Source organism: Ostrea edulis, chromosome 1, assembly GCF_947568905.1.
Source record: "Ostrea edulis chromosome 1, xbOstEdul1.1, whole genome shotgun sequence".
Classification (NCBI taxonomy): Eukaryota; Metazoa; Mollusca; class Bivalvia; order Ostreida; family Ostreidae; genus Ostrea; species Ostrea edulis.
In genome coordinates this window covers 60,581,757-60,653,845 of record NC_079164.1, presented here as the reverse complement: position 1 = coordinate 60,653,845, position 72,089 = coordinate 60,581,757, and the positions used below count along the sequence as shown (strand labels likewise).

The window sequence follows — 72,089 nt, the reverse complement described above, 5'->3', positions numbered from 1 at the left end:
TGTGTTGTTGTCTAGTGATAGTTAGTTTAACTTCCCTATTACATGTATTGTTGTCTAGTGATAGTTTAACTTCCCTATTACATGTGTTGTTGTCTAGTGATAGTTAGTTTAATTTCTCTATTACATGTATTGTTGTCTAGTGATAGTTTAACTTCTCTATTACATGTGTTGTTGTCTAGTGATAGTTTAACTTCTCTATTACATGTGTTGTTGTCTAGTGATAGTTTAACTTCCCTATTACATGTATTGTTGTCTAGTGATAGTTTAATTTCCCTATTACATGTGTTGTTGTCTACTGATAGTTTAATTTCTCTATTACATGTGTTGTTTTCTAGTGTTAGTTTAACTTCCCTATTACATGTATTGTTGTCTAGTGATGGTTTAACTTCTCTATTACATGTATTGTTGTCTAGTGATAGTTTAACTTCCCTATTACATGTGTTGTTGTCTAGTGATAGTTTAACTTCCCTATTACATGTGTTGTTGTCTAGTGATAGTTTAACTTCCCTATTACATGTGTTGTTGTCTAGTGATAGTTTAACTTCCCTATTACATGTATTGTTGTCTAGTGATAGTTTAACTTCCCTATTACATGTATTGTTGTCTAGTGATAGTTTAACTTCCCTATTACATGTATTGTTGTCTAGTGATAGTTTAACTTCCCTATTACATATATTGTTGTCTAGTGATAGTTTAACTTCCCTATTACATGTGTTGTTGTCTAGTGATAGTTTAATTTCTCTATTACATATATTGTTGTCTAGTGATAGTGGTAGTTTAATTTCTCTATTACATGTATTGTTGTTTAGTGATAGTTTAACTTTACTGTTACATGTGTTGTTGTCTAGTGATAGTTTAATTTCTCTATTACATGTGTTGTTGTCTAGTGATAGTTTAATTTCCCTATTACATGTTTTGTTGTCTAGTGATATTTTAACTTTCCTGTTACATGTATTGTTGTCTAGTGATAGTGGTAGTTTAATTTCCCTATTACATGTATTGTTGTCTAGTGATAGTTTAACTTCCCTATTACATGTTTTGTTGTCTAGTGATAGTTTAACTTCCCTATTACATGTATTGTTGTCTAGTGATAGTTTAATTTCCCTATTACATGTGTTGTTGTCTACTGATAGTTTAATTTCTCTATTACATGTGTTGTTTTCTAGTGTTAGTTTAACTTCCCTATTACATGTATTGTTGTCTAGTGATAGTTTAACTTCCCTATTACATATATTGTTGTCTAGTGATAGTTTAACTTCCCTATTACATGTGTTGTTGTCTAGTGATAGTTTAACTTCTCTATTACATGTGTTGTTGTCTAGTGATAGTTTAACTTCTCTATTACATGTGTTGTTGTCTAGTGATAGTTTAACTTTCCTGTTACATGTATTGTTGTCTAGTGATAGTTTAACTTCCCTATTACATGTATTGTTGTTTAGTGATAGTTTAACTTCCCTATTACATGTATTGTTGTCTAGTGATAGTTTAACTTCCCTATTACATGTATTGTTGTCTAGTGGTAGTTTAATTTCCCTATTACATGTATTGTTGTCTAGTGATAGTTTAACTTCCCTATTACATGTATTGTTGTCTAGTGATAGTTTAACTTCTCTATTACATGTATTGTTGTCTAGTGATAGTTTAACTTCCCTATTACATGTGTTGTTGTCTAGTGATAGTTTAACTTCCCTATTACATGTGTTGTTGTCTAGTGATAGTTTAACTTCCCTATTACATGTATTGTTGTCTAGTGATAGTTTAACTTCCCTATTACATGTATTGTTGTCTAGTGATAGTTTAACTTCCCTATTACATGTATTGTTGTCTACTGATAGTTTAATTTCTCTATTACATGTATTGTTGTCTAGTGATAGTTTAACTTCCCTATTACATGTATTGTTGTCTAGTGATAGTTTAACTTCCCTATTACATGTGTTGTTGTCTAGTGATAGTTTAATTTCTCTATTACATGTATTGTTGTCTAGTGATAGTTTAATTTCTCTATTACATGTATTGTTGTCTAGTGATAGTTTAACTTCCCTATTACATGTGTTGTTGTCTAGTGATAGTGGTAGTTTAATTTATAACCAATATAGATGTTTATGTCCTCACAAAATAGAGATAAATCTGTCACCCACGAAAATTGCCCCATACGGAAATAAACAATTTCCTATTGCGGTACATGCATGTGTTGGGGGTATTTGTAGGGAATATATCTACAAGGGGTCTGCCCTTGACTCCTAAACACAAACTTTTAAACGAATAACTATAAAAGGTATGCGTTAAACTTAATGTTAAGAATATGACTTACATACAGTTCCTGACTTTGAGATCACACTCGTTACTGTAGGTGTGTCCGTCTGACCCACAAAGAGGCATCCAGATCAATGGGCACGCCATTGGGCAGTTGGTGGAGGTCGGATCCAAACTGTCTGAAATTCCGTAAAATCATGAATTTGTTCATTTTATTAAACAAGATCAACTGTGTCAATTCTTCACCTCTGTAGTCTGACACAGGTATATCCCGCATCCAGATATAAGAAAGTATCACTAGAGAGTTTTTCTCCAGAAGAGTAATTGTTATTCCATATATTCTTTGTTTAGATATAATGTGCATTGCAAACATGGATGGCTCCAGGAGTATTTGCCGGGATGGAGTTTCCAACCAACCTTTTTACCGGGCACGCAGAACAAAATCTGCATGCAATCCCTTACAAGGAAATCCCGCCGCCATACACTCAAGTCCCTATAGACAACTTCCACGGTCATACACTAAAGTCCCTATAGTCAACTTCCACAGTCATACACTCAAGTCCCTATAGACAACTTCCACGGTCATACACTAAAGTCCCTATAGTCAACTTCCACAGTAATACACTCAAGTCCCTATAGACAACTTCCACAGTCATACACTCAAGTTTTTATAGGCAACTTCCACAGTCATACACTCAAGTTTTTATAGGCAACTTCCACAGTCATACACTCAAGTCCCTATAGACAACTTCCACGGTCATACACTCAAGTCTCTATAGGCAACTTCCACATTCATACATTCAAGGTTTTATAGGCAACTTCCACAGTCATACACTCAAATCACTATAGACAACTTCCACAGTCATACACTTAAATCCCTATAGACAACTTCCACAGTCATACACTCAAGTCCCTATAGACAACTTCCACAGTCATACACTTAAGTCCCTATAGACAACTTCCACAGTCATACACTCAAATCCCTATAGACAACTTCCACAGTCATACACTTAAATCCCTATAGACAACTTCCACAGTCATACACTCAAGTCCCTATAGGCAACTTCCACGGTCATACACTCACGTCCCTATAGACAACTTCCACAGTCATACACTCAAGTCCCTATAGGCAACTTCCACATTCATACATTCAAGTTTTTATAGGCAACTTCCACATTCATATATTCAAGGTTTTATAGGCAACTTCCACGGTCATACACTCAAGTCCCTATAGACAACTTCCACAGTCATACACTCAAATCCCTATAGACAACTTCCACAGTCATACACTTAAATCCCTATAGACAACTTCCACAGTCATACACTCAAGTCCCTATAGACAACTTCCACAGTCATACACTTAAGTCCCTATAGACAACTTCCACAGTCATACACTCAAATCCCTATAGACAACTTCCACAGTCATACACTTAAATCCCTATAGACAACTTCCACAGTCATACACTCAAGTCCCTATAGGCAACTTCCACGGTCATACACTCACGTCCCTATAGACAACTTCCACAGTCATACACTCAAGTCCCTATAGGCAACTTCCACATTCATACATTCAAGTTTTTATAGGCAACTTCCACATTCATATATTCAAGGTTTTATAGGCAACTTCCACGGTCATACACTCAAGTCCCTATAGACAACTTCCACAGTCATACACTCAACTTTTTATAGGCAACTTCCACGGTCATACACTCAAGTCCCTATAGGCAACTTCCACATTCATACATTCAAGGTTTTATAGGCAACTTCCACAGTCATACACTCAAATCCCTATAGACAACTTCCACAGTCATACACTTAAATCCCTATAGACAACTTCCACAGTCATACACTCAAGTCCCTATAGACAACTTCCACAGTCATACACTTAAGTCCCTATAGACAACTTCCACAGTCATACACTCAAATCCCTATAGACAACTTCCACAGTCATACACTTAAATCCCTATAGACAACTTCCACAGTCATACACTCAAGTCCCTATAGGCAACTTCCACGGTCATACACTCACGTCCCTATAGACAACTTCCACAGTCATACACTCAAGTCCCTATAGGCAACTTCCACGGTCATACACTCACGTCCCTATAGACAACTTCCACAGTCATACACTCAAGTCCCTATAGGCAACTTCCACATTCATACATTCAAGTTTTTATAGGCAACTTCCACATTCATATATTCAAGGTTTTATAGGCAACTTCCACGGTCATACACTCAAGTCTCTATAGACAACTTCCACAATCATACACTCAAGTCCCTATAGACAACTTCCACAGTCATACACTCAACTTTTTATAGGCAACTTCCACGGTCATACACTTAAGTCCATATAGACAACTTTCACAGTCATACACTTAAGTCCCTATAGGTAACTTCCACGGTCATACACTCACGTCCCTATAGACAACTTTCACAGTCATACACTTAAGTCCCTATAGGTAACTTCCACGGTCATACACTCACGTCCCTATAGACAACTTCCACAGTCATACACTCAAGTCCCTATAGGCAACTTCCACATTCATACATTCAAGGTTTTATAGGCAACTTCCACAGTCATACATTCAAGGTTTTATAGGCAACTTCCACGGTCATACACTCAAGTCCCTATAGACAACTTCCACAGTCATACACTTAAATCCCTATAGACAACTTCCACAGTCATACACTCAAGTCCCTATAGACAAGTTCCACAGTCATACACTCACGTCCCTATAGACAACTTCCACAGTCATACACTTAAATCCCTATAGACAACTTCCACAGTCATACACTCAAGTCCCTATAGACAACTTCCACAGTCATACACTCAAGTCCCTATAGACAACTTCCACAGTCATACATTCAAGGTTTTATAGGCAACTTCCACATTCATACATTCAAGGTTTTATAGGCAACTTCCACGGTCATACACTCAAGTCCCTATAGACAACTTCCACAGTCATACACTTAAGTCCCTATAGACAACTTCCACAGTCATACACCTAAGTCCCTATAGACAACTTTCACAGTCATACACTCAAGTCCCTATAGGCAACTTCCACGGTCATACACTCACGTCCCTATAGACAACTTCCACAGTCATACACTCAAGTCCCTATAGGCAACTTCCACATTCATACATTCAAGGTTTTATAGGCAACTTCCACGGTCATACAATCAAGTCCTTATAGACAACTTCCACAGTCATACACTCAAGTCCCTATAGACAACTTCCACAGTCATACACTTAAATCCCTATAGATAACTTACACAGTCATACACTCAAGTCTCTATAGACAACTTCCACAGTCATACACTTAAATCCCTATAGACAACTTACACAGTCATACACTCAAGTCTCTATAGTCAACTTCCACATTCATACACTCAAGTTTTTATAGGCAACTTCCACAGTCATACACTCAAGTCCCTATGGACAACTTCCACAGTCATATACTCAAGTTTTTATAGGCAACTTCCACAGTCATACACTCAAGTCCCTATAGGCAACTTCCACAGTCATACACTCAAGTCCCTATAGACAACTTCCACAGTCATACACTTAAGTCCCTACAGGCAAACCCCACATTCATACCGCCGTGCAATATGGGTGTTATATTAGTCTGTTGAGGTTTTATTCTTCTATCAATAAACCGACAGCTATGGTCAGCAAACTTCTGGGATGTTTTGTTGTTTGTTACATCGTGTAGTGTATGCTGTAGTTTACTTCTCGTAGTTAGTGTTTACGTTATTTTATTGCACTTCATCATAACGGTAAACAATTGGTTCGAATGCATATATCTAATTTCAAAAGGATTTGGAAACACGTTTCAAAACCATGTTAATCCGATTTTTAATTGTTATTATAGCAGCCTACTCAAATTAATAAAATCTAACATTGCTCTATGAAAAAGGGTTATCCTAAAATACCGCAGACAACGGCCTTCTTCAGTAAACCGACATTAAAGAAGAATGATGAAACTTGTAAAACTAAAAGAAGAAATAATTTGTAAACAAGAAATAACTTATAAAAATTCAATATTGTACGTGATTAACTAGACGAGGTACATGTATCGTATGACATAAAACCGTGAGCCAATGATAGTCATCCTATAATGTAACTAGTCGCTAGAAAAGCAAAAGCATTATATATCAGATTACCGGTACTTGCGTGCATGTGTGTGTGTGTGTGAAGGAAGAATGTGCGAACTTGGTTAGATATTGAATATTTGGATGCATTATTATATTTGTAAATATAGCTTTAAAATGGTTTTAGTGATCAAGACTAGATAAGTTTTTGTCAAAATAAAATAAACTCTCAGCGTTTATATTGTAACATATTAATACAATCGACGAGGGTTGGTTTGGTTGGAACACGCTGTTTCGGGACTACCAGTAATAGCGCTGTAACTGCGGAAGTGTAGCTCGGGGTGTGTAAATATTCTACCATTGCTTTAGTTATGTAGCTAATGACGCCCTGAAATGGTTAAGGGTTAACGGAAAAGGCGTTGTACATTCATTGTTATTTCCCTAACAAGTCTTACACTTAACTAATCGAAAATTGGGTCTAGTAGAAGGGCATTAGTTTAGTATTCAGGAAAAAAATGTCGTGTATGATCAACTCAGTGTGAAATCGTATTAAACGAATCTATTGTGATTGGTGCAATCAAGATAATTTATGTTAAAACGACCACAAAGCGAGGTCCTGTGTGGCGTTGGCATGATAAATATGAGTGAAAAATTCTCGAAAGGACCTAAAACATCGCGTACTTTGTAGATATTGACTATTGAACCGAAGGATTTCTCAAAGATTGTGGAAAAACTGCATTCTTATATCAAAATAAAACTCCTTGTTTACGTGGAATTTGCTTCATTTTTATAAAACTGTTGCTTTCAAATTTTTTTCAGATATGCATATTTCTGAAATTTACAGCAATCGATAACTTTTAAACATAGAATTTTAGGTTTATATCCCACATCTTCAAATTATAGAGCCCATTGGTCATGCCGTACTACGGGTCTGGCTCATTATAATTCCGAACTCCTGATTTTGGAGTAGATGCAGTTTTGTTTTCTCTAAAAATGACCATTTTTAGAAATGATTATTAAGTCTGTAACAGTATTTGAAAAATTAAGAAACAAATCTAGTAAATCTGCAAACTTAGCAAGGCTTTTAGGGAGCAAACTCTAAGTGAAAACACATATGTGATATGGAACGAGATTTTTATCTAGATTACAAAAGTGAATAATTGATAAAATAAAAATCAAACGCATAACCAGGATACAGATTGTAGAGTACGATGAAATTATGATATATATTACACATATGTACCAGTTCTGTTATGCGAGGCAATTATATACTTACAAGCATGGGCGACAAGAACGACTATAAGGATGGCTATTTTCATGACTGTTCGAGCTGATTTGTTGACTGAGCGCATTTACTACTATCGGTATACTTTTATTGTTAACAGTCGGGAATATTCGCACGCTTATCAGTTTAATGTGCATGATTATGGCATTCCTTTTCAAACGTTGCAATATTTATGGCATGCTGAACGTTCATATATATCTAAAGAATTTTTTGGAATATTGGTTTAAGATAAGAGAGAAAGACTGCATCACCGGCCATTTGACCACATATTTCGATCTCTAACAAAATTTCAATATTGAAAAGTATTTATTTTTGAAAAATTATGAACAAAGAAAGATAATATACAAATTTAGAATAAGTGCTCTCAATCTCCGAAATGAGAGTGGATAACTAACACTGAAGGTAAAAAAGTTATACTTGAGAGAAACAAGAGAATTTGCAATATGTGTGACACGAATTGTTACACCCTTGTTTCACTCCTGACTTTACTTGAAACCACTCTGTCCATTCTCGGTTCGCACAGCACATTCAGTCTGACTATACATGGCTTTGATAATTCTTATGAGTTTTGATGGGATTCCGTAACTTGTCATGATCTTCCATAGCATATCCCTATGCACACGTCGAAGGTTTTTCAAAGTCTACAAAGCAAAGGTAGAGGTTGCTGTTCCACTCTATTGCTTGTTCGACAATGTTACGGAGAATAAAAATCTGTTCCGTTGTACTCCTTCTAGCCCTGCATCCAGCCTCTTCTTCATGCAGCATGCTGTCTACTTCCTGTGTTATCCTCTTGATGATGATTCTCCCCAACACTTTGGATGCTGTTGTTAAAAGTGTGATTCCTCTCCAGTTTCCACACGATGTTAGATCTCCTGTCTTAGGCAGCTTTATAATGATTTCCTTCTTCCAGTCTTTGGCGATTTCCTCTGCATCCCATATTGATATGAATATATCATACAGCATGTTTGCGATCATGTTGGTGTCAGCTTTAAGTAGTTCTGCTGGAATGTTGTCAATTCCCGGTGCCTTTCCGTTCTTCATTTTTTTTCAATACGTTTTTTATCTCTTCCCTGCTGGTGGTGTCTTTGTTGATGTCAAGCTCCTCATGCATCTCGTTCACATTTGCTATAATTGGAGGGTCATCTCAGTTTAATATCTCTGCAAAATGTTCTTTCCATCGTCTGTTGATGTCATGTTCATTGCTGAGTAACTCTCCATTTTTACTTTTCACAATATCAATGTTGCGAGAGGGTTCGTTGCACATCTGCTTAGTGATGTTATACACCTGCTTCATCTGTCCGCTGTTGGCAGCTCGTCTGCTTCTTCCGCTAATTCATTGATGAACTGACCTTTTCACCTCTTTGTCTTTCTGTCGGTATTCCTCTCTAACTCTTGCCTTAACTCTCTCTGACCTGGAGCCTTCTACTTTGCACTTTAACTTCCTTCTTTCCTTCACTTTTGTCCAACTCTCACCACTTATCCAGCTCTTACTTTTCCCTGTTCTGTACCCCAGAACTTTACTAGCTGATTCGGTATACGCTTTCTTAATCTTGTCTCACTTTTTATCTAGATCTTGTAGTGCACTGAATTTGTTTTTCAACTCGATGGTAAATCTGCGTCTAATGTCTGGTATTTTAAGTTTGCATGTTTCGAATCTTCTTGTCTTTGTTTCCTGCTTTCCTGTTTTGTGAAGTTTTAACTTCATTTTGCAATGAGAAGTTGGTGGTCACTTCCAACATCTGCCCCTCGATATACTCTAACGTCTTGCAATGATCTTTTAAACTTGAGTTGATTGCTACGTGATCTATCTGGTTTTGATAATTTTCATCTGAAAATATCCAAGACAGCTTGTGTATCTCCTTTAAAAGTGGGAACATTGTGGTGGTGATGGTCATGTTGTTGAGGTCGCAGATGTCTACAAATCTATCACCACTGTCCTTTCTCTCACATGTTGCCCCATGTCTTCGTACTGTCCCTTCCTCACCATCCTGCATGGTTCCTATCTTGGCGTTCCATTCTCCAAGTAAGACTAGTAGGTCATGTTTTGGTGTACTCTGCATAACCGCTTGGAGTTGTTCAAAGAAAATGTCCTCGTCTTCTGCGTCTGCCTTGTTTGTTGGCGAGTACACTTGTACGAGGGTTGTTCGATATGTAATGTGTATTGTATCACAGCACAATAACGCTTTGCACGATTTCGTGGATGATGATATTTTTGAACAGCTCTATTCAATACCTTACCAACGGTATAAACACGAGCCTTCAGCTCCGCATAGTTTTAAACTTATAGTAATTTCAATAGAGCCAGTCGTTGACCACTGTTGTAAAAATGGTTGGGAAACGGGTTGAGGATATTGAAGAAATTAGAGTTTATATAAAAGTTCGCACAAAACTCGGTCATTCGGCAATGCAGATTTTTACTGAATTGGGGGAAGTTTATGGGTCTGATAAGGTATCTTATGAGACAGTTCGTAGGTGGAGAAAGAAGTTTCTGACTGGCACAGAGTCCGTCAAAGATGCAGCAAAATCTGGCCGACCTGTGACTGTAACAGGCAAGGCAAATGTCTCCAAAGTCAGGGAAATAATTGAAAGTGATGGCAGATACACAATTCGTGATATTGCCAAAGCTATTGACATATCGCTATTGCGGGTGCATTTCATTTGAAGCGTATTTTGAAAGTACGAAATATTTCTGCCAGATGGATACCGCATACATTGACAGATGACCAAAAACAAGAACGAGTACAAACCGCTAAGCAATTGCTCAAAATGTTTCCTAAATTCAATCAAAGACAATTTGCAAACATTGTTACTGGTGACGAAACATGGGTTCACTATTTCGAACCAGTAAGAAATATTGGAAACAAAATATGGCTAACTAAACACGGTAGATGACCTGTAGCTGCCAAAAAACCATAAGCACAAAGAAGGTTCTTTATTGCATGTTCTTCTCATGTGATGATATAACCGTACAAATTCCGGTGCCGAAGGGCAAAAATGTTACAGGTCGGTATCACTGAGATGTTATACTAAAAAAGCTCAACAAATATTATCATAAACGACGCCCTGTGTCAGGATTTAGGCATGTTCGTCAACTTCACGATAATGCTCCATCATAAACATCTAAGCTTGTGAAGCAATTTTTTTTTAAGTCGGAGAAGGTTACCGTCTTGCCACACCCACCAGATCTAGCCCCATGCGACTTTTTCCTTTTCCAAAACTTAAAAAGTTCTTATCTGGTCGTCGTTACAAGTCCCGACAAGCCCTTGGCTCAGCCATCAGTCAGTACATCAGAGGTCTACCTAAATCTGAGTACCGTGACGCATTTCAGAAATGGATTCAGAGATTGAAATTATGTATTTCAAACCGCGGAGAATACTTTGAAGGGATGTAATGTTCATTTCACTATTTGAGTCGAATGCTTTTGAGATATCGTACAATACACATTACATATCGAACAGCCCTCGTACATGTTTAACTGTTGTTTTGATTTACTTTGACCAGAATCGTGCATTTATTATACGGTCATTTACTGGGGTCCATTCATCCAGGCATTTTGTTGCATCTTTGGATAGTATTATTGCTACACCATTGCTATGATTTTCATCGTTCCTTCCAGAGTACAATATTGTCTCTCCTGATGTTAACTTCATCTTCCCTGTCTCCGTCCATTTACACTCGCTTGTTCCCAGTATGTCGATATTATGCCTCTTCATTTCATTAACCTCCTGGGCGGTTCGTCCCGTCTGATACATCGTGCGGACGTTCCAGCACCCTACCTTCAATGTATTTTTCGGGGTAGATAATGAACTTGTCGGTCTGTTGGTTTCCTCTCGGCTTTGGCCTGCAGACGTCATGTATAACGCAAGATCCTGCACTACGTCACATGGGTGTCGCCTTAGAGTTCGATCTTCCCGTGATTGAATATTTCTTTTAGTGTTTTCGGTTTCCGTAATCGTGTCTTTTTTTTACAGTGTAGGTTGATTGGACCTGCGACCAACCTGCTACCTGCAAGAATCCGGTTTTTCTGTCGGGGGGGGGGGGGGGGGGGGGGGGGGGGGGACTCCTTCTCTTAGACAACTGCATTTGCTGTGCTGACGAACTCCATCTGTCCGGATTTCCTGTCTGGGTTTACTCCCGTAGTCTTTTCTTTCCCAAAGGTACCCACAAGACAATGGAGCTATTTGACCCATAGCTGGGAGCTTGGTTTGCAGATGTCAGGGCACATCCACACCCCGGTGGGCCCTGCACGTCGTTCATCTAGGAGCCAAGTCTCCTCCGAGTCCTTGCAGTTTAGCCTGGGTCCTTACGGTGCCCAGTTTCCATCTGTCACCACGGGGAGGAAAACTGCATAGGGCTTGTTGTGGAGAGACTATGTATTGGCAGGAGAGGCTTGTTGTGGAGAGACTATGTATTGGCAGGAGAGGCTTACACACTCAGCTCTCTTTTCCCATTTCTGTTAACCAGCGGTGGAACTGTAAGCGAGAGGTAATAAGCAAGATATATACTAAGTATCACACTAGTCGCTTCTTGTTAACAATGTAGATTATGTTATGAGATTGATCACTGTTCGTTATCTTCACCTTTCATTGATACTTGTCGTTTTTTCGTGGTGTGTGATATTTGTTTATGTAATAATTATGTCTCTTGATAAAGACGCGGGTTGCGTCGGAAATTTGAGTTTTAAATAACCAACAGTATCGTGGCCTTTTCAGTGCTTTTATAAATTTCTTCACTGGCCTTGTATCTTCTTATAATTAGATCCGACACCATTGGGTTTTCGTGCTTATATATATATATTAAATGTATCACTTGAAACACAAATGTCCCCGAAAGTGCCCATACTGACAAAAGACTTTGCATAATAAGATATATGTTATATTAACAGCATTTGAATATTTAGACCTGCCCTAGAGTCAGTTGCGAAATTCACAGTTTTGGTACATCCCTATCCGCTTCTTCTACTAGTATATAAATTATATGCTCTTAGTTTTCATACCGTATCAGTAAACTTAAATAAGTCTTTTAAACGAAGAAAGACATAATTTTGATTTCACCTTGGTAGCATATCTCTTGAAATCGCCTGGAATCATGAAATTTACAATGTTAGTATAGAGCCACCTGATCATTTTAACTTTTATATCTATTTAGTTTCAATTTAGTATCAGAAAATATTATTTAAATGTTTTACACATAAAGAGTATATGCAAGTTTGACCCCCACCCTGGAGTCAGAAAATCTACCCCGAGTATCATGAAATTTACAATTTCAGTAGATGCCTACCTGTTCTAGGTGACAATGCTGCTATCCATGTTTTTTTGTTGTTTTTTTTATACAGATGCACGTTTGTAGAGAAGAATTTTTTGAAACTGTCAGTTACGGGCAGTTTTTTCCCCATGCATCTAAGGCCCCGGGGTGCAGGAGTTCTGAAATTTGCAATTTATGCCCCCTCCCCCTTGTCCCAAATTTGAAAAGAATAGGAAAAGAGTTATCAAACAGAAGTTTGAAACGTTCAATATTGTTAACACCGGACGCAGTCCAATACCAATAGGTTACCTAAGCGACTCAGGTGACCTAAATAGTCTTAATGATACATTTAATCACGATGACCGTTTTAACCCCACCCTGGTACTAAAACCCCCATCTTCGCTAGCCAAGGGTTTACGATCCGCTCCGCTTCTCTACAAACGTTTGTAGAGAAGCGGATCGGATCGTAAACCATTGGCTAGCGAAGATTCAAAACCCCTACCTTTGGGATAATGAAATTTACAATTTAGGTAAAGGGCTATCCGCTCCTTCTAAATATCCTTTTAGTTTCAATTTGGTATCTGTAACATTAAAGATGTTATTTCAATGTTTTAGCCATAACCACTACATTGTATATGCTTAGTTTGGCTCCGCCCTGTAGTCAGAACCTCTACCATGAAAAATAACAATTTTGGTAGAGGCCTATACCCGCTCTACATGGTCATGCATTTAGTTTTTGTTGCAGATGTGCCTTGTAGAGAAGATTTTATTTAACTTGTCAATTTTTGACAGTTTTGTCCCGCCCCTAAGGCCCAGGGGCGTAGGAGTCCTTATATTTACAAATTATAGCTTCTTTGTCCTAGAGATTCTTCATACCAAATTTGAAAAGAATTGGAGGGGTACATGTAGTTATCAAGAAGAAGTTAAGATTTTTTTAATTGTTACATGTAACATACATTTAATCACTATAACCATTTTGGCCCCACCTTGGTTACCAAAGTCCCTACCCCTGGGTGGTGAATTTTACAATTTTGTTAAAGGGCTACCTGGTCCATTTAGATATTCATTCAGTTCCAATTTACTATCAATAGCATATTAAAGAAGATGGTTTTACAATGTACTATTTGCCAAATTTGGTCCCGCCCTAGAGTCAGGACCTCTACCCCTGGAATCATAAATTTACAATTTTGATAGAGACCTTTCTGCTCTACACGACTATACATTTAGTTTTTCTTACAGATATGCGCTTGTATAGAAGACGAGTTTTGAAAATTGGTCCATTTTTGGCATTGTTATGTGTCAAAATAAACCCTTAAACCATAGACGCTGTTTTCATGAATTCTGGTTAGATTTTCATTGATATATTTTTTTTTCTTTCAATACCTGTATAGATTAATTGTTAAGTCTTTGAATTCTTTGTGGGTTTTAAAGAGTCTCGATCAGTAAAATCAAATTAATAAGGAATTAAAGATACATGTCCATATACAGTTTTTATTTGAGTAAATTCAATTATTTTTCATATATAGTTCCAATTTATCGTTTTCTTTCAGTAATTTGTTATCCCCCCCCCATCCCTTTCCTCTGCCCATACACACGAGATGGAATCGTAGTATGTTATGATTAATGTCGTACATGGGAGCATCATTTATTGTATTTATAACCACCTCCTAGGAGAGGATGGTGAGTTGTGAAAAACGGTCAGAATGCGGCCCAAATGAAATTGGTTTCGACTTCATATATACGCAAGTAAATCAAATATCAACCAAATGTCAAGTCTTTCTGTTACACAAGGAGCACTGACACGTGGATAGTGTTCGACAACACTCTATACATAGGACGATTTGCGTTGCAAAAATAAAAACTACGATTTGTTGCTTGTCTTACATTTTCCTTATATTTAATGAACTAGACCTAGTTCCATGTTAGATTTATTTTATTATTATGAAAAAATGGATTTACACATGAAATACACTGCTTTTGGGGACGTTGACAGAAGTATTATATATATGGGAGTTTTAGGATCGAACGATTTTAATAGCATACATAATATGTAGATTTTTTATGTGGGAAAAGGCCGGGATTAATTATTCGAAAATATTTGTCTTTGAATGCAAATACTGAATTAAAAACCATGTTGTATACTTTGAAACATAAAATTGTTTTGGTAAATCAAAGGTTGTGAGTTCATGGGGGGAAATCACAGGTAACTGTATCGTTTGGGTTCGAATAATTACTATGAAACTAATAGAGTAACCTTAAACATAATATTCACGTGAATATCATGTTTACAGGAAGACAATTTTTTTGTATTATAGATATTTAAAACGTCGAGTGCTTGTGGTGGGAAAAATATAGCTATATTTAGCAATCCGGAAATATTACGCGACCGTTCAAATTTTCATTTCCATCCAGTTTCATTTCATTACATTTAAGTTCGTATCTTCTAATTCATTTTTCGAATCTACTCTCTGTATTACATATCTTTTGAATTTAAAATCCTTCCAATAAAGGTTGTTACCGATTGTTTATTTTAAATTAGGTCTATCATTTTATTTGTTTGGAGATTTTCTACACAATCTCTGACGTCATCAGAAGTGGCCTACGCAAGGTTTTGATAACCAACAAAATAAACTTCAATGAGGTGATCAGCCCCCGATCAGGGCCGATTCCATGATGTCGAGGGGATCCAAGTCTTCGCTTCGTGGAGAATGTGGATTGGTGGAAGTGAAAAGCAAAGTAAGTAACCATAATTTTAAAAATCGACATGGCGAAGGTGTAAGTATTGGTAGCAGAGGGCACCTGCCATTACTATTATTGCCCGTGTATCTATTTTTAGGGCCCCTCCCAAAACCTAATGGGACAGAAATGGCTTCGATTTCCAACATAATGAGAATAGGTTTGCTTTTTTTTTGTCATTTGAAGATTCTTTTATGCATCAACACCACAATCGACTGAATGACGCATTGTTCGAATATTTTCGTGTGTCCAAATGGAGATCAAGATACCTGGCTGTGCACACCTGTCAAATTCTGTGTCAGTCTGACCTATTTACTGGATACGCTATGTTAGGAGACTGTAATGAAAACCAAATATCATTTTGCAGCATATTTTTTTTACATACTATATGACTTGGGTCAATTTTATATTGAGAGCTGTTGAGTAAATAATGTCAATATTGTAGCGTCCCATGTGCTAGAATGAGTCATAGGATTGCAGTTGTTTTGATAAGGGACACCTTGTATTGTTGTTATTATGTAATCACATAGTTGTAACTTTACCAAGCATTTAGTATGCATGTGATTAAGGATGTCACCCTTTACAGAAAATTTTGAAAAGATTTATTCATCATATCAGTCACTCTACTTTTCAGAAGTGCTCTGAATTTGAAAGAGATACATGTTTACTTGAAAATCATTGGGATAAAATGGATACTGAAATCTAAAGTTTTTGAAATACTGCATGACAAAATGTTTATGTGGATATATTATCCATCATGAATTCTATAAATAATTTAGTGTCCTTGTACATGATGTTTAAAAGTGTTTACATATGTGCATGTATACATTACATGTATATATATATATATATATATATATATATATATATATATATATCATATCTGTGGGTATATGTAGCACTGTTTGTATGACATGTCAATGATGTATTGTGCAAATACTTCACATACTTACAGGTCATTGTTTCCATCTTTAAGTTACTTCCCTGTGCCATAGATATATTTTGAAGCATAAAGCAGTGCTGTACTAAGTAACCAGAATCATGATTTTTGTTATCTTACAGTATGACGCAGAATTCAGAAGGTTTTCCGTTGACAAAAATAGAATGAAGGAATATGAGGGTTTTGAAACACTTCTGGCATCATTACACAACATTGATCAGCAGAGCTTTGTAATAACATATACGGACATCCATGGAGACCTGCTGCCCATCAACAATAATGAGAACTTCCAGAAAGCTCTTAGCACAGCTAAACCACTGTTACGGGTCATGGTACAAATGAAAGGTGATTATTTCTTTACTTTAACAATTGATGGACTACTTACAGAATACCACACAGGGCTTGAAGCTAACTTTTTATGTCACCAGTCCAGCTGGATTGATGGGGTATAATTTCAACCAGTCCGCGGAAAAATTTGCCAGTCCAACCGAGTTTTCCAGAAATAATTATAAACATTTTTCATTAATGTAATTAAAATGAAATTTAACTCATATGCCTGACAATATTGTAACACTTATGTGGGATTTATATTTACGAATTAGATTTGTCTGGATATCTTTAGATCGAAGCTTGCCAAATGTGTGTATAAGATTTCATAAGTATATTTTCCAAAATGATGCTTTACAAAAATAACCAGTCCCATCGGACTGACTAAAACAAATGTCTGTCAGTCCGCTAGACTTTTAACCAGTCACAGACTGACGGACATATGTTAATTTTGAGCCCTGCCACACCAAAGTTGCTAAATTCTTATTTAAAAATAAGATATTTTAAGATTGTGAGTAAATTCTATGGGTGTATATTATATTGTATTTTTATGAGAAAAAGGTGGTTCATGTATATTTTTGAAAAATTCTTCCTTCTTACTCATTACACAATATGCATAACATATGCACAACTCATTACACAATATTACATGTATATGAACTGATAGCTTACTTGAATTTTCCTCTTGAAGTTTGTCTGTCATGTGTTCATGCCTTCCTGTTAACTCTTCTCATTATTGCTGAACTGTTTTGATTTAAATTTGTCTGTTGTCAGCATTATTGGCATCTACTTTTCACATAATCATATTCTTCTCTGAAACTGCTTGGTCAATTTCAACCAAACTTATTCAATATTCTTTTCGGTATCAATAAATGACATGTTTCTAGTTTAGTTAAGGTAAGTATTTCTTGTTCTACTTGCACATTTGCATTCTTTTAAGACTCTGAAACTGGTTGAGTGTAGGTGAGGGGGGATTACATCCATTTTCTCTGAGCAGCTAATTTATTCATTTTGGTTATAATATTTTTTAAACTAAACTTGTCAGAAATGTAAAGGCCCATGGGTTATAATAATTGTCCCTAGGCTTGGAGAAAATACTGAATAATGGACCATTTCTCTTATAGGAAGCTGTTTCTTGGAACATTCACTATTTGGTTCCAGTTTATTTAGTTTGTTTCGGTAAAGCGTTTGTTAGGTCAATTTCAACCAAACTTGGCATAAAGCTCAATAAATAAAGTCTCTTCAATGATGAGATAATACGGAACTTTCGGAATATGCCGGAACGACCGATTATATTTGACGTTTATACACCACGGTCACGTGATAATAACCAATTGTAGGGCAAAGTTGACATCGATACATATGGTGTTTTGCTAACAGACGGTCCGTAAAGAGTTATACGCAGTCCCACGATGACGATCCAAGTCATTATTGGTGCTTAGTACCTGCTTGTAAATTAGATGGAAGGGAAAGGGCGCATTTAGACGCGTACCATTGGATGCAAGGCGTGAAGTTTTACCGATATCCTCAAGATATTCGCTAGATTTATTTCCCGCGCCGACTCGCATAATTTAATCAATTGTATTTTCCTATAAAATGGTTGTAGTGATTCCTTTCTTTCAAAAATAACATTTAAATACAGTAACTTGATAGCAATTGAAGTATTCCATGTTTGTTTACTTAGTTGTTATTGTAATCCGGAAGTGACATGCCCTACAATTACGTTCAAAGCGCGATAAAAGTCAGAGTGGATCCGTATCTCGAAAGTCCTGTATTGAAAATGGTGAAAGAATTTGTCTCAAAAGCCAAATTCCACCAACCTTTGTACAAAGAGGAGAGAATGAGGAAATAGTGACAATAAGGTGGGCATAGGATTACAAAACAAAACCGGAAGCTTCATCATATAGTCAGGGTGAAAAAACAAATTCACAACCACTCGTCCTATGAGATGAGTAAAATACAATGACCATTGACCACTCATCCCTATAATAGTTTTACTTGTCCTGTAATATTTTCATACTTTACTCAAATAAAGACTATACATGGACATGTATTTTTAATTCCTTATTGATTTAAACAGTATATATGTAGTATGTAAAACATGATTAGTATTGGGCAGCAGGCTGAGCCGTTATAAGCCGTCTCCTTTAAGGTACAAGGTAATGTCCATATAATGATATAAGTAAGAAATTACTATGGTTGGTTGGTTGTATGATGTTTAACGTCCCTCTGGATATGTCATCACTGGTGAGGAGCGGCAAAATTTAGGTCTATGCTCAACGCATACGGTCTTTGTGCAAGGAGGAATCTTTATCGTGCCACACATGCTGTGACACGGGGCCTTGGCTTTTGTAGTCTCATCTGAAGGACCACCCAATTTAGTCTCTTTTTATGACATGCAAGGAGTTCTGAGGACCTATTCTAACCTGGATCCCCACGGGAGAAATTTCTATGCATATGAAAATTGATAATAGTATCTCAATATATATGAAGTAATTAGATTATAACACAAAAGTACTATAATGAAACAGGGAGTTGAATTCAGAACAAAATACTTTATAATGCATTCTTTATTTTTAATTCTCAAAGACATTCATGTACTCTGTCATAAATAAATTACCGGGTAACAGAGTCAATAATCAATGTCTAAATCACGTAAAGGCCAGTCTGCGCATTACAGTCTCATTTAATTAAAAAAAACCAATACATTGTTCGCTGCTTTAACTTCTCTCTAAGTCGCAAATGAATGGTTTGAGATAGGCATCAATAGCGAAACTAGTTAGGTTGCATTTCAGATGTGCTCTGAATTGTTATTCATCATATGAGTAAATGACTTCTGTTTACATGATTAAAAGTACCAACAAATATATATATATATACAGTGTGTAAACATTGACAAAGTACAGCACAATAAAAATGTTAAAAGAGTTATCCAATATGGGGTTTGTCTATTACATCTGTAAACCTCCAGGATGTTGATATATGCCTGAGGTAGGTACTTTACTGGTAACAGGGAAAGTAGTTTTCAGTCAAAACATTTAAAAGAAAAAAAGAATTTTCAAAGAGTAAATTCTTCAGTTAGAAAAAAAAAATTACTTGTCGCTGGGAACAAATGCATTAGGGCCTTCACTGGTCCTGAGCCAGTTCAACAAACTTAAGTTTTTTGCACCCTGATAGTATAGATTTAGGTTTGTTCAAATATATGATTATTGGTGGTTTTTATATTGTTTAACACCCTGCCCGAGAATTTTTCACTTATATGGAGACGTCGTCTTTGCCGGTGAAGGGCTGCAAAATTTAGGATGCTCTGTGCTTACAGTCTTTGAGCAGGGAAGGATTTTTACAGTGTCACACTTGCTGTGATGCGGGGCCCTTGGTTTTTCTGGACTGACATCCCATTTAGTTGCCTCTTATGACAAGCAAGGGGTACTGAGGATCTATTCTAACCCAGATCCTCAAATGTAATAGCCCACAGATTTAGAATGGGCCGTAAAGGGTCTGAAACTTTCAAAGGAATATTTAGGGAAACCCTTATAAAATCTTATGTGGAACAGCAAGACAGTATATGTTAAATGAAAGCACACTCTTGTAGATTTAGTTTAATTCAGATTGTTTCACCAGGGGACATAATTAAAATAAGAAAGTTTTCTGAGCATGGTAATGTATGCTTATGGAAATATTTTTTTTATAAAATTAAAAAAAAAAAAATGTCAATAAACAATCTTTATAAAATCTGTGAAATCAAAGTAAATTCTGATTTATTTACCAATCTAAAGGAATCGGGACCTTGTACCAAAATTTAGTTATATCCCTGGTAATCAAGGGGAAGATCAGGAAATACATGTAGTTAAAATTGGATGTGGTTATCACATGTATAAAAAGAGGTAATTTCTTTTATTGTGTTATGACACCTCCCCCTTCCTCCCTCCCGTCCAGGAGAGTCCATGATAGGTGTGACTGTCTAAACTTTTATATGAAAATTTTCAAAATGTCTTGTCTACAACTAAAAGGTTACATTTTGTCAAAACAATATGCAAGCATCATAATGTTGTGTAGGTTCGTGTTAGTTAAAATCGAGACACACCCTCCCAGGATTGGGAACGTTATAGGTGATCACAGTTTTACACATACCATTTTACGTTTTAGTCTGCTCATCCTTATTTAATACATTAGTTTCCTTTGTTTATGAGGTAATAAATGTGGGTATAGTGCATTATTTAGTAGTGTTCTTGTATCTAAATTGAATTGATTTGAAGCTATGTCACTCAGTTATCCCAGCTGAGCTTTAGTACGGTTTGAATATATATGTGCTATTAAGGGACATGTTCTTTTTACTTACATTATCAATGATGGAAAATAAATTCTCTGTCAATTGAAAAAAATAATCCACTGTAGTGTAGTGCATTTCTCTATACCCCAGTATTAGGCCAAAAATAATAATTGTTGTGTTTCAGTGATTATGTAAAAGAAAATAAAGCTTGGTAGGTTGGGAATATTTTTTTTCAAACTGTATTTTCTGAGAACACAAAGAAACAAGCTGATCACCGTCTCCTTACAGATATATTATCATACTGAACGTAAGGCAGCACATTTTTCACAATTAATACTAAATTCTGTATGCTGAATTCTTTTACCACCCGGAATTCAATTTTGGATTATAATTTTTTTTAGCTCACCTGAGCTGAAAGCTCAAGTGAGCTTTTCTGATCGCCTGTTGTCCGTTGTCTGTCTGTCTGTAAACATTTTACATTTTCTACTTCTTCTCCAGAACCACTGGGCCAATTTGAACCAAACTTGGCTAAAAGCATCCTTGGGTGAAGGGTTTTCAAGTTTGTTCAAATGAAGGGCCATGTCCCTTTCAAAGGGGAGATAATCACAAAAATGCAAAAATACGGTAGGGTCATTTAAAAATTTTCTTCTCAAGAACCACTGGGCCAGAAAAGCTGAAATTTACGTGATAGCTTCCTCACATAGTGCAGATTCAAGTTTGTCCAAATCATAAAAAATAAATGTTGTCAAATTTGGTTGAGGGTATATTAATGAGATGATGGGGTTATTAACTTGAGCATATTACTGAATAATGCATTGTCTGTCTGCATATGAAATTGAGTAACTACATATATATATATAATTTAATCTGATTTTGTTTTGCAGGAGAAAGTTATGAACAAATGAATGGGTATGGAACAATAACAAAGAAGAAGAATAAAATTTCTAAGTTGATGGGAAGCGGTGCAAATGAACCTATAGCAGGTGCCAAACCAAAGCTTACGATCGGACTTCCAGAGGATTTCCGACGTGTCTCAGCAATTATTGATGTTGACATTGTTCCTGAACATCATCGTCGTGTAAAATTAATGAAAAATGGTTCAGACAAACCTCTCGGATTTTATATCAGAGATGGCACAAGTGTTAGGGTGACTCCTCATGGGTTAGAGAAAGTCCCAGGGATTTTTATTTCTAGACTTGTACCAGGTGGTTTGGCAGAAAGCACGGGACTTCTAGCTGTGAATGATGAAGTCTTGGAAGTGAATGGTATAGAAGTGGCTGGTAAAACGTTAGATCAGGTGACAGACATGATGGTGGCGAACAGTTCAAATCTGATTATTACTGTGAAACCAGTGAATCAGCGATTGACTTTAGCTCCTCAGAGAGGGGGCCCAGGGAGACACTCCCAAATGTCCCAGGCCTCTCAAGCCTCCTCCCAGCTGTCCTTCAACTCCCAGAGGTCATCCAAGTCCTTTGACAGTGATCATGTTCAAGAACAAGATGACGAGGATGATGAAGTTCATGATCATTTGTTACCTGCCAAGAAGAACACCAGTAACACACAAGTTGTTACTTTATAGAGAGATCCAATTTTATTTTATCCACTGTTTGTCATTTTTAATGTTCATATATGGTCAATGAGAAATTGTCATACATTTTAAATATGAAATAAGACAATGAATGCATGCATGTTATTATGGAACTATTTGTATTTTAAATGAATTTCAAATTATTTTATTCTTGTACCTCTATATTTTTAAATTTGACATCTTGCACTTTTTAAATGAGTCATGCGTTTATGGTTTTTAGTTATTCCATATTTTTGCAAATCCCTAAGTTCAGCAGCAATGTCTTTGCCACTATGCAAATTTGTATGATATGTACATGTACACATGTATGTTTTTTATTCTGACTTGAACACTATAAGTCACTGTGTGCACAATCTCTGTTTTCTACTACTTTTATTTAATCCATTGATATACAGCTTTTAGTGATAAAAATAACTTTTATATTGCTATTTATACTTGTTCACAAGGACCAAGGTTACTTTTAAAGTGAAAATTTATTTTTGAAATGTTGTTTTTAAAGCCTGTTTGTTGAACTCTGTTAAACAGAGGGGAGTTGTGAATTGAACAATTTTTGAGACATATCTTGCCTTGAATGCCTTCTTCATTTGCTTGTTTTCTAGTCCTGTAGTGGATATTATTACAAGGTCATTGTTGTATTTTAGCACATGAGTACTGAAATTCATCCATACATGTTTTTGTAGTATGTTTCATTTTTCAAAGATTATTGGTCTTTGTGCGATGTCATCGTCCCAGTGAAACGACTATAAAGTGATTTGGTTTAGAAATAGAAATGTAGATACGGGGTACGTGTAGAGTGTTACGGAGTTTTAAGTTTGGACAATTAGTATATGCTGATATACGCTATAGAACAGCAGTTGTGTATATCCTTGTGCAGGTAGGCAGAATATTTATATATATCTATATAATGAGAGGGAACAGAAACTTGCTTTTGCCATAGTTATGAAATGGTACTGTCTGATGAACAACTATCGATACATTCACTTATGCATACTAATTTGGACCAAGATGAATATATGTGGTTTACCGGGACCTGATATTTAGATGTACATGTATGTAGTGAGGTACAATTAACAAATATGTCTTTCATATCCTTCTGTAATCATTGATGTATGTGAAATGATTTAGCTAATTTACTCTATCAATGTGACATAATTTACAAGGCATGAATACTACAATGTTTGAACATGTTACATGTATTCAATTCAAAGTCTTGAATTTTTATTTAAACTGCACCAATGTGTTGAATCTGTGGAAACTTTATCTCATAGACCATAGGTATAAAAGGGGGTCTCTGTTGCATATAATGTATTTTCTGGTTCTGTTACATGTTGAAAGGATTGTACACTGAAATACTGTGTAAACTAGTGGAATTCATAGCATAGAAATTGGATGTAAATTTTTTCTGATCGTTATATATAGAGCAGTTATTTTCCTTTATTATCGCGCAAAGTGTTTATATTGTCATGAAAAATCAGTTTAAATTGATGTTTAAATTTATATTACAAGTCTTCCATGGCAAGAAACGCTATCAAATACTTTTTCCAGTCAAACATTCCTTGAATATTTATTTGGTCTGTGGAACTACTTGTTGACTATATGAGATGGAAACTAATAGGGGTGTGTAATATGTATGAAATATCTTATACTCTCTATTATTGAGATGAATATTTTGCAATCTTTTTTGGATACAGAAAATATTCTTCCTCTGGTGTTTCGGAATACTGCTAAAACTTCTAGTTCCCAGACCCAACAGGGCGTCATATGTCCATGTCTACTAGTTTATCGTAAAAATATTCACAATTTTGTTACAAAGTTGAATTTGCAATATCTGTTGTCTTGTATAACCAAACGTTATTAACATAACTATTAATTTTGATTTTAATTAAATATATGATACTACAATGTTTTCTTGTCAAGGGTGATTTTTCCTCTGCATGTAGTCTGTAAGAGAACATTCTTGCTAACATCAGTATCTCAGTTTATGTAAATTTATAAAAAACGTAGAACCAATCTAATTTTAATTAGATTGACGTAGAACGAGACTCAGGTGTGCAAGAATGATAAGAGTCATCCCGCTTTGACTTTAAGACGTGGGAGGGCTCACTTTTGGAATGCATCGGTGTTTTGTGTGCTTATCAATTACATTCACCTTTTGTTGTCAGTTGCTAAGTGTGACGTCCAAAGGTACCCGGCGTTCTCGGGTATTGCCATACCACGGTATAGCCTATACGATACCTGGATTAAAAACCCAGACGTACACAAGAGCCACTTTACACAGGTGTCAAACAATAAAAAGACACACGACTTTTAAAACGATCGGAAATATTTATTGAAGTCTTGAAAAATGACAACTGTTTCTGTTGATCCGGTCCAACAAGGGGCATATCCAATGAAGATCCCCAGCTATTCCTACCAGTACCCCTCTCACCGCAGGGTCCAGCTCGCGGCGGTGAAGGAGGGGCTCTTCCACCCCCGGCTGCCGAGCTTCAGGAGGATGGACATGGATACGGCTGGGCATAAGCTCCCTGACGAACATTGCCGTACTACCACATCCTGTGGACCAGGTCTGTAATCGAATTTTATCCGCAGGATAAAGGAAAGGGTGTGTGAAAGTATTGATTATCTTTATGTGGTATTTTGTTTTATCACTTTGTAAATAATGGAGAAAAAAAGTTCCCTGTGGATTAGATAATTAGTAATGTCTAGTACGGACACATCCTAATTATGAATAAACGTGTGTATCAATGTGCGAGGACCGTTAATCCATAAGTAGACTTAATATGTTTAGATATTTTGCCAACTTCAAAACTAAAGAAATGTCATTCTTGAATATACATGTACTACTCGTGTTTGATAGCACGGTTTACTGGACCGTCAATGTATTGACTGTATTTCCGCTGTTACCTATGAAGAATTACGTATTAAATAAAAAATCTTTACAGCGGGATATGTTGAATGACACGTCATTATATTTTATGTGAGTGTATGTTTAATAGATCTCAATTGTTCACCATACGGAATTCTGACCACAATCCAGAGCCTATCACTTTAATACAAAGTTTATCGAAGGACAATAAATATCAGTATTTAAATTTATTACAGAATATCGAAGACAGTAGCACTGTTTAATCGTTAATCATAAGCTGCTCTAAAAACGATTGATATCTTTACATGCCCTATGAAAATCTTCAATGTAACCTGATCAAATCAATAGCCGTCGGATTATTGAATATAATGTACACAGGAAATCCCAGCAGTATCTACACGTTGATTTTTTTCTATTTTGCTCGAGAATTTTATCGATTTCTCTTCGATTTTATAAACGAAAATGTGAAAATCAAACTTTCTGACTTACATCAAACATTGAATATAGGGTGGAAAAGCTGTAAAATGTATGGGTAAATGAGTTATTGAAATTGTTAAGTAGAAAATGGCATGCGAAAAAATTTAAATCCTTTTGCAATACAAGAAGAACAATGGTCCGTTTGCATTGCCATGAACATACTGACAAAAGACACGGTTTACTTGCGATTTAAATGCATGAAAGTTATAAATAGCATGGCAAACTGTACAGAATGAAAATTCTAGTATCTGCATTACACAATTCTCTTGAAAATATTGGGCAAACTAACCTTCAAAGAGAATAGTCATGCGCTTAACCTTTAAGTTTTGTTGACTGATGAGTACGAAAATCTGAAAATTAGAGAGAAAAAAAATCTGAAATCACAAAGACACTGCAGAAAGACTGAACTGTCAATGCCAGTGTCAGTAATAAATGAAGCTGATCTAATGTCAAAGGATGTGCAGACAAGTTTCCATCCAGTTTGTTTGCATACTACAGTTATTTCAGCATAGAATGTATGTAAATATCCGCGTACAGACTCTCTTATAAAGTTGTTACAATGTATTTGATAAATCGTCTAAATGTAATTTGCACTTGGGGATTATTTCTTATTTTTGTTTACCTCTCACAAAGAAGGTGAAGTCAATATTTTGTAAATATCATTTTTCTGCGCATTCATTGAATATTGAAAAAGGAGGATACATTAATGTAATCACAAGTCAACGAATCTGTAATTCATGTAACACAACTGTAATCACAAGTCAACGAATCTGTAATTCATGTCACACAACTGTAATCACAAGTCAACGAATCTGTAATTCATGTCACACAACTGTAATCACAAGCCCACTTCATCAAGCGCCACAGTTCACACCCTCATGTATTTACAAAAACGAAATTCATTTCTTATATTTACATTCTATTTTCACTTCTATCGGAATACCCAGTTGTTGAAATGGACATAATATATTTATCAAGATTTACACGCGCATTATTTAAAACGTAAGGAAATATATATCATTACATTTGGTAAAGTTAATGTTGTAAATGTAAATAAATGTATATATCTGTGAGTCGCAAGGCTCCTTTAGTCTATGAACAAATATGTACATGTATTTACTTGTGATTTTTTGTCATTGTGTCTTTACTTATTAATCAACAAGGCCCACGTAAGGGCATTAATTATTTCTTCACACAAGCGGCGAGTTAATTAAACGTACTAAAATAGTATTCGTCAGAGGCAATGTGTGGAATAAAAATATTATTCATAAAGAAAAAAAAAAGATTCTAAAGATATTATGATTTATTGAATTCGTGAATAAAAATGCATAACTTTTTCAGGAAATTTCATTACATCTGGGTTGCGAAATTTAATGTGTAGATGATTCTTGAGTGTCTTCGATAATGCTTTATAAAAAATACAATGGAATCCACCGTATCTCCCCCCCCCCCCATAATTTTTTTAAAAGAACATAACCTTTCATTAAGTGGCGTACTTATCCCTTAAACTGGAAGCGATGGTTTGAAGATTAAATTTTACAGAGATTTTATTTTTCAAAATTACGTCGGTAAAGTTCTTAAATGTCTTTGTATTCTAGTTTGGCTTTGTCATATTTATATCGACCTCGTGATTTCACTTTTTAAAGAAAATTGGAATATATAGTCACAGTTTTTAAAACAAATCATGAATAAATATTTATATAAGCATGATTGATCGTAGAATAAGCATCTAATGCCTTGTACTTCTATTAGAGTTTTGAATCTAAATAAATACATATCTAAGAATTCCTTTGACAGTTGACTTTCAGAGATCCACGTCCACGATGATGGAACCGCCAGTAAAGAATATGTCCGGTCTGGTGAGTATTAGATTTATTTGAACTCTGGTAATATTTGTCTTAGTGTTACTAAAAGTAAATTAGAGTTACTCCCCTTTGAGTAACAAAAATGTACAGTCGGTACATTATTCGATGGTCTTACATAATTTGATCTTACATTTTCGATGAACTAAATCCGATGATCTTACATTTTCGATGAATTAATTCCGGTGATCTTACATTTTTTCGAAGAACTAAATCCGCTGATCTTACATTTTCGATGAACTAAATCCGATGATTTCACATTTTCGATGAATTTAATAAACTAAATCCGATGATCTTACATTTTCGAAGAACTAAATTCGATAATGAACTCAATCCGATGATCTTACATAAATCGATTCCGATGATTACATATTCCGATGATCTTTTCAGGAAATTACGTCAACAGGGAAACAGTTACACAAACACTATACCACACCAGAGGAACTTAAGTAAGACTGATTAATTTTTAAAAATTAACAGAATTCTAAACTCAAGTGCATTGAATTGATATGGTACTAAAATTTCCAGGCGAGCCCGCACCGAGTGGTCAGATTTCCTGAACAGGTCGCCAGAGAGATTCAACATCCAATTACCTGCCCTCCCAAGTAGCAAAGGTTTGTGCATAGTTGTTATTCATTCAATTTGAATTCAGAAAGGCGCTGATTTACAAGCGAACGCGGTATCTATTTGACAAGAACATCAGCCACTCAACCGTGAGTTTCCCTTTCTTTTGTGCATTTTTCGAACAAAATAAATATTAGCGATTTATATTTAGATAAGTGATTTTTCTTTCTTTTTCCATCAATATTTCATATTCTATTGTCATTCTGCATCCTTGTCAAGTACCGTGTATGTTTAAACTGTCGACTATTACTGTACTACAGAATTCTCCGGTGGCAGTCGACTAAATGGCTAGAGAATATGAAATGTTAATGCTAAGGAAACAAAAATCACATATCTAAAATTATGAATCGCTAACATTAATTTTGTAGGAGAAATTTTAAAAGGGGGCAATAAGGTCCAGCGGTCGTCTGGAATTTCTGTAACAGTAACTATGCATGTATTCGGAACGTATCGCACAGTAAAGCATTTTAATATCAGTATGATATTAACTATAAAGATGGAACAGTAGTGATATATCAGTATGATATTAACTATAAAGATGGAACAGTAGTGATATATCAGTATGATATTAACTATAAAGATGGAACAGTAGTGATATAAACATAGGGTTTTCCTTTACACAGATCAGCGATTCGTTGGGTATGCTGTCCGATACCTGAGACCGGAAATCACCAAGTCGTGGAATGTAAGGCTCATTTCACTTTGTATAGAAGAATCTGTTAATATACGCAGTTAACAGTTTTCCAAAATAAATTATTCAAGCTCTACACTATTTTTCTAAACCTTTATTTCAGTATACTTTACGCCAAGAACCAACTTTAGATCACCACGGCCAAAGGCCAATTCCGGCTAACATCTAGTGAGTAGGGGCAATACAATACATTGTATTTCAATGAATTTTCGTCTTTCAATGCCAATATAATTCATGTGACCTTGACCTCTGTTTCAGTGCCCGATACAGGGACACCTACCCGCAGTACAGTAGGAACATTGCTTCTGAAGCCTGGAGATAAACCGTGAAGATTCTTAAACGACATAGATCTGGTTCTGTCATGTCATTGTTAAATATCTTTGTTATCACGGCGCATATTTGATTCCTTCAGTATTACAAACGAACGTTATTTCTCATTTTCCATCAGTATTATTAATTATAGACAGTGTTTATTATTGTTATTTCTAGAAACCGTGTTTGTTGATTTTTTTTTATCTTTAGATATTTATGTAATTGAATAGTCTGTATGTTGATAGTTTTCTGTGTTTGCACTTTAAAAGTATTAGAATACGAAAGTATTAGCAACCCATCTTGCTCAAGAAACGTTTGTTCAGGCAACGAGCCAGCTTTTAATATATGGCATACAGTATTAGCTTTGATTGTGCTCATATTATACAGAGTACATATATAGAGATCTATATTTGATGTGTTTTCATTAAATCGTTATTTCACCACACTTCTTTAGCTACTGTTGTATTCTTTCGGCCAATGTGATAGACGTGCACCTGAATCGCTTTACAGAATCCCGGGGAAACATTGAACGCTAGTTGTTGCTTCTCGACTCCAGGGATTTTCAAATGGGAGTTACCATAGGAAATTTAATGACTATTAACCCATTTTCTTGAGATGATATTTCAATAAATATTTTTTCTGTATGTATATTTATTTCTTATATAAAATTTTAACTTTGCTGTGATTGTGGTTCGATTTGAACAAGAATAGACACAAAATAAAAATACAGGCACTTGAAAAAACCTGATGCCCTGAGGAATTTAAACACTTCGCTATTTTAGGAAGCCCTTGATAAGAGATGATTGTACGGTTTAACAAGTAATATCGTGAATTCGTGGACAAAAAGCATTTTGAAATGTGTAATCCTTCGTAACGTGAGACGGAATTTGGCTTGGACTTGTGCTTTATTAACTTTGAGACCAGTTTCAACCACGGAGAACAAAAAGGGCGGTCCCTAAGTCACCCATTCTTTCTAGACTTTCCGGGACCTGTCGATTTGCACGATCTTTAAGAGATGTGTGTCAATACATTACAATAAACAGTGTGATGTCAACCCTATCACCGTAGAAAAACATGATTAAATTATATAATAAATTTATTAGCGACTACAACAAGAAGAATACTTGTTAACAAATAAGGAGCCTCTAGCTACTAACCTGACCAGAACTAACCGGAATAATGCAACGTTTATCGTTCTGTACATCGCCTATAGTGTTTTCATCGCTAAGTATTCCATTATCAAGTTCATAAAATCCTTTGTCACTAAGTATGCGATGTTTCTATAAACCAGAAATTTTAAGTACAGTTTTATGATTACATGTTATGTTCGCTCATTATAGTTCGTCGTGGTGATGGGAGTGCTCTTTACGTTTTTCTTGACTCTTTTTCTTTTTACCCTTCTTCTTAATTTTGACCGTTCTACCATCGCCAGTAGCACGGAATTCATCGCCATTGTCAAGGTACACAAGTTCTTCATCGATCTGTAATTTAACTTCTCGGGCTTCTCTGTTCATAACGAACTGCGAATTTCCAGATCTTTTATGTAAATCTGCCCCAGTCGCGTCCACAATGCTATGTATTATGTTCCTCATCTTGATCAGTGCCTCCGAAGTCTTTGGTCCAGGATCTGAAAACGATTACGAGAATTTTGATATCTGAAGAAACAAATAAAAAAAAAAAAAAAAGAGGCCCTGGGCCACAACCCTCACCTGAGTCAACTTTGTCCTGCTGTTTTTCTTTTTCTTTTAAAAAGAATCATCCTCTTTATTCCCACGAAAAAAAATTGAACCCATATTATGACCCCACTTAAGCCAAACGGGATAACGACATAATCTAAGTTGATTATATATAGGGATGCCCTATATCTCCTTATATTCATGTATCATGTGACATCCTTATCTCCGATTATAGCCACACCCTAAAACCTACGAGCCATATCTTTTCTTTAGAAAGATTTTCAAAATTTCCCAAAAACTTCTCATGTAAAACTTTTAATCCGTATTGTGTACAAAATCTACCCCAGGGCACTGATTTGAAGAAACTTGGATCTGCGTTACTTAGGATGCTTGTATCTTGATATGACTTAATCAAGGCCCTGTTGTTCTAGAGAAGATTTTTCCCTATATATCCCCATATAAAGCTATTGTGGTCCCACCCTACCCTCGGGGTCATGATTTAAACAATTGTAAATCTACATTCTATAAGGAAGCTTTCACCTAAGTTTTGTCTTTTCTGGTCCAGTGGTTCTTGAAAAGAAGATTTTCAAAAGATGCCACCATAATTTCACTATTTCTTGATTATCTCTCCTTTGAAAAGGGTGTGACCCTTCGTTGAAAGAAATCCCCAAGGATCATTTATGGTAAGTTTAGTTGAAATTAGCTTCGTAAATTCTGGAGAATAGGTAAAACAAAAACATGTAAAGTTTAGAGACGGTCGTATGGACGTCGGGCAACAGGTCACTTCACTTTATAGATGAATTGACCTAATGAATAATCATTGACTTGCTGTTCACGAGAAAAAGATTTTAATGTTTTCTTCCATATATTCTAATATAAAACTTTGATCCCCTATTGTGGCTCCCCCCCCCTCCAATCACCACCACCCACATGGCCATGATTACATCAAACTTGACTTTACATTACCTGGTGATGTTTACATACTGATATGAATAATAAAAGCCCTGATGTTCTTAACAAGATTTTTTTTTTTTTAAATTTCTACAAATTCCCATTTAAAACTTTGATACCCTATTATGGTCCCACCATACCCTCGGGGCCATGATTTGAACAATTTTGAATCTACATTCTTCAAGCAAGCTTTCGCACAAATCTTGTGTTTTCTGATCCAGTGGTTCTTGAGAAGAAGATTTTTGTAAAATGCCACTATAATGATCATATTTTCACTATTTCTTAATTATGTCTCCTTTAAAAGGGCAGTGATCATTCATGGGGAAAAAAAGAATTCTCTTTACTCAGTGATGCTTTGTGGCAAGTTGGTTAAAACTGGTTCAGCGGTTCTGATGGAGAAGATTTAAAGAATGTATAAAGTTTACGGACAGACGGACAACAGACAGCTATGTACATGTATAATTAAAAAAAACTAAACCGATGCAACTGTCGATGTAGTATCGAGTTACGTGTACCTTCAGATAGCGCCCTGTTAATTGCAGCTCTCTCATCATCCAGAACGTCAATTGTTTTGGCTTTCTTGATTTCTTTCAAGAGGTAAATGTAATATTTAGCCAAACTGGAATGATACCACACAGTAGCAATTATAAAAACAACACCAGTACTTATCAAATCTATCTGACAAAGCCCTATCTTTAAAAAAACTTAGAAGTTTTCTGATCCATTTACCTGAGACACTACATTTGCACATGTACATGTATATAGTATTCAAGCGTAGACAGACGGTGTATGATACGGTGTTAGAATAGTTGCTATAGTTGGGTATTTTAGTCAAGCATTTCAAATATGGTCAATTAGTTTGCATTATTACTCTTTTTTATGATAGCCAGCCCTCTTTTTTGCCTCGGATATTATTAAATCCTGCAAAAGAAAAAAAAGAAGTTTGATTATGAATCATTAAATCAATTATGTACTAGTGTATTCATCAAAAGTAGAGCATAAGGAATGGCAATTTAAATCTTATAACATACGATATTGCAAATTACCATGTTCTTTGCCTTTGCAATTAAGTTGATCTGCTCCGATATTAGATCGTCTAAATCACCAAGTCTTCCTGCCTATATATAATTAAAGTATTTAGAATTCAAATATCATCTTCCAACACAGTCTTAACAGTACCAATCTAATCTATCTGTAATGTTCTTTAGTAATAATGAAAATCGTTTGTTTTACGTCACGTTAAGAACATTTTTATAACTAATATTGCATTGGCATAGATTGCGAGTGTTACATGTACTATAGAACTGAGTAGGTGACCTTAATAATTTACTATAGAACTGAGTAGGTGACCTAAATAATTTACTATAGAACTGAGTAGGTGACCTAAATAATTTACTATAGAACTGAGTAGGTGACCTAAATAATTTACTATAGAACTGAGTAGGTGACCTAAATAATTTACTTTAGAACTGAGTAGGTGACCTAAATAATCCATTCTTTCTCCTGTTATCGAACCTTGTCATGGGACATTAATTTACTTACGAAATAAACATTTTTGGAAATACGAGGCTATGAACTGCGACGCTTTCCGCCGGCATGCTTCAGTAGGAGGATTCTGGCTTCACACGCTCACCATGCGTATTTTCAAAATTGAAATTTATATTCTTTTTTTTTCTGTCGGAATTCCCAGCCGTTAAAATAGACGCAATATATTTAAGTCTTTGGAAATGTAAATATTAGGCTGTGAATCTCTGATATCCGAAATGTAAATATTAGGCTGTGGATCTCTGATATCCGAAATGTAAATATTAGGCTGTGAATCTCTGATATCCGAAATGTAAATATTAGACTGTGAATCTCTGATATCCGAAATGTAAATATTAGGCTGTGAATCTCTGATATCCGAAATGTAAATATTAGGCTGTGAATCTCTGATATCCGACATGTAAATATTAGACTGTGAATCTCAGATATCCGAAATGTAAATATTAGGCTGTGAATCTCTGATATCCGAAATGTAAATATTAGGCTGTGAATCTCTGATATCCGAAATGTAAATATTAGGCTGTGAATCTCAGATATCCGAAATGTAAATATTAGGCTGTGAATCTCTGATATCCGAAATGTAAATATTAGGCTGTGAATCTCTGATATCCGAAATGTAAATATTAGGCTGTGAATCTCAGATATCCGAAATGTAATGGATCCTCTAAGTAAGCACCTTCAACATATGAAGTAGATAGGTATCTACCACAATGAAATCTTAAATTGGCGTTAACAAAATACTTACATTTTCAACTAATGCGCCAGATTTAGTTCTTTGAATCCCCGTCTGATCTTTGATGAATTCAAATATCTGTGTATCATCCAATTTCCCGCCATACCTCGCTTTTGTAGGGCGCTCATCGTCTACATACCAATAAAGTGCAGGATATTGCCGAGTCTCAAACCTACGACAGAAACCGATACACTGCATATTTATACACTATTTAATCCGATTTCACACAATATCAGAATTCTGTTATATCAAATGTCAATTCGTGGTTTTTCCTTGCAGTGTAAATAGTGAGGCTAAAAAAAAGTGACTACGGCTAATCCGTAAAACAATAGACACTGTTCGATATATTAGTACATACTGTTAGATGTATTAGTAGATACTGTTAGATATATTAGTAGATACTGTTAGATGTATTAGTAGATACTGTTAGACGTATTAGTAGATACTGTTAGACGTATTAGTACATACTGTTAAACGTATCAGTACATACTGTTAGATGTATTAGTAGATACTGTTAGATGTATTAGTAGATACTGTTAGACGTATTAGTACATACTGTTAGATGTATTAGTATATACTGTTAGACGTATTAGTACATACTGTTAGATGTATTAGTAGATACTGTTAGATGTCTTAGTAGATACTGTTAGACGTATTAGTACATACTGTTAGATGTATTAGTACATACTGTTAGATGTATTAGTATATACTGTTAGATGTATTAGTACATACTGTTAGATGTATTAGTACATACTGTTAGATGTATTAGTAGATACTGTTAGATGTATTAGTAGATACTGTTTGATATATTAGTAGATACTGTTAGATGTATCAGTAGATACTGTTAGATGTATTAGTACATACTGTTAGACGTATTAGTAGATACTGTTAGATGTATTAGTAGATACTGTTTGATGTATTAGTAGATACTGTTAGATGTATCAGTACATACTGTTAGACATATTAGTAGATATAGTTAGATGTCTTAGTAGATAATGTTAGATGTATTAGTACATACTGTTAGATGTCTTAGTAGATACTGTTAGATGTATTAGTAGATACTGTTATATGTCTTAGTAGATACTGTTAAATGTATTAGTAGATACTGTTAGATGTATTAGTAGATACTGTTAGACATATTAGTAGATATTGTTAGATGTCTTAGTAGATAATGTTAGATGTATTAGTACATACTGTTAGATGTCTTAGTAGATACTGTTAGATGTATTAGTAGATACTGTTATATGTCTTAGTAGATACTGTTAAATGTATTAGTAGATACTGTTAGATGTATTAGTAGATACTGTTAGACATATTAGTAGATATTGTTAGATGTCTTAGTAGATAATGTTAGATGTATTAGTACATACTGTTAGATGTATTAGTAGATACTGTTAGATGTATTAGTAGATACTGTTAGATGTATTCATACATACAGTTAGATGTATTAGTACATACTGTTAGATGTATTAGTACATACTGTTAGATGTATTAGTACATACTGTTAGATGTCTTAGTAGATACTGTTAGATGTATTAGTACATACTGTTAGATGTATTAGTACATATTGTTAGATGTATTAGTACATACTGTTAGATGTATTAGTACATACTGTTAGATGTATTAGTACATACAGTTAGAGGTATTAGTAGATACTGTTAGATGTATTAATAGATACTGTTAGATGTCTTAGTAGATATTGTTAGATGTATTAGTACATACAGTTAGATGTATTAGTAGATACTGTTAGATGTATTAGTAGATACTGTTAGATGTATTAATAGATACTGTTAGATGTCTTAGTAGATACTGCTATATGTATTAGTAGATATTGTTAGATGCATTAGTAGATACTGTTTGATGTATTGGAAGATACTGTTAGATGTATTAGTAGATACTATTAGACGTATTAGTACATACTGCTAGATATATTCGTAGATACTGTTAGATGTATTAGTAGATACTGTTATATGTATTAGTAGATACTGTTAGATGTATTCGTACATACTGTTAGATGTATTAGTAGATACTGTTAGATGTATTAGTAGATATTGTTAGATGTATTCGTACATACAGTTAGATTATTAGTAGATACTGTTAGATGTATTAGTAGATACTGTTAGACGTATTAGTAGATACTGTTATATGTATTAGTAGACACTGTTAGATGTATTAGTAGATACTGTTAGATGTATTAGTACATACTGTTAGATGTATTAGTAGATACTGTTAGATGTATTAGTACATACTGTTAGATGTATTAGTACATACTGTTAGATGTATTAGTAGATACTGTTAGATGTATTAGTAGATACTGTTAGATGTATTCGTACATACAGTTAGATTATTAGTAGATACTGTTAGATGTATTAGTAGATACTGTTAGACGTATTAGTAGATACTGTTATATGTCTTAGTAGATACTGTTATATGTATTAGTACATACTGTTAGATGTATTCGTACATACAGTTAGATTATTAGTAGATACTGTTAGATGTATTAGTAGATACTGTTAGACGTATTAGTAGATACTGTTATATGTCTTAGTAGATACTGTTATATGTCTTAGTAGATACTGTTAGATGTATTAGTAGATACTGTTAGATGTATTAGTACATACTGTTAGATGTATTAGTACATACTGTTAGATGTATTAGTAGATACTGTTAGATGTATTAGTACATACTGTTAGATGTATTAGTAGATACTGTTAGATGTATTAGTACATACAGTTAGACGTATTAGTAGATAATGTTAGATGTATTAGTACATACTGTTAGATGTATTAGTAGACACTGTTAGATGTATTAGTAGACACTGTTAGATGTATTAGTAGACACTGTTAGATGTATTAGTAGACACTGTTAGATGTATTAATAGATAATGTTAGATGTATTAGTACATACAGTTAGATGTATTAGTAGATACTGTTAGATGTATTAGTAGATACTGTTAGATGTATTAATAGATACTGTTAGATGTCTTAGTAGATACTGCTATATGTATTAGTAGATATTGTTAGATGCATTAGTAGATACTGTTTGATGTATTGGAAGATACTGTTAGATGTATTAGTAGATACTATTAGACGTATTAGTACATACTGCTAGATATATTCGTAGATACTGTTAGATGTATTAGTAGATACTGTTATATGTATTAGTAGATACTGTTAGATGTATTCGTACACACTGTTAGATGTATTAGTACATACTGTTAGACATATTAGTACATACTGTTAGACGTATTAGTAAATACTGTTAGATGTATTAGTAGATACTGTTAGATGTATTAGTAGATACTGTTAGATGTATTAGTAGATATTGTTAGATGTATTCGTACATACAGTTAGATTATTAGTAGATACTGTTAGATGTATTAGTAGATACTGTTAGACGTATTAGTAGATACTGTTATACGTATTAGTAGACACTGTTAGATGTATTAGTAGATACTGTTAGATGTATTAGTACATACTGTTAGATGTATTAGTAGATACTGTTAGATGTATTAGTACATACTGTTAGATGTATTAGTACATACTGTTAGATGTATTAGTACATACTGTTAGATGTATTAGTAGATACTGTTAGATGTATTCGTACATACTGTTAGATGTATTCGTACATACAGTTAGATTATTAGTAGATACTGTTAGATGTATTAGTAGATACTGTTAGACGTATTAGTAGATACTGTTATATGTCTTAGTAGATACTGTTATATGTATTAGTACATACTGTTAGATGTATTCGTACATACAGTTAGATTATTAGTAGATACTGTTAGATGTATTAGTAGATACTGTTAGATGTATTAGTAGATACTGTTATATGTCTTAGTAGATACTGTTATATGTCTTAGTAGATACTGTTATATGTATTAGTAGATACTGTTATATGTATCAGTACATACTGTTAGATGTATTAGTACATACTGTTAGATGTATTAGTAGACACTGTTAGATGTATTAGTAGACACTGTTAGATGTATTAGTAGATACTGTTATATGTATTAGTACATACTGTTAGATGTATTAGTAGACACTGTTAGATGTATTAGTAGACACTGTTAGATGTATTAGTAGACACTGTTAGATGTATTAGTAGATACTGTTAGATGTATTAGTACATACAGTTAGATGTATTAGTACATACTGTTAGATGTATTAGTAGATACTGTTAGATGTATTAGTACATACTGTTAGATGTATTAGTAGATACTGTTAGATGTATTAGTACATACTGTTAGATGTATTAGTACATACTGTTAGATGTATTAGTAGATACTGTTAGATGTATTAGTACATACTGTTAGATGTATTAGTAGATACTGTTAGATGTATTAGTACATACAGTTAGACGTATTAGTAGATAATGTTAGATGTATTAGTACATACTGTTAGATGTATTAGTAGACACTGTTAGATGTATTAGTAGACACTGTTAGATGTATTAGTAGACACTGTTAGATGTATTAGTAGACACTGTTAGATGTATTAGTAGATACTGTTAGATGTATTAGTAGATACTGTTATATGTATTAGTACATACTGTTAAACGTATCAGTACATACTGTTAGATGTATTAGTAGATACTGTTAGATGTATTAGTAGATATTGTTAGATGTATTAGTACATACTGTTAGATGTATTAGTAGATACTGTTAGATGTATTAGTAGATACTGTTAGATGTATTAGTAGATACTGTTAGATGTATTAGTACATACAGTTAGACATATTAGTAGATAATGTTAGATGTATTAGTACATACTGTTAGATGTATTAGTAGATACTGTTAGATGTATTAGTAGATACAGTTAGACGTATTAGTAGATACTGTTAGACGTATTAGTACATACTGTTAGACGTATTAGTAGATGTATTAGTAGATGTATTAGTACATACTGTTAGATGTATTAGTACATACTGTTAGATGTATTAGTACATACTGTTAGATGTATTAGTAGATGTATTAGTAGATACTGTTAGATGTATTAGTAGATACTGTTAGACGTATTAGTAGATACTGTTAGATGTATTAGTACATACTGTTAGATGTATTAGTACATACAGTTAGACGTATTAGTAGATAATGTTAGATGTATTAGTACATACTGTTAGATGTATTGGTAGATACTGTTAGATGTATTAGTAGATACTTTATGATGTATTAGTACATACAGTTAGATGTATTAGTATATACTGTTAGATGTATTTGTACATACTGTTAGACATATTAGTAGATACTGTTAGATGTATTAGTACATACAGTTAGATGTATTAGTACATACTGTTAGATGTATTAGTAGATGTATTAGTAGATACTGTTAGATGTATTAGTAGATACTGTTAGACGTATTAGTAGATACTGTTAGATGTATTAGTACATACTGTTAGATGTATTAGTACATACAGTTAGACGTATTAGTAGATAATGTTAGATGTATTAGTACATACTGTTAGATGTATTGGTAGATACTGTTAGATGTATTAGTAGATACTTTATGATGTATTAGTACATACAGTTAGATGTATTAGTAGATACTATTAGATGTATTTGTACATACTGTTAGACATATTAGTAGATACTGTTAGACATATTAGTACATACTGTTAGATGTATTAGTACATACAGTTAGATGTATTAGTAGATACTGTTAGATGTATTAGTAGATACTGTTAGATGTATTAGTAGATACTGTTAGATGTATTCGTACATACAGTTAGACGTATTAGTAGATACTGTTAGACGTATTAGTAGATACTGTTAGATGTATTAGTACATACTGTTAGATGTATTAGTACATACAGTTAGACGTATTAGTAGATACTGTTAGACGTATTAGTAGATAATGTTAGACATATTAGTAGATACTGTTAGATGTATTAGTACATACTGTTATATGTATTAGTACATACTGTTAGATGTCTTAGTAGATACTGTTAGATGTATTAGTACATACTGTTAGATGTATTCGTACATACAGTTAGATGTATTAGTAGATACTGTTAGACGTATTAGTAGATACTGTTAGATGTATTAGTAGATATTGTTAGATGTATTAGTACATACTGTTAGATGTATTAGTACATACTGTTAGATGTATTAGTACATACAGTTAGAGGTATTAGTAGATACTGTTAGATGTATTAATAGATACTGTTAGATGTCTTAGTAGATACTGTTAGATGTATTAGTACATACTGTTAGATGTATTAATAGATACTGTTAGATGTATTAGTAGATGTATTAGTACATACTGTTAGATGTATTAGTACATACTGTTAGACATATTAGTAGATACTGTTAGATGTATTAGTAGATACTGTTAGATGTCTTAGTAGATACTGTTATATGTCTTAGTAGATACTGCTATATGTATTAGTAGATATTGTTAGATGTATTAGTACATACAGTTAGATGTATTAGTAGATACTGTTAGATGTATTAGTAGATACTGTTAGATGTATTAATAGATACTGTTAGATGTCTTAGTAGATACTGCTATATGTATTAGTAGATATTGTTAGATGCATTAGTAGATACTGTTTGATGTATTGGAAGATACTGTTAGATGTATTAGTAGATACTATTAGACGTATTAGTACATACTGCTAGATATATTCGTAGATACTGTTAGATGTATTAGTAGATACTGTTATATGTATTAGTAGATACTGTTAGATGTATTCGTACATACTGTTAGATGTATTAGTAGATACTGTTAGATGTATTAGTAGATATTGTTAGATGTATTCGTACATACAGTTAGATTATTAGTAGATACTGTTAGATGTATTAGTAGATACTGTTAGACGTATTAGTAGATACTGTTATATGTATTAGTAGACACTGTTAGATGTATTAGTAGATACTGTTAGATGTATTAGTACATACTGTTAGATGTATTAGTAGATACTGTTAGATGTATTAGTACATACTGTTAGATGTATTAGTACATACTGTTAGATGTATTAGTACATACTGTTAGATGTATTAGTAGATACTGTTAGATGTATTAGTAGATACTGTTAGATGTATTCGTACATACAGTTAGATTATTAGTAGATACTGTTAGATGTATTAGTAGATACTGTTAGACGTATTAGTAGATACTGTTATATGTCTTAGTAGATACTGTTATATGTATTAGTACATACTGTTAGATGTATTCGTACATACAGTTAGATTATTAGTAGATACTGTTAGATGTATTAGTAGATACTGTTAGACGTATTAGTACATACTGTTAGATGTATTAGTAGATACTGTTATATGTCTTAGTAGATACTGTTAGATGTATTAGTAGATACTGTTAGATGTATTAGTACATACTGTTAGATGTATTAGTACATACTGTTAGATGTATTAGTAGATACTGTTAGATGTATTAGTACATACTGTTAGATGTATTAGTAGATACTGTTAGATGTATTAGTACATACAGTTAGACGTATTAGTAGATAATGTTAGATGTATTAGTACATACTGTTAGATGTATTAGTAGACACTGTTAGATGTATTAGTAGACACTGTTAGATGTATTAGTAGACACTGTTAGATGTATTAATAGATAATGTTAGATGTATTAGTACATACAGTTAGATGTATTAGTAGATACTGTTAGATGTATTAGTAGATACTGTTAGATGTATTAATAGATACTGTTAGATGTCTTAGTAGATACTGCTATATGTATTAGTAGATATTGTTAGATGCATTAGTAGATACTGTTTGATGTATTGGAAGATACTGTTAGATGTATTAGTAGATACTATTAGACGTATTAGTACATACTGCTAGATATATTCGTAGATACTGTTAGATGTATTAGTAGATACTGTTATATGTATTAGTAGATACTGTTAGATGTATTCGTACATACTGTTAGATGTATTAGTACATACTGTTAGACATATTAGTACATACTGTTAGACGTATTAGTAAATACTGTTAGATGTATTAGTAGATACTGTTAGATGTATTAGTAGATACTGTTAGATGTATTAGTAGATATTGTTAGATGTATTCGTACATACAGTTAGATTATTAGTAGATACTGTTAGATGTATTAGTAGATACTGTTAGACGTATTAGTAGATACTGTTATACGTATTAGTAGACACTGTTAGATGTATTAGTAGATACTGTTAGATGTATTAGTACATACTGTTAGATGTATTAGTAGATACTGTTAGATGTATTAGTACATACTGTTAGATGTATTAGTACATACTGTTAGATGTATTAGTAGATACTGTTAGATGTATTCGTACATACTGTTAGATGTATTCGTACATACAGTTAGATTATTAGTAGATACTGTTAGATGTATTAGTAGATACTGTTAGACGTATTAGTAGATACTGTTATATGTCTTAGTAGATACTGTTATATGTATTAGTACATACTGTTAGATGTATTCGTACATACAGTTAGATTATTAGTAGATACTGTTAGATGTATTAGTAGATACTGTTAGACGTATTAGTAGATACTGTTATATGTCTTAGTAGATACTGTTATATGTCTTAGTAGATACTGTTATATGTATTAGTAGATACTGTTATATGTATCAGTACATACTGTTAGATGTATTAGTACATACTGTTAGATGTATTAGTAGACACTGTTAGATGTATTAGTAGACACTGTTAGATGTATTAGTAGATACTGTTATATGTATTAGTACATACTGTTAGATGTATTAGTAGACACTGTTAGATGTATTAGTAGACACTGTTAGATGTATTAGTAGACACTGTTAGATGTATTAGTAGATACTGTTAGATGTATTAGTACATACAGTTAGATGTATTAGTACATACTGTTAGATGTATTAGTAGATACTGTTAGATGTATTAGTACATACTGTTAGATGTATTAGTAGATACTGTTAGATGTATTAGTACATACTGTTAGATGTATTAGTACATACTGTTAGATGTATTAGTAGATACTGTTAGATGTATTAGTACATACTGTTAGATGTATTAGTAGATACTGTTAGATGTATTAGTACATACAGTTAGACGTATTAGTAGATAATGTTAGATGTATTAGTACATACTGTTAGATGTATTAGTAGACACTGTTAGATGTATTAGTAGACACTGTTAGATGTATTAGTAGACACTGTTAGATGTATTAGTAGATACTGTTAGATGTATTAGTAGATACTGTTATATGTATTAGTACATACTGTTAAACGTATCAGTACATACTGTTAGATGTATTAGTAGATACTGTTAGATGTATTAGTAGATATTGTTAGATGTATTAGTACATACTGTTAGATGTATTAGTAGATACTGTTAGATGTATTAGTAGATACTGTTAGATGTATTAGTAGATACTGTTAGATGTATTAGTACATACAGTTAGACATATTAGTAGATAATGTTAGATGTATTAGTACATACTGTTAGATGTATTAGTAGATACTGTTAGATGTATTAGTAGATACAGTTAGACGTATTAGTAGATACTGTTAGACGTATTAGTACATACTGTTAGACGTATTAGTAGATGTATTAGTAGATGTATTAGTACATACTGTTAGATGTATTAGTACATACTGTTAGATGTATTAGTACATACTGTTAGATGTATTAGTAGATGTATTAGTAGATACTGTTAGATGTATTAGTAGATACTGTTAGACGTATTAGTAGATACTGTTAGATGTATTAGTACATACTGTTAGATGTATTAGTACATACAGTTAGACGTATTAGTAGATAATGTTAGATGTATTAGTACATACTGTTAGATGTATTGGTAGATACTGTTAGATGTATTAGTAGATACTTTATGATGTATTAGTACATACAGTTAGATGTATTAGTAGATACTGTTAGATGTATTTGTACATACTGTTAGACATATTAGTAGATACTGTTAGATGTATTAGTACATACAGTTAGATGTATTAGTACATACTGTTAGATGTATTAGTAGATGTATTAGTAGATACTGTTAGATGTATTAGTAGATACTGTTAGACGTATTAGTAGATACTGTTAGATGTATTAGTACATACTGTTAGATGTATTAGTACATACAGTTAGACGTATTAGTAGATAATGTTAGATGTATTAGTACATACTGTTAGATGTATTGGTAGATACTGTTAGATGTATTAGTAGATACTTTATGATGTATAAGTACATACAGTTAGATGTATTAGTAGATACTGTTAGATGTATTTGTACATACTGTTAGACATATTAGTAGATACTGTTAGACATATTAGTACATACTGTTAGATGTATTAGTACATACAGTTAGATGTATTAGTAGATACTGTTAGATGTATTAGTAGATACTGTTAGATGTATTAGTAGATACTGTTAGATGTATTCGTACATACAGTTAGACGTATTAGTAGATACTGTTAGACGTATTAGTAGATACTGTTAGATGTATTAGTACATACTGTTAGATGTATTAGTACATACAGTTAGACGTATTAGTAGATACTGTTAGACGTATTAGTAGATAATGTTAGACATATTAGTAGATACTGTTAGATGTATTAGTACATACTGTTATATGTATTAGTACATACTGTTAGATGTATTAGTACATACTGTTAGACATATTAGTAGATACTGTTAGATGTATTAGTAGATACTGTCAGATGTATTAGTACATACTGTTAGATGTCTTAGTAGATACTGTTAGATGTATTAGTACATACTGTTAGATGTATTCGTACATACAGTTAGATGTATTAGTAGATACTGTTAGACGTATTAGTAGATACTGTTAGATGTATTAGTAGATATTGTTAGATGTATTAGTACATACAGTTAGATGTATTAGTAGATACTGTTAGATGTATTTGTACATACTGTTAGACATATTAGTAGATACTGTTAGACATATTAGTACATACTGTTAGATGTATTAGTACATACAGTTAGATGTATTAGTAGATACTGTTAGATGTATTAGTACATACTGTTAGATGTATTAGTAGATATTGTTAGATGTATTAGTAGATACTGTTAGATGTCTTAGTAGATACTGTTAGATGTATTAGTACATACTGTTAGATGTATTCGTACATACAGTTAGATGTATTAGTAGATACTGTTAGATGTCTTAGTAGATACTGTTAGATGTATTAGTACATACTGTTAGATTATTAGTAGATACTGTTAGATGTATTAGTACATACTGTTAGATGTATTAGTAGATACTGTTAGATGTATTAGTACATACTGTTAGATTATTAGTAGATACTGTTAGATGTATTAGTACATACTGTTAGATGTATTAGTACATACTGTTAGATGTATTAGTAGATACTGTTAGATGTCTTAGTAGATACTGTTAGATGTATTAGTAGATACTGTTAGATGTATTAGTAGATACTGTTATATGTATCAGTACATACTGTTAGATGTATTAGTACATACTGTTAGATGTATTAGTACATACTGTTAGATGTATTAGTGCATACTGTTAGATGTATTAGTAGATACTGTTAGATGTATTAGTACATACTGTTAGATGTATTAGTAGATACTGTTAGATGTATTAGTAGATACTGTTAGATGTATTAGTACATACTGTTAGATGTATTAGTACATACTGTTAGACATATTAGTAGATACTGTTATATGTATTAGTAGATACTGTCAGACGTATTAGTACATACTGTTCGGCCAGATGTGGTTCCCGTAATACATCAAGACGAAGAAATGCAATCTGTAATCAACAAAAATGGGTACGTTTAAATGAGGACTTCATCAAAAGAGAAAATGTTACATCATATCTTAGTCAATTTAGCACGAGGTCTATTGTGTACATGAGAACTTTTCTTTACTTACGACATCATCATTTTTGAAAATTTCTGCAAATTTTTCAATTCTAGCAACGTCCTCATCATTTTCTGTGCATAAAGAAAACAACAATTTAAATGTGTTGTAAATTATTGTTAATGAGGATATTTTGAGACGCATAGACTATTAAGAATGAACAGGTAAATAGCAAAATAGAATTTACGGACCTCGATCCATTCGACGGTAATTGGTATTACTGGGTGATAGTATTCCTATATACTTGTACAAAAGATGAAATTCTTCAAAACCATGCTTCAGTTTTAGAGACATTATATATCTCAGTCAATATGAATTACCGTGCCTATACTGGATTCCTAAACTTCATAAAAACCTTTACAAAGAAAGATACATTTTTTGATCCAGTAAATGTTCTACCAAGCCCCTATTTTTGCTCCTCACGAAAATATTAACAGCTGTGAAGGAGAAACTTCAAACCTACTGTGCCATTACATATGCAAGAAGTGGTGTAAATCAAATGTGGATTCTAAAAAATTCTAAAGAACTTTTAGTAAATTTGAAATCGCAAAACTTTTCTCAAATCAACAATATCAAAACGTATGACTTTTTAACACTTTACACGATCATTCACTATAACGGTAAATTAAAGACTAGACTTTTTGCTTCAACAAAAATGGAAAACGGAAATATTCATAGCTAGTGATAAGTGTCTTTTATTATTACTATAAATAGAACAGATTCCGGGAAATAAAATATATACAATGTATATAACCAAAAAAATATCTAGTGATCAGACATCCAAAAAATTACTTTGTAAAACACCACTCTGATCCCACGCACAAGTACTCTGAAGTTGAAATAAACAATATACTGGCGTTCCTCATTGGCAATATCTACGTAGTCTTTGGTGATCAGGTCTTCCAACAATCTGTTGGAATTCACATGGGCACGAATTGGGCTACTTTATTAGCTAAACTGTTTTTATATTCTTATGAAGCAGAATTTATTCAAAAATTTCTACATGAGAAGAAAAAACCTCTTGCTGTGGCCTTCAATTCGACATTTAGATATATCGACGACGTTTCATAAATTAACAATAATTTTCATTCATATATCGATTCGATATATCCCTGTGAACTCGAAATAAAAGACATCACAGAGTCGTCCACTTCTGCTTCATACTTAAGATATTTCATTAAAAGTAGACATTAACGGCAAACTGACATGTAACAACTCAACTTTATGACAAACGGGATGATTTCAGCTTCTCCATCGTCAACTTCCCATATTTATGTAGCAATATTCCATTATCACCTACATATGGTATACAACAGTCGTTGTGGCCGAGTGGACTTACGCACTGGTTTGACAATCTTGCTAGGCGGTGGGTGCCGTACGTCGCTGGTTTGACCCCGGGCTGGGGCGAAAATTTTCAGTACCTAGTTGTGATTATTTAGTGCTTTATATATTAATTAATTGATTATCACATGTATCGTTTAGATCCTAGGGGTAAACGTAAGGTTGGGTGTTATAATTGTTTGTTTGTGCTTTATATATATTATATATATATATATATATAATTTGATTCTGCGTATGATCAGGCAGGCTACTGACAAGCAAGTGGGGTTTCAACACTCTCGTTTAAAGTCAGCATTTAGCAAATTCTAGGGTCGTTATAACGATTTAATTTGCCAGTACAACCTATCATTGGGTCAAATGCTGTCTGATGTGTCTCATACCGATTGTTAGGCCTTCTTGACACATTGATTTTGACTACAGTTTACTCCGTTAATCTGATCAAGACATAGGGCTCACGGCGGGTGTGACCGGTCAACAGGGGATGCTTGCTCCCCTAAGGCACCTGATCCCACATCTGGTATATCCAGTGGTCCGTGTTTGCCCAACTCTCTATTTTGTATTACTTATAGGAGTTATGAGATTGACCACTGTTCGTTATCTTCACCTTTCATTTGAAACACTGAAATCGAATCATCGATCAATTTTACGCTGTTTTAACAAACAATCGATGTCTTGTGATTTGTTCGTTTGTTTTACGTACATTTGATAATTTGTTTTAACTTTAATATTCACCAGTTGTAGGTAAAGTAGACCTATGCTTAGCTCTCAAGGTTGTAGCAGTGAGGGTTATTCAACGTGCCACCGCCTGTCGCAACACATGACCTCCTATCTGAAAAACTTCTCAGACCCATCTTAATGCCGAGCATTTGGCGAAGGACCAATCGCTACCTATTTTTAACGTTCCCGGTCACTAAGCGAAAGCTTTAACCCCTGAGCTACCGCGACCGGTGACGTTGTTTAAACATTGAAATGGTGTGGTTTACAGTTTTATATTCATTCTTTTTAATTAATGGCTCGAAAATGTATTATAAATGAAAAGTATGTATATTGAATAAACGGCATATTTCTCAAAATATAATTCAACATTAAGATAAGGAATTTATAAAGATTGTGTTAATTCTGAAAAATCGTCGATTGTTCTACTTTGAAATTATATTGATTCTTCAGTGCAAAACGTAGCTTTTCAAACCATGTTTCAATATTTCATATTAAGCTGCGAGTTTTCGGGTCGTATGGGGCTTTAATGAATATTTGAAGGTATGTTTGGACACAACAATAGGAGGAAAATATGTTAGGATTTTTAAAATATTAAATTTATGAGACAACAACACAAGAATACAACGATATCAGGCCTCAACCGTGCGCACCTTTTTGTGCACCGTAAATCGAAGGTTTTTATAAGGGGTGGATCTGTAGCTTTCTGTTCCGTCACAATAGTTTTTCAGAGAGGTACAGTTCTGCAGCTAGGTTAAAACAACTATATGTGCCGGAAATATCTTTTGGAGGTCTTCGTTTTTGGGAACTTGTGTTGGTCAACGTAGAATTATTGGGAAATATTAAAGCACATTTTACATATGGAATTAGAAGCAATACACAATTTAAAGCTTTTCATTCGTTTCTTAAATACATCAAAGCATGTAAGAAATTGGAAGAAAATCAAGAGTAAAAGGGATACTTTGGAATACTAGTAGCCTGTATATCTTATCGATTTCTTAAATTGTTTTCTAAAAATTCACATTTTTTTTGTATCCTTTGTATAGTTACCTCGCTTGTATAAAAGTAGGAACTTGAATTGTCGAGGAATCGCCAGGATTTCATAGAAGTTTGTGGTTTTCAGTTCTGTTGTGTAATGGCGACGAACACTCGAGATGTCTTTTCCCAACGCCCTCGACACGTACTCCGTAACTGTGTCAACAGTGATGTCACCTTTATGTCTAAATGTTTATGGGTTCAGTGACGTAATGAATGATTGATGAAGTATACTTGAATTAAAAAGATTTGAATTAATGGGTTCATCACAAACTATGAAAATGACGAAAATTAACACCATGATGATTCAGTAAATACACATTAGACGACAAACGAAGTGTGCATTAAGCTGTTTTATCATCTGTCATTCCAATCACACACACCCCAGTACCTTTACATACTTACCGCATTGGGTGTTTACCACCTTTTTCAAAGAAAACCAGCGATGGGAAAGAAGTGACTTCCCATTCAGACACAAGTTTTGTATCCTTGATCCGACCGAACAGAACCGAGGATTCGTCTGTGAAGGCCTGGGAAGCCGCAACAAATTTGGGATACAGTAAACGGCACTTTTCACAATCTGAGAAAAGAGACAGATCATCACTACATGTACAGGCAATCAGACTGCCTTCAGGAAAAAACTGCCCTTTACTAACTCTTCACATCTAATACAATGAATCACGCTTTAAACTTGAAAGTAGTGTGGAAATTTGGACATAGAGACCCATTGTGGTAAAAGAAGTACTCACTTTTTGCAACCATAAAGAAAGTTGAAAATGGTTCAGTTTTCCTGACCTAAAAAATAAGAATACCGGTACACCATGATAGTAACTGAACTACACCTCTGTACTCACAGTACAGACGAAGCACCAGTAATAAACAGTACCTCCTTCCGTTAGTATAGTGTAACTTACTATATGACTGCATGCTATCTGTAGTTAAAGTATATCTAAAAAGGGACCAGAATGCACGCGCCGTATATACACGGCTACCCATGTCCTAAATCATAATGTATCGGTTATGCAAGAAAATTCGTTTGGAGTGTTTCCGGTTATGAGTTAAAAGAGAAAAACACGCCGCTTCGACAGGTAGGTAGATCTGAGTTTTTCTTGTTTATGATAATTTAACCACTATTGACGAGAATCGGGGAATGTAGTCAGCTGTAGAAATGATTAAAGTACACGAAATAACCACAATTACCCATATCTAAAGCGGCAAGACGACATGAGATGATTTTCCGAGAGGAAAAAGGGGTTGAATTTTGAATATTTCTCACGATTCTCGATTGTCAGGGTCAATATCGGCTCAATCAACTAACCAGTCGAAATAAGTTGACCACTCTAGGGACGATTTGTGCAAGTTGAAATTAAAATATTCTACTTTTTTGATGTTGGTATTTGTATTTTGCCAAAATTTCTATCCAAACGGGTCAGGTAATGCTTTAGAGGATAAGTTATGATTTAATGGATTGGATATGATTTAGATAGAGGAAAGGTTGGTTAATACACACCCGCTGCATCATTTGATATTACAAAAGGGAAGCAACGTGTAGTGTCCAATTTTTTGTTATTTTCAATGATCTGGTTTATCAAGAAACCAACCGTCATGCGACTAGGATTAAGTTTATATTACTCGGTACCGGAAACATTTGAAAACCAAGTAGTATTTCATGTAACACTGCGTCTGTGTTTATTAAGCAAACTTTTTGTGTGCGGAGAACACTGTTTGTCAATTACTTCTTAGACCCATTTTCTACAAAAAACACAGGCACCTGAGGTATGGATATTACTACCCCCCCCTTTTATGATAATTTTTTTGTGGCAATAATTTCTCTTTTTATACCACAGGCACTTGTTTCATACACGAGTCCCCCCTCCTTAATAAATACCACAGGCACTTGCTTCATACATGAGTCCCCCCTCCTTAATAATACCACAGGCACTTGTTTCATACATGAGTCCCCCTCCTTAATAAGGAGGGTGACTCATGATGTATGAAACAAGTGCCTGTGGTATTATTAAGGAGGGGTGGCTCATGTATGAAATAAGTGCCTGTGTTTTATACGTATTTCATTATACCGGTAGAAGGCCAATCTCTAAAGCTTACAAAAAGCGTGAAACGATTACATGAATCGAGAGAGGGATGAGATAGACAGGGAATTCACACATTTCAGAGAAATTATTGGACCCCCCCCCCCAAAAAAAAAATTATCAAGGGGGGGGGGGGGTAGTAATATCCATACTTCAGGTGCCTATGGAAAAAATACATGCAAAAATACAAGTACTGATACTATACTAAAGTTTTTTTTTACCGCTAACTTCAGCTGTTCCTATGCAAAGATTCATTGAGTGTTTTCATTTCCATCCCAATACAACATACACTATTTATTCTATTATTTTGTATTTTACAGATGGAAAGAACTCAGCACGGGTGTGAATATAAAGGATGCGACAAAGTTTACCATCAATTAAAAGGGGAAACGGACTTTGCATATGAAAATTCAACATACATGTAGCTTTATTGACATTGGTCACTTACTCGTTTTGCTTTTGTTGTTTTTGTTTGGTATTTAACATTAAAGAGAGATTACTTGAGTATGGTCTCTGGTTATACCTACTTCCGTTCAGATTTATCAGCATTTTACAATTTGAGAGTTGTCCCTTCTTAAGCTCTCTTCTAAAACATTTCAAAGCAAACGTTACAGTAGGTAAGACACTTCACTTTGTATACACGGATGTTTCGAGTGATGCTTGTGTCAACATAATGTTTTACGGGCTGTTATTTCTTTGTATAGAAAAATGGGTATCAAATTGCAGGTACCTTTCTTAATAGCAGTTTAGAGAGAAAACGTTTGCTTTGTTTTATAGCAATGTTTTATAATTTTTCACAAAGAAGTAGGTTTTGTAGGGCATCTACTCTCACAGTTATCTTAACGAATCTGATTTAGAGAAACAGCAATGCCATGTTTGGTTAATTTTCATTCAGTGGTTCTCATGTGGAATTTAGTTAGCGGACAAAAGACGCCAAATGGTGACAACAATTAATTTGATATTATTGGTCAGATGAGGAGTATTCCGAAAGTCCATTTTTGTTAGTTTAGTAATTATTCTACCACGCTCAAAATTAACTAGTATTTTTATTACACATTAGATTCTGACATGTAATCAAAGTTTAGTCCAAGTCTCTGCGGCTGCAACAGCTTAGAGTCATTTATTCTGTAACCATCATGTTGCCTGATGGGTTGTTCTCTGGCATGTCGATTTGGTGCATTCGGTAAATATATTTTTTTGGAGGCGATCTCTGTCTAAATGGTCCCTGTGAAGTAGAGAAAACGTTATCATAATCACAAGACCATATCATGATAGCTTCCATGCTTATAAATTCATCCTAAAGAGTAAATTGACACAAGATCGACACCTACATTTATATAGTGTATCCCCCCCCCCCAGGTAATCTGACTATGGCCTACGGCCCCTTAACCATTTTACTAGGAAATCAATAGATTTCTATATCCTAATATGAAGTAATTCCTTATAGACTTTAACATTTGGTGTTCTGAATTTGAAGTAAAGTACTAGACCAGAAAATGCAAAGTAACAACATATTCTGTGCAACATCATGTAGCGATTGGTGGACCGTTCTGATTTTGGCTGCGGACAACTCCGTTTGCCTGATCGGGGTGTGGGGCTCACGGCGGGTGTAGCCGATTGACGGGGGATGCTTACTCCTCCTAGGCACCTAATCCTACCTCTGGTGTGTCCAGGGGTCCATGTTTGCCCAACTCTCTATTTTGTATTGCTTATAGGAGTTATGAGATTGGTCACTGTTCGTTATCTTCACCTTTCATCAAGAAAACATAAGCGTTACCTAAGTATTTGACAATTAAAGGTCATGCATAAGTATTCGACATAATCCGTTAATTTTCTACATAGTCATAAATAAGTTGCTTATACACACCTTAGAATAATACACTCTATCTTCTTCAATTCTCTGCACCTACTATACATACAGTTGACATACTATCTGGGTCTGGCCTTGATTGCCACGTCTTTGGTTCCGAATAAGCAGCATCTTTATTTAGTTTTGGTGAATACGTTCCTGAATAAATATACGAGTACATGCATGTACATTGAAGAAAAATATCTAAAGTAGGGCTGTGCGGTGCACCGAAAATTTCGGTGCACCGCGATTCATACCATTCGATTCGATGCACCGATTACAAATTCCGGATTTCGGTTCGGTTCGGTTTAGATTTTACTTACACCATAACAACAAATATGGCGTCCGAGTGATGTTGAAAACATGTGGTTTTTTATGCAACGGAGATTTAAATCACTACTGTGTTAAGAGTTAGCATTTTCACCACTCAGATACCAACAGAATATGGTCCGTAAGAGCATTGCAGTTTATCTTTACATGACATATAGCATTTATGTCAGTGGTGGAGTGAAATCAACATCGTAGGTAATGACACATATTTGACAGTTAACATGAGAGAAGTAAATCAATAAAGGAGAGATTTTCAAAGACTCTCAATTCATAGAATTGTTGGATTTTTGCATATCAATGAAAACAATATCATTTTATATTCACTATAGATTTGTTTAATAATCCAAAACTTATGCAGCACATTAATATAACAAATTTTGATAGACTGTCAGTGTTTTGTTTTTTCTATCAAAGTTATAAAATACCATTATGAATAGATATGATGTTTACAAATGACAACATATAGTTATATAACTTGAATTAAATCAAACCAAATATGCTACTCATTAAAATTGTTAATTTTTGTGGTGTCATTAGATAAATTGGACCTAACATGAACCGAATCGAAAATAACCGAACCGTGCTGTTCTGAATCGAAACCGAACCGAATCGAGCTAACCCTGAATCGTCCCAGCCCTAAATTCTAAAGCTTATACATTTTTTTTTTTTTGCATGGGAAAGAGTAGAGGTGAATTCGCAAATCGAAAACGGTATCAATCTTTTTTTCCCTAACACGACTAATATTTTTCAAATACCTTCGTTACAAATAAAAAGAATTAATTTCAATAAATCCTAAGTCATGCATTAATGGTTATTGCAGATCCAGAATCGTACATACTAATCTAAATTACGTCACGTAATACAAACTCATTCAGGTGCGTAATACTATTGTATCTATCAGCGGGGTGTGTATTAACCAAATTTTCCTCTAAATCTTAACCAATCCATTAAATCATAACTTATCCTCTAAAGCATTACCTGACCCGTTTGGATAGAAATTTTGGCAAAATACAAACACCAACATAAAAAAAGTAGAGTATTTTAATTTTAACTTGCACAAATCGTCCCTAGAGTGGTCAACTTATTTCGACTGGTTAGCTGATTGAGCCGATATTGACCCTGACAATCGAGAGTTGTGAGAAATTTTCAAAATTCAACCTCCTTCTGCTCTCGGAAAATCATCTCGTGTCGTCTTGCCGCTTTAGATATGGGTAATTGTGGTTATTTCGTGTACTTTAATCATTTCTACAGCTGACTACATTCCCCGATTTTCGTTAACAAAGGTTAAATTATCATAAACAAGAAAAACTCAGATCTACCTACCTGTCGAAGCGGCGTGTTGTTCTCTTTTAACTCATAACCGGAAACACTCCAAACGAATTTTCTTGCATAACCGATACATTATGATTTAGGACATGGGTAGCCGTGATATAGCAACACTGAAGTCTGCAAAACTCTACCTCTTTTGATACTGTCATTAAGTGCAGTGTCTGCTTGTGCAGTGTGCGATGGTGATGACGATGATAGTACAGTTCTTCTTCACTAGGAAATTCAGTTTTCTCTTGTTCAATTGTGATAGAGGTTTACTGTGAGATGGTCTTCTATTAAAAGCCTCTCAGACAAGAGTTCTACAAATCCTACTATTCTACTGAGTTAATTGCGCCTGGATACTTATGACGCTACATCATGCGCTGTAAACTAGTTCAAAGATTTGATTGGCTAAAAAACTGTTGGCGTAGTGCGTTCTAGTAATGGGACGAAATGCGGTGCAACCTTATACAAAAAGACCCCATCAGGAGCAACAACAAGTATCATCATGTTCCTATCTATGTTTCATTTCAATTCGTTGCTACAGTTTACCAGTATATATATTTCCCAGCACTTTTCAAATGACTTGATATTCATTAATTTCAACGATTTTAAATAATGCAAATAAGCGTTTTACCTTATCTAGGTTTTTAAGAGAAACATCCACAACTACAGCATAACTGGAAATCACGCAAAGAAACACAATTACTAGGGGCAAATTAACAGAAAGATTCATGGTCACCATTCAGACTCATTCATAAGATATATCCGACACACGTATTTCACCAGTCATCTGAAGATGTACACACGTGTTGCATCGACGTCAGCTGTACTGGGGACCATACACGTGGATTTTGAATTGATTGAAATCCGCGCGCGCGCATGCAGTAAGATTGACTCAATCGAGTTACATCATTGATTATTGCCTGTTGACTTGTGTGAAGGGCATTTATAGTTAACTCTGAAGGTTAAACACTACTGGGCCTATACGATTTGTAAATTTGATGAAAGGATGGAGGACTGAGACCCGTCTTTTAGCCCAAAAGATGCCAGGTTAAAAGATGAAGGCGATTTTTTTTAATTTAAAGGTTTGTTTCAATAACTATTGATTCCCTGTATACCGGCTGTTATTGCCGGACCAGCTCTTCCTTTATAGATACCACATTGTATTGTAAATCCGAGACACATGCTATTGAATACGCCTCGGGAAATAGTCGCTGTCTCGAAGTCCTCATAGCCAGTGAACACATGTAGTTTAGAATGACTGGTTTTATGATGAATTAATCTATGGATTCTTCTCGTATTCACTAGATTTGATTTGTTAAATTGGGTGTCTTGGTTTGGGGGGGGGGGGGTTGTGTCAAGGATAATTCAAGGTCACAATCGTTTCATACTTGACCTTGAAATTCCTTTACGGCAGGTCTACACCTATTGTATATACTGGTGGTTTATCAAACATTTTGTTCTATTTTGGAGCATGAACATTATGTATGAACACATTTCTAGCTTTTTGTAAAGCAGAACTTCAAAAAACACTGGCTGATATAGTCAGATATAGGGCAGAGGATATTTCCTCTGATAATTTGAAGATTTTGCGATTTGATCGTTATTTCTGTCAAACTTCTAGTGCTTCTAACCCTGGTGTGATAAGGTACACAGTGACATAAAATAGAGTAAGGGTATTGGATGATGTAAGAAAGAAAACACGGTCCCCCCCTTTTTTTTTTTAATTTCCTATACAATTAGCGATAGAGCATTTAAAATTGTCTCAAGAGGACTGACAAGTCCAAAATATCATTTTTGTTTTCATACTCTGTTACTTTTGTTAATTTTAAGACTTAATCCCATAATTTTGAAACATTTCCTGTCTCTCATTTTTGGTCTAATTGAGACAAAAGTCTATTTGAAAATTTTCAAGTTGGAAGAAGAGATATTTTTCTACGCCGTTGATTCCAATGAAAATATAGTTTCCGATAATTCAAGATCTCTGACCCCAGTTTTGTGTTAATTTAAATTACTATTGTAAGAGTGACGTGGCTGAATCAAAGCACTGCAAGCACGTGCTTACAAATGTTTTTTTTTCAATACATAGTTATTTTTTTCATAGCAAATCCCCAATCGGAACTCCTCGAATGTCTCGCGCACTCGACATAGATCTCGGATGTAATACGATGGCATCCATGAGCAAGTTTGATGCATTGTCAATTGTGACGTCACAGCAATGCATCAAATTCGCTCATGGATGCCATCGTATTACATCCGAGATCTATGTCGAGTGCGCGAGACATTCGAGGAGTTCCGATTGGCAAATCCCGACAACGCTTTGCGTTCGTACCGAAGCTTTTCCTGGAGCGTTTCGAACTTGATCCAATACATTACACTGTACGAAATATTACTGCACGACTTGATCCAATACATTACAATGTACGAAATATTACTGCACAATACATTACACTGTACGACATATTACTGCACGATTTTCATAGTAGACATGCCTGATAAAAAGTTTGCATCTTACAAAACAGAAATAATCAGGTGGAGATGCAAGTATAGCAAAATGTTGACGATAAGCCAAGTGCACTGATCGATACGTTTCCCGTGAAAATCCGGGTTAGAATAGGTCGTCAGTACCCCTTAAATTGCTTATCGTAAGACAGGGTCGTAAATTACATGGAGGCGGAGGAGGCAGCTGCCTCCTCCAACTTTTGAGCCAAAAAATATTAAAATTTAAAGTTCATTAGAATTTATGTTGTTTCCAATAACTAAGAACATGATACCTCCCTTAAAAAGCATTCCAAATCTTTCTTTTAGAATGAGTTAGTCAAGTAACATCTTAGAAGGCCCTAGAATCAAGGATTTTGCACGAAACGTGTTCAGTGTGCACAAAATGTGCTGAGCGTCTGGGGGCCTGGGCGGCCCCCAGACCCCCGCCTAATTTCCTGCCTCCTCCAAATTGAAGGTTAATTTACGGCCCTGTAAGAGGCGACTAAATGGGGCTGTCCTTCAGATGAGAACACAAAAATCCGAAGACCCGTGTCACAGCAGGTGTGGCACGATAAAGATCCCTCCTTGCTCAATGGCCGTAAGCGCCGGGCATATAGGCCTAAATTTTGCAGTCCTTCACCGGCAGTGGTGACGTCTCCATATGAGTGAAATATTCTCGAGAGGGACGTTAAACAATATACAATCAATCTGCAACAGATCCTTCAGTGCTCTGAAACGAATAAAACTGTACCTTCGATCAACATTGCTTGGGGACAGAGTCAATGGTCAGTGAATGATGCATGTGCATCCGGAAATTGAACTTGGGTGCAATGACTGACCAGGCAATAAATACCTTTGCATCGGATGGAAACCATAAAATACAACTTTTATTCCCTTATTATACAGTTATTATATATAAAATTACATAAAAAGAAATACTGCATCTAGTCATCAAACGCAGCCCTTAGTCCCACTTTCACTGTAGTGTCCGCTGTGGTCGCTAATATGAAATGACCAGGACCCAGTTGCACTAAGGTTAGGTAAATCTAACTAACAGTTAAATTGTGGCTAACTCTTACATTTATATAGCATTCACTAAACGTTAACTGTCTGTTAAGCTTAACTAACTTTTGTGCAATTGGACCCCAAGTCGGGGGGGGGGGGGGGGGGGGGGTTATAATTTTCTTGCTTCTTTTGATGTCCGTTGGTGTGTGTGTCAAGGCATGTGTGGTTTTTTTTTATTTCTTTGAAAATCTTTGTTCCTAGATATTCGATTTTATTTTGACAGGAAACAATCAAAGCTGTGGTGCTTTACCTTACAGAGCTTGTTCTTTACAATTATTTATAATGTAATTGTTGAGGTATGAAAACTATTACCAGAATGAAAAATTCTTGCCACCGTAATTGAAAAATATGCTCAGCTTCGGGGGACGTCCTGCTTACAATTATTTCATCCCTATATCTACGCCACTGCGGCAATGTTTCACATGTGAAGAAAATGCATGCACATTAGTTTATATCTTTCTTTTTGTGTGTGTGTATATCTTCTAATTTGTCTGAATGATAGCCACATTCCATCCTTAACAGTGAATATGGGTCTAGCTGACGACAAAATCTGGAGATATAACCTCAAACTACCTTAAATTCTGAAGGAATGGAAACAGCTCCATTTGCTATGAGTGTTGGAATCTGAAAAATTTACTTTTACCAAGACCAGTTGCTTCAATGCACCCCCCCCCCAAAAAAAACCCCACACACTTCAAATCAGACCACCATTGTGACGTCATTGTGATATTTCTTTTTACAAAATGAGCAATAACGTTGCCTTTACCATATGTTCATTGAAAGCTCCACATTCGTGTTTTCCGTTGTTTACGATTTTTGATAAAAATATTTTTCATTTTTGATGGTAAACATTAAAAATATAACTCATTTCATGTTGACAGCCAAAATTTTGACCTTCTGAATGCAAGAATAAAAGCAATATTTTAGCCATAAATCTGTGTTATGTAAACAAAGACTCGAGGCTTTCTATGTATACAAAGTAATAAGTGAAATATTGATTTTGTAATATAAAGCATTTTAATTTTGCATAGTCACAAATTTGAACTTTTAGATGACACATTTTATCCCAAAAATGCTTGAAATGTGAAAGATATAATAAACTTAGATCGATTTCCATTTCTTTCAAATATTTCGTAAACAATAACATACCGTAATCTTTGTTTACAAAACAAATAATAAACTTTCTAAAATGAGCTTCTGTGATAATGTATAGCCTTAATTTTTATGTGAACTCTTTTAAACACATTAGACAGTAAATTTTGATCATTAAAAGTGAAAAAGAAAATTTTAGGGAAAATCGTGAATCAGTCCCTTTAAGTAAACTTGTGGAAAACTTGTCTCTCCATTTCCTGAGAGCCGTTGTCGGGGTTCTCCATGTTTTCAACAAGTTTTTTTTTACATTTCAGATTTTTTTTTTTTAGCAATAAGATGTGTTCATTCTTTATATCATTCTTTTTTTTGTTAAAACCCTTTTCCTGTTTTTAGTGTTTGGTTTCTGCCGAAACGGAACCGCTGTATTAGACATGCTACCTGTATGAACTTTCACAAACTGCCCAGAAGTCATTAGACTTTCATTTTTATATCATGCTGATAGATTTTTTCCCCTAAATAGAATATATGTTGTAAATCATTTCGGTCTTCTAAAATGTGCGTAAAACAATCCGAAAGCAGAAGTTTTCGGATGAGGAATGCGTGACAGGGTTAAGAACCTCCTTAACCTATTAATATTTCCAAGACTTGGCAGAAGGATTCATTATGCGATGACTCGTTTAGGTATTACTTTGAAATACTTTGGAGTCCAAACTACTACAGGAGTGGCTTATTAATCGAACAGTTTCTGCATACTTCATCATTTTAAGATAGGAACTGCATTGTATTTGATTTAAACAATATTTGTTCAATAAATTGATGGGATTGGGCAACAGGCTTAACCTATGTGAGCCCTCTCCCTAATGATCAAAGAAGATATGTACATGTACAAAACTGTATGAAATTTGTAATTAATTTGGGGTCTACATGTATATAAGAAAGATTAACAACTGTAAACATTTGCACATAGTACAATAGATAGGAAGTATGAAATTAAGTCATAGAAATACAATATTTCTACTTTGTTTTAAGTATAAAGTTGATGGGGTGATGATATTTAGTTTGCTTTAAATACCATTTCTATTATTACATAAGATATCCAATAACTTTTCGTGCTTGTAAATCAACTAAATGTAACAGCCAAGGAACAGCTATGATTTTTGGCCGGGTTGCACAATGTGCTTCCGGCTTATAGAATGATGAAAGGCGGGCGGGCGGGCCCTTTTGAAAGTGATCAGACATTTTTCGAAAAATTTACATGCATGGTTGAACTTTGTCATTTTTAAGCATGTCTTGAATAGACGGTACCTACTTTTGTAATCAACTCCTCTGACATCCTTCAGACCTTGTACAGCTGTTATGGAAGCATTGAAGATGTGCATATGTCTTTGGAAGTGATCGGACGTTCTTCGAAAAATTTACATGAAGTTGAACTTTGTCATTTTTTTTAGGCATGGTACCTGCTTTGTGTAACCAGCTCCTCTATAACATATTTTAAAGCAACCCGGCCATATCTGTTCTTGAATCGATTTGTTTGTTATGTGCACGTGGTTGATGCGTCACATTGTTGTTATTCTTCTATTATTCTTCAATATGTCAGTACTTCTTGATATCAGTAAAGACGATATTGATACCTTTTATCAATTTTTTAGAAATGTTTGAATTTTCCTACAGTAACAAGAGAGGTAACTCCTGGAGAATGCAGTCGTGTTGAGGTTTTAGTATCACAATGCGCATTCAAGAAATATGACATTGTTTTGAAATGAACAGCTCGTTCATTATCATTCACAGTGGCAATTTTTAGACCGTTTCAGAATCTCTGCTCCATCCTAGTATCAATCACTTATTCATGGTTCTTGGTATAAACGATAGAAATCAGCACGTAACACATGCGTTTCACGACCTACAAAATGGGTGGCATTTCATCGCTTTGAAAATTAATTTAAGAATTTACTCAAAATTCGTGTAAACAAAGTTTTGATGTATGGTGCAGTGGATGCATCAAACACGCGTTCAATTTTATTGCCAAAGATGTGGGTTTATCTGTGGCGATTGTGAAATTCAATTTTTTGTCAGAGTTCAGGCTGATTTCTGTTATTTTTGCATCTTACACATTACAAACTACACGTAGCAAGCCTAGTTGGCCGACTTGTATGCACTATATGTATGCATGTATACATATGCAAGCATTGAACATCTGATGCTCTTTGGTAATGGAGGTAAACTCTTGCAACAAAGTTAATGCAGAGCAAAACATCATGTTGCAACGGAGGTGTTGCACGTTCAGTTGATTGGTTTGTTGCACGATCAAAGTACACGTATCTGTTCGTAGGCGCTTATAAATGAAAATTATGTTGACATGGAGGTGTTAACAAAGGCAACTAGAGTTACTTAGCTTATTTCTAACCATTCACTAAAAATTTAACAAGCTTATTTCTAACCATTCACTAAAAACTTAACAAGCTTATTTCTAACCATTCACTAAAAACTTAACAAGCTTAATTCCAACCATTCACTAAAAACTTAACAAGCTTATTTCCAACCATTCACTAAAAACTTAAGCTTATTTCTAACGATTCACTAAAAACTTAACAAGCTTATTTCCAACCAATTTGTCTTACAAGCTAGATACAGAGTATATAGAGCGAATTTGTTGTAAAGTTTGCAAAATAATCCAATTCAGTGTATTGAATGAACGGTTTGATAGGAGAGAGGAATGGTAACGATTCTACTTCATGTGCATACCTTTCATTCATTGACCAGTTTTAGTGAGTACTTTAAGACAATTGCAATCTCAGAAACAGATGCCACCAATGCAGCTGAAATAGTACTTTCAAACTTCCTTAGTTCGATTAGATAAAGAAACAGCACTGCTGGACTTTAAAAACTCATTAACGTTGATGATTTCTTACATTGCTCGTTACATGCTTCTGTCATCGCCATGGTGTTTTAGGAGCGCTTAGTCGCTGTATCAAGAGGTGGTTTGCATGCTTCAATGATCTAGCTCTTTAGTTCTGGTTTAGTTAAAAGTCCACTTTAAAATCGAGAATTTTTCCGAGACTTGGGGGTAACAAGCTGAGTGGAGCGGAGTAAAATCTGTATTTAATAGTCACAGTTTTGAATCAAGAAAAAAATACTAATCTGGAATAAGCTATACAGTCAATACCAGTCAAAAGCTAGATGTATGGACCATAAAACGAAGACAGAGTGGACAATGTCCAAGACAGGAATCACATTTACCAATCTATCCATATAGGATAGTGTTTCTAGACAGCTTTTCACAAATAATAAATGCAAAACTCAAATTAATATGAATTAAGACTTTAAATTTCTCTAATAAGGTCAGAACGGGAAAATTATGTACACATCCGTACATATATACTGTTCGGACTGTTCGGAATGGAACTAGGATGAGGGATTTTTTTTTTATTTATTCAACAGCTTCAAAGATAAAACCAAACAAACATTTTAAAAACGCGTTAAAAGATTTGTCACGCAGCAATCAGAAAATTGTATTTTCTCATTATAATATTTATACCTACAATTAAAATGTAAACTATTTATTAATTCCATACAATTATAGTAAAATTGATTACAAGCTGCCATGTCATAAATTACCTATGTTATTGCAATGTTCAAACCATCATACCCTTTGTGTAACACTGTATTTATATATTCTAAAGTTTGTATGACATTGTACCTTCTACGGAGAGGACTTATATAGACAGTGCTTGCTGTCCAATCCTATTATGAATTATCATAATAAAATACTGTTTAAATTAATCAGAAAATTTGCAATATTTTGACATCAGAAATCCAGTAGATGTTTGTATCCTGCTCTAACAACCTTCTAAAAGCAATGGACATGATGAGTTATTAATTCATATTCCATCGCCTTGTATTGATAGTAACATTCTTTTCATGTTCTCATACTTTAATTTGATATTTCACCTCCATGAACTGTCCATATTTAATTGTATGTTGATATCAAATTATACGTTTTTCAACAAATTGAGTGATAATGAAGATTAACATTCCATACATCTAGCTTTTGGCAGGTATTAACTGTAAAGCTTATTTAAACTGATACTGTAAATCAACTTTTATCATGACTACTTTATTTCGCGATTTATCAGTGATGAACTGGTTCATAGCAACTAATTTTCGCGACCGAGATTATTTTAAAACAAATACAAGAGACATGAAAGGACTGGTTCGCGGCGAGAAATATTCGCGAACCTTGCGAAAAATTCTCGCTCGCGTATAAAATTTGGTTTACAGTATTCAAAACTGTGACTATTAAATACAGATTTCCACTCCATTCCCTCCACTCAGCTTTTTACCCCAAGCTGTTTTCTGAACCAGTTTAAAGCTAGACCTGTTTGTGTTCAGCGTAGCTATGATTAAGTCAACCCAGAACACTGGAGGGACAATATACAGCTCAGATTATTCCAGGTACTGATACATGGAAGATAGGAGGATCCTTGGCAGAAGAATTACATGGTTTTTACTTCTAGAAGACTGGTGGCATTCTGAAGTGCTTCATGCACAGGAAAACAGATCTGAAACTATGATTTAATAGTGGAATTTATTACTAATATAAAAACTAGTAAGCTAAAATTCATATATGCAAATGTTCTTCTTGGAGTTTATTTTGGGTTTTAACTGACTTTGCATTCTTTCCCACAACCTAGATATTTTTGCTATGTCAAATGCAGGCCTAGGTCCTGGCTATTAAACCTGAAACTCAGGGCATAAAGTTGCCGACAGATTCCGTCACTTTCACCAGATAAGGGATGTTTCATCGGAGCAACTGGAGTCAAAATGTCAGATCATCATCGAGGTGACATTCAAGTGTTATAGTTATGTTAATTGCGAACATTTCACCACCATCAAACCATTTCTAAAAAAAACCCAGCTGAGGTATTACTTTTACTGTATGTTTTCTCTAATGTTTGACGTCGTTACCGTGCGGTGGAATTTCAGGTAGCGTAAAACTTACGTAATTTGTGTGCTTTAGAAGCCAAGTGATAGTAAAAGCAACGAGCTTTCGATGTGAATTTCGAGATAAGTCCTTTATTATGCAGTCTAAGGGCTGGGTAAAAATTGTTAAGTTTATTTTTCTTTATTCTGATCACTTTTTTCAGCAATATTCTACGAAGACGAAACACAAAAATCGCTGTTCAACCCAAACATCAAAGCATCTTGCTTCCTTGGCAATATAGCCGATAATACGAGAATTTTCATCATGGCATTTATCTGTCATCATCGCCAGTTTTTACTTCGTTTTTCTTACAAAAGTATTAAAGCACTTAAGCAAGATAACGTCATTTCGATGACAAATTGTTCTAAATCGTGAAGATTGTACCTCATACCCAACCGATATCTTCCTTGGCTACAACAAACCACGGTGAATCATTTTATTTTTCTCTACCAAGTTTTACTTCATAAAGTTAACTGAAGCAAATGGAAAGCATAATCAATTCTGCCATTGTTCAATTCACTTCTTCTTTAAGCAAAATGATTGCGCACGTATTTTTCATATATTGTATATGATGCACACCATACATTGAAATAAATAATTTCCCAATTCTTTGGCGTTCAATTTCTCCTTTCGTGTTAACAAATTATTCAATTAGATAGGAGATTAGATTGGTAACCATATGGTGTCAAAACCCGTGCGCAAGTAAACAATCGGCTCCAAAAACATATTCATCGCTCACCGAGACATAGCCCAGGATCCCGCTTCTACAACCAGTGATATTTTGACAACTAATTTGATATCATTTGGAATCGTTTATTACTCATGCGTGTGGTCCGTATCTAAAATTTCATTGTGTTGGCCAATTTTAACAAAACCCAATTAAAAACTATTTCAAAAAGAAAATGAAAACAATACATGTACGCGATTTCATGAAATGCTAAACTTCACCTAGAACCATGCGGCTTCTCTACCATGATAACGTAATTAAACATAGCCATTTAGTGATAATTCATTTTTAGTGCAGCAATTTGTCAGTACATTATTATATTTTAATGGTTCGGCAAATATCTGGAAGGGACCACGTGTTCCAAACCGGATTGTAGTGTAATTGCCGTCGATTAGTGCGCCCCGTTCACGGAGTCTCGTAAACAAGTGATCTGGAGCATCTACTAATGTTCATTTCATAGAATCTCGTCATCAATGACTCTGTTTGTTTAACTTTCAACTTGAACCTATCTTGGGATCGATGCGTTTTTTTCTCTTGATTTTAATCCGGTGAAGCCTGGGTACAATAACCACATTGCCCAATTTCTGAACTTCAGGAATTGCTTTTCAAGTATTTCTTTCATAGTGGAGACCATCATCGTTGCCTTTGGTTTTTGTCTTGTTGTTGGGAGGTTTTTACTCTTTCGCAGAAAAAAAATGATTTGATTTCGGTACGAAATCTTGCCATTAAGTTGTCATTTCTTTTGACAAATGTGGATGCTAGAGTGGATGACTCTTTTTCTTCTGGCAATAAAGATTCTGCATCGTGTAGCAGAAGTTTCTCTTTTGATAAGGAGTTGAAAATCGTAAATTTGATTAATCATGTAATTTGTCACTTCAAAGTCCTACGTCATGTTTCTGCTTTTTGACCTGGGAGCGCTACTGGCAACGCAGTGCGCTAGGCATATTTAGCGGGGTTTCAAGAGAGGGTTTCTGGCTTCATCTACAAAAAGAATCATAGTATTTTAATTGCTGCACATTGCATGCAGACACTATAATTGTTCGACTTATGATTAAAAATAGCCCGAAATTTCTATGATATGAATTTGAATAGGGTATTAGACGAAGAAATTAAGCTCTGCTAGGCCTAATACACCCCAGTACTGAATTACTAGAACGAGTAACGTTATATTTGAATTTATTTTCTTTTGCCATGTTGATGCAGAAAAAGTCACGTGGTATTTTGTTATAGCATTAATTATCAATACTGATTCATCGGATGCGGTAGTCCAGTGGTTAGGGCTCTTTCCGCGGACGAGAGGTCCCGGATTCGAGCTCAATCCTGGCGCCACATCAAACCAAACATTGGTAATGAAGGTTTCTTCGCCAAGCGCTCGCTATTGTAAGGAAAAGTCACGCATCTTTCAGACATGACCTAAAAAACGCAGGTCCCTTGTCACAGTAGACATTGACACGATGAAGAACTTCAATGCTATGGTCTTGAGCGTCCTATATTGGTCAAATTTGTGGCGCCTCACATACAGCTGGTGACGTCTCATATACAGCTGGTGACGTCTCACATACAGCTGGTGACGTCTCACATACAGCTGGTGCACAGCTTCATTCGGAACACCTCGCCCTTTCCTCCGTTCCTACGTAAAATCACATTATTTGAATACATCTGTTAATCGTTTGCGATGAGTTTACTTTTAAAAGTTCAATATGATAACAGTAGCAATAGTGTTCAGTTTGTTTGACATAGTAAACAACTTCCGGCTTGTATCCTGGTTTTTAATTTTCATCGAAATACTAGTATAACAGTCGACGATTCTGCTCTTCAGCCACAGCTGATGACTCTATGTAGAGTGCTAATTCAAGAAGACTTTCAAAATATAGGAAATCTCTCTCCTAACACCCCTCTCTTTCTCTCCAGATTATAATAGGTATTGATCCATACTAAACAAAGGAAATCCCTCTCTCCTCTCTCTTTCCTAGCCTCCCCCTCTCTCTCCTTCCATATCCATGCTAAACAAAGGAACCTCTCTCTCTCTCTCTCTCTCTCTCTCTCTCTCTCTCTCTCTCTCTCTTTCCTAGCCTCCCCTCTCTCTCTTTCCTAGCCTCCCCCTCTCTCTCCTTCCAGATCCATGCTAAACAACGTGTACGATTAGGCTAAACAAAGGAAATCCCTCTCTCCTCTCTCTTTCCTAGCCTCCCCCTCTCTCTCCTTCCAGATCCATGCTAAACAACGTGTACGATTAGACTTGTCGTTGTTAAGGAGGAAGGCACAACGAGGATTTGAATTTGATGAAAGACTCCAGTAAACTTCAACAAAACTACAAAGCCATTAAATGGCTGCGATTCTCAACAAAGCTGTCCCCTCTCTAATCTGATTATTTTTTTCGCAATCGTCAGTGAAACAAAATATCTACAATCAACTGTTCGTATATTTATTTCAAAAAATCACTCAAGACTGAAAAATTACAAGTTTAAGTCTGCGTTCTGTTTGGTATATATTGCTTGTGTAAGAAAATAAACAATCGTGAACTTTATTATAAATATTTGCCATGGAATTTACGTTTGAGTAACAACATATCTACTACATTTAATTAGATAAAAATCTAATTCTATTAAGATATTAATGTGTGTATTTAAACAAATAATCCATAGAAATTCGTCTTGATCTTGATTGAATATGTACGTAAAAAAATCAATACTTAACAATAAATCTTTTGCTATCAATTTGCAAGAAAAATACATATAAAAACAAAAGAAGAAATAGCATGTAAGACATCTTCGCAAAGGTTTCTTTCGGAAGAGGTATGCAAGAAGATATTCTTTGTTTTCACTTTCCGACCCACCTATGGGCATGTGCATGTAGGTAAGAGATATTTTATTTTAGTAACAAAGGATGTGAAAATTTACAAAGTTTATGGTGATTGATTGATTTTATATTATTTATTTTCAGGTCTTGTCGGAAAGGGGAAAAACCCAAAATAAGTTAGGCTCAATATATGTTTAAGAAATAGATTTGACTTTTAAAAACACACGAGGGCACTGCGACGCTTCATCCTTCATCAAAAGTAGGCTGGCATGAAGCGTCGCAGTTCAGGCACTTATATTTATATTACAAATCGCATTTTCCTTTATGAACCAACCAATTTCAGCGCGCGACACAATCCGTTCACATTGACTATGAACGGATTATGAACTAGCTTAAAGCACGCTTAGTCCTGAGAGAGCGTAATGAATTGAAAAAAAATAGAACTGTTAAAAAAATCTCGCAAGTCACACCTTTGGATTAAGATTGTAAACTTACGTGGATTATCATCCTAATCTTGCAGTCTCCTACCCCCAAAATACAGTGCACCTTGCAATGTTGATAAAATGCAGGGTGAGACGAAATGTGAGGTCAGGTTTATGTGTTGACATACGTCACAATAACAACTGTGACAGAGGCTAGGAGTTCGTTTTATGCAACAAAATAGAAGCAATGTAAACAAACGGTGATATAGTAAATGAATATAAATATAAGAAATGAACATCACTTTTGAGTTGTTCATGGTCAATATGAACGGATTTGGATTTGAGGCAAATTCTCTGTGAATCGCTAGCGCGATTCACAGAATTTGCCTCAAATCCAAATCCGTTCATACTGACCATGAACAGCTCAAAAGTGATGTTCATTTCTTAAATGTATTTCCAAAAATCAATCTACTTTTTATATTTATATTTTACTTTCATTTCTATCGTAGTATTCCCAACTGATAAAACAGTCGTACTATATTTACCAAGATTCATGCACACCTTGTTCACAATGATGTGGAAATGGCTATCCATTCAATTGTGGTGAAGATATATTGAGAAATTTCATTGTGTACGTGCATCAGAATGACATTAAAACGGTCCAATCCAAAATTGTATGATGTAATACAATTTATACAAATTGCATTTTTATATCTAGAGAGACTAGAATGATGCTGTGATTAAAAAACGTAGGTTTTAAAATAATAATAATATCGGAGCATTCTACATAAACAGGTGTTTAACATGTTAGCCTATATCAACAATCATTCTGATTCAGCAATATCTTTTTAATTTAGCAACAATGAACTTGTTTCAGAATGTAAAGGAAAATATTGCGCTATATTGATGTATTTTGGTGAGAGGGAAAAACAACAATTTATTTGACATTCTTTGAAATGAGATTACGAGTAGTTCCTCGGTTGAAATCTCGTGGATATTTTGTGGATACCAATTTGATTTGTCCTTATTACAAGCATAATCTACACAGACATGTACTAGATTCATCGTAGGACACAATTCAATTTCTTCACAGAGCATTCATACATTTGTACATACAAATACGCTCTGGACAAATGCGTTACATTAGACTTGCCAATATTTTCAACATAATTTATTAGATGCGAAGAACTTCCCCTATATCATTACATTCAGAAACTGAACACTATAAGAATGAAACAGTCAAAAATAAGACATATTTTCTGTATGTAGCCAAAATGAAATTGAAAATATAAATCAAAACTTAAGTTTTCTATTATATTGTTTATTTGTAAAGTGATGACACAAATTACATGTATCTTTTCCCCCCAAATAAATGGGCTCGGCATCAAACAAAATTAAAGTATTGATCGTAATTATATTGATTAATATAACGATCAATATCTAGATTTTGTATACTGTCGAGTCCAATTATTTGAAGAAGAAGAAAAAAATTATTTCTTTGATTATCATACAAATGACAATGTGATGGGGGGAAAAATGTTTTGTTTTTTTTTCAGTTTCAATTTTATTTTGGTTACATATGGAAAATACACGTATATCCCGCAACATACTTCAATTTGTATTTGTATAATTCGTACAAGATACGGCAAAACTTTTTTAATGAAACCAACTCCTATTGGGGCTAAACTGACAATAATTCACTCCACCTATATGCAGTCACTTTATGTCTTTTACGTGATAGATGCCTAGGTACATTGTACGTTGGACGGGGTGTAATGTCCATGCATTATCAATATGAATTATGCTGTATCCACTTTAGTTCACATGTCACTATGATAAATGGTTTACTTACGAGCATTTAAATGTTTCAGATTTGACCAATGCTGTGGATGCCACCACACATGTTAATTGATGATCCTAATGCTCCTAGAATTACATTATGTATTGTGATTGAAGGGGTGTCATTTTTGATAAATAAAGAGAAATTTTATTATTCAGACAAATTTCATCCAAATTTTACCCGTCTATATACCTATAAACAAATAAACCTTTTTGAATTTCAAACTAAGGATTTAGAATTTGTAACATTTTGGATACAATCTTGCATTAAAACATGCATTTATTTAAAAAAGAAAAAGAATATATTTCATGAATTAGTATGCATGTATGTTTGGAAATTAACTATAACATATTTATATTTTCATCAGACCATCAGTTATATATGTTTGGAAATTAACTATAACATATTTATATTTTCATCAGATCACTAGTTATATATGTTTGGAAATTAACTATAACATATTTATATTTTCATCAGATCACTAGTTATATATGTTTGGAAATTAACTATAACATATTTATATTTTCATCAGATCACTAGTTATATATGTTTGGAAATTAACTATAACATATTTATATTTTCATCAGACCACCAGTTATAACTGGTGATCTGATGAAAATATAAATATGTTATAGTTAATTTCCAAACATATATAACTAGTGATCTGATGAAAATATAAATATGTTATAGTTAATTTCCAAACATATATAACTAGTGATCTGATGAAAATATAAATATGTTATAGTTAATTTCCAAACATACATGCATACTAATTCATGAAAAATATATTCTTACTTTTAAAAAAAATATATATATGAGACTCCTGCCCTATACAAAGTTAGAGCATGTGTTCCTGGGAGTGCGGTGTCGAGGAAGCTTATAACCAGGGGTACGCAGGAAGACTTGGTTTCAAAAATTGAAGTCAAGTTTACTTTATCAGATTGCTTTAAAAAAAAACAGCATCGAGCCATTCCATGTGAAAAATGGAATCCAAATATTTGCTGAATTTTATTTTACACTTTCATGATTTGAACTTTTATTGTATGAAACTTTCTATTAAAGTTAAATATCATGCTTGGATGTCTGTTCTGTTAAAAGAAATGGCCACAGCGACTTCCTTAAAAGATAAAGGGAAATTAAAAAAAAAAAAAAAACTCAAAGAAAGGACATCTTTTTGTCAGTCATGCTATGATAATGAACTACCGACTAGTGTGGAAACATAATCCTGGTACAATGAGTGTATAACAAATGATATTACACGAGGGGTTACTCCGCGTGGGGAGTGAGAACGGGAGCACAGCGGTCCTGACAGCTCGGCATATTGAACTGTCAATAATTAGTTTCATTATCGTCTGTATTACTGGAAATTTGTTATTTTCGGATCGCTTTACCCTGTGAAGTTAACTTCAACTTGAACTTAAACTTTCAACGTGCTCCATCGTTTTTATTGTAAATAATAGTTAAATATATTCTGATAGCAATTAACAAAGTAAACGTAATTATTCAACCAGAAAATAAAAAAAAAATTTACGATGATATATTGAAATTACAATGATGTCTTCTTTTCTTATTTCATCATAATAATAAAAAACCAATGTTTTCCATGCGAAATTCTTCATCTCAAATGCTAAAGTTTCTAGTTTTAAAAAAAAACCCAACTCGACATGTGCTTAACATATTACGTGAATACATGATAAAGAATGTACGT

General features: G+C 34.3%; 4 protein-coding genes and 1 long non-coding RNA gene across 6 annotated transcripts in view; 2 read left to right on the top strand and 3 right to left on the bottom strand.

The window, feature by feature from the left end:
* Positions 1 to 7,771, bottom strand: part of LOC125649079 (serine protease inhibitor Kazal-type 1-like) — a 12,035-nt gene extending 4,264 nt beyond the window's left edge. Inside the window, exons 1-2 of the mRNA XM_048876310.2 lie at positions 7,622 to 7,771; positions 2,312 to 2,432 (exon numbers count right to left, since the gene is read on the bottom strand). Of these exons, the coding sequence (XP_048732267.1) occupies positions 2,312 to 2,432; positions 7,622 to 7,697 (197 nt within the window). The 5' untranslated portion in view covers positions 7,698 to 7,771. The remainder of the gene's footprint in view (positions 1 to 2,311; positions 2,433 to 7,621) is intronic.
* Positions 7,772 to 15,328: 7,557 nt separating this feature from the next.
* LOC125649037 (partitioning defective 6 homolog beta-like) lies at positions 15,329 to 24,639 on the top strand. Of its 2 annotated transcripts, none has more exons than XM_048876255.2 (3): positions 15,329 to 15,610; positions 16,673 to 16,895; positions 22,032 to 24,639. In XM_048876255.2, exons 1-3 carry the CDS (start codon positions 15,545 to 15,547, stop codon positions 22,724 to 22,726), a joined length of 984 nt encoding a protein of 327 aa, XP_048732212.1. In that variant the 5' UTR covers positions 15,329 to 15,544; the 3' UTR covers positions 22,727 to 24,639. The 2 variants fall into 2 exon arrangements, with proteins under 2 accessions (XP_048732212.1, XP_056011567.1); XM_056155592.1 differs by lacking the exon at positions 15,329 to 15,610 and adding an exon at positions 15,633 to 15,770.
* A 281-nt stretch (positions 24,640 to 24,920) lies between these two features.
* LOC125649071 (testis, prostate and placenta-expressed protein-like) lies at positions 24,921 to 30,012 on the top strand. Its single transcript, XM_048876294.2, has 7 exons — positions 24,921 to 25,299; positions 27,876 to 27,937; positions 28,331 to 28,389; positions 28,469 to 28,554; positions 29,188 to 29,249; positions 29,359 to 29,423; positions 29,514 to 30,012. Exons 1-7 carry the CDS (start codon positions 25,080 to 25,082, stop codon positions 29,575 to 29,577), a joined length of 618 nt encoding a protein of 205 aa, XP_048732251.1. The 5' UTR covers positions 24,921 to 25,079; the 3' UTR covers positions 29,578 to 30,012.
* A 633-nt stretch (positions 30,013 to 30,645) lies between these two features.
* On the bottom strand, positions 30,646 to 55,824 carry LOC125649023 (uncharacterized). The gene is made up of 11 exons (XM_048876233.2): positions 55,609 to 55,824; positions 50,144 to 50,189; positions 49,800 to 49,974; positions 49,410 to 49,579; positions 46,317 to 46,378; positions 46,145 to 46,194; positions 34,485 to 34,644; positions 33,241 to 33,312; positions 33,066 to 33,115; positions 32,710 to 32,813; positions 30,646 to 31,194 (listed from the first exon to the last, which is right to left on the bottom strand). Exons 1-11 carry the CDS (start codon positions 55,714 to 55,716, stop codon positions 30,902 to 30,904), a joined length of 1,290 nt encoding a protein of 429 aa, XP_048732190.1. The 5' UTR covers positions 55,717 to 55,824; the 3' UTR covers positions 30,646 to 30,901.
* On the bottom strand, positions 52,516 to 55,589 carry LOC125649099 (uncharacterized). The gene is made up of 3 exons (XR_007360589.2): positions 54,987 to 55,589; positions 53,352 to 53,492; positions 52,516 to 53,234 (listed from the first exon to the last, which is right to left on the bottom strand). It is a non-coding gene; the product is annotated as an uncharacterized LOC125649099 (long non-coding RNA).
* Positions 55,825 to 72,089: the final 16,265 nt, after the last annotated feature.

Excerpts from the sequence above, each read along its gene's own strand:
- LOC125649071 (XM_048876294.2), top strand. The coding sequence starts at position 25,080 with ATGACAACTGTTTCTGTTGATCCGGTCCAACAAGGGGCATATCCAATG. Across the intron at positions 25,300-27,875 it reads TACCACATCCTGTGGACCAG|TTGACTTTCAGAGATCCACG; the intron begins GTCTGTAATCGA and ends TTCCTTTGACAG. Across the intron at positions 27,938-28,330 it reads TAAAGAATATGTCCGGTCTG|GAAATTACGTCAACAGGGAA; the intron begins GTGAGTATTAGA and ends TGATCTTTTCAG.
- LOC125649023 (XM_048876233.2), bottom strand. The coding sequence starts at position 55,716 with ATGGTGACCATGAATCTTTCTGTTAATTTGCCCCTAGTAATTGTGTTT. Across the intron at positions 34,645-46,144 it reads GAACCACATCTGGCCGAACA|GTTTGAGACTCGGCAATATC; the intron begins GTATGTACTAAT and ends TTTCTGTCGTAG. Across the intron at positions 33,116-33,240 it reads TTGCAAAGGCAAAGAACATG|GATTTAATAATATCCGAGGC; the intron begins GTAATTTGCAAT and ends TTTCTTTTGCAG.
- LOC125649037 (XM_048876255.2), top strand. The coding sequence starts at position 15,545 with ATGATGTCGAGGGGATCCAAGTCTTCGCTTCGTGGAGAATGTGGATTG. Across the intron at positions 15,611-16,672 it reads TGGTGGAAGTGAAAAGCAAA|TATGACGCAGAATTCAGAAG; the intron begins GTAAGTAACCAT and ends GTTATCTTACAG. Across the intron at positions 16,896-22,031 it reads GGTCATGGTACAAATGAAAG|GAGAAAGTTATGAACAAATG; the intron begins GTGATTATTTCT and ends TTTGTTTTGCAG.